Source organism: Rousettus aegyptiacus, unplaced genomic scaffold (genome assembly GCF_014176215.1).
Source record: "Rousettus aegyptiacus isolate mRouAeg1 unplaced genomic scaffold, mRouAeg1.p scaffold_m13_p_10, whole genome shotgun sequence".
NCBI classification, from domain to species: Eukaryota; Metazoa; Chordata; class Mammalia; order Chiroptera; family Pteropodidae; genus Rousettus; species Rousettus aegyptiacus.
In genome coordinates this window covers 31,879,656-31,950,455 of record NW_023416285.1, presented here as the reverse complement: position 1 = coordinate 31,950,455, position 70,800 = coordinate 31,879,656, and the positions used below count along the sequence as shown (strand labels likewise).

At 34.1% G+C, this 70,800-nt stretch overlaps 2 protein-coding genes across 5 annotated transcripts; one reads left to right on the top strand and one right to left on the bottom strand.

Moving 5' to 3' along the window:
* Nucleotides 1-4,534: 4,534 nt before the first annotated feature.
* TRMT10A (tRNA methyltransferase 10A) lies at nucleotides 4,535-18,860 on the bottom strand. Of its 4 annotated transcripts, none has more exons than XM_036227672.1 (8): nucleotides 18,149-18,660; nucleotides 12,843-13,033; nucleotides 11,816-11,978; nucleotides 10,983-11,054; nucleotides 9,888-9,962; nucleotides 7,915-8,064; nucleotides 6,124-6,229; nucleotides 4,535-4,913 (listed from the first exon to the last, which is right to left on the bottom strand). In XM_036227672.1, exons 2-8 carry the CDS (start codon nucleotides 13,022-13,024, stop codon nucleotides 4,645-4,647), a joined length of 1,017 nt encoding a protein of 338 aa, XP_036083565.1. In that variant the 5' UTR covers nucleotides 13,025-13,033; nucleotides 18,149-18,660; the 3' UTR covers nucleotides 4,535-4,644. The 4 variants fall into 4 exon arrangements, with proteins under 4 accessions (XP_036083565.1, XP_036083567.1, XP_036083566.1 ...); XM_036227674.1 differs by having other exon boundaries at nucleotides 18,251-18,660; XM_036227673.1 differs by lacking the exon at nucleotides 18,149-18,660 and adding an exon at nucleotides 16,006-18,138.
* Nucleotides 18,861-27,531: 8,671 nt separating this feature from the next.
* On the top strand, nucleotides 27,532-70,006 carry LOC107517921 (microsomal triglyceride transfer protein). Its single transcript, XM_016159110.2, has 18 exons — nucleotides 27,532-27,684; nucleotides 33,083-33,270; nucleotides 34,426-34,569; nucleotides 39,072-39,179; nucleotides 40,379-40,495; nucleotides 40,799-40,938; nucleotides 42,624-42,774; nucleotides 44,914-45,071; nucleotides 47,900-48,068; nucleotides 48,904-49,011; nucleotides 54,249-54,461; nucleotides 55,980-56,191; nucleotides 58,381-58,478; nucleotides 58,583-58,704; nucleotides 60,056-60,283; nucleotides 65,712-65,836; nucleotides 67,842-68,012; nucleotides 69,395-70,006. The coding sequence occupies exons 1-18, from the start codon at nucleotides 27,624-27,626 to the stop codon at nucleotides 69,564-69,566; spliced, it is 2,685 nt and encodes an 894-aa protein (XP_016014596.2). The 5' UTR covers nucleotides 27,532-27,623; the 3' UTR covers nucleotides 69,567-70,006.
* The last annotated feature ends 794 nt before the right edge of the window (nucleotides 70,007-70,800 follow it).

Sequence of the window (70,800 nt, the reverse complement as noted above, 5' to 3'; positions counted from 1 at the left end):
GTTAAAGACAAAGAGAATCTTAAAGCAGCAAGAGAAAAGCAGTTAGTTACCTATAAGGGAGCTCCCATTAGACTGTCAGCTGACTTTTCAACAAAATTTTCAGGGCAGAAAGGATGGGCAGGAAATATTCAAAGTGATATTTCAGGAGGAAGAAGAGGAAAGGGGTAAGGAGAGGGAGGAGGAGGAGTTGTTTTCCAAACATATTTTTATATGAATCATTATTTAATTGCCTCACGATCAGATGTGATCTATAATATTGACCAATCCTTTGATTTTGAGCGTAGCATTGAGGTGTAGCATATAGTCAATTTCATAAGTGTTCCATAGAATTTGAAAAGATTGTAAATTTTAAAATTGTTGGACACAATAGGGGAACCCACAATGCAATATATATATGTCTTACTGTTAAATTATACTCCTAAAACTTACTGGACTTTGTTAACGAATGTCACCAAAAAATAACAAAATAAAATAAGTAAATAAATAAATAAAATTGTTGGACACAAAGTTGTAGATATCATCACTATAAAAAAACTTGTGTTGTTCAAATTTTATATATATCATCTAATTTTCTCTTTTTGCTCGATTTATCAATTACAAAGCTGTACATTAAATATTTTCAATTATGGTAGATGTTGTATTGTTCTGTGGTCTTTGTAATTTTGTCCATTTTGATTTATATATTTCGTAGTGTGTAAACATAGCTTATAATTTTATAATTAAGTCATGACCAACTTTATCTCTAACACTGCTTTTTACAGTAGACCATCTGACATTAAATAAAAAACGTTCTAGGTAGTAAGGCTTTCCTCCTGTCTTTATTTTAGTAGCTTATTTTCTACCTTAAGGTATTGTCAGAGAAGGTGCATATATTACTTCTACTATTGGAATTTATTTTCCATTGTGGAAAGCCCGCACATAGATACCTCCATGAACATTATTCCTTGGGCACTGGAAAACTGCTTTCAGCTTGTGGAATTTGATATATATCAATTACATCTCTTATTAGAACATTTACATATCTCATTTTTCCTTGTTCATTTGAGCTGCCACAGGTTGGAAAACATTAATCAATCTCCTTACACTAATGCATTTCTGACTACTTCATCTAATTCCTTAAGTTTTTTCTTAATGAACTTGAATGCTATGCTACTCAATGTATATTCATACTTGTCAGATCTTCATTAATGATTGCATTCTTGCACATTATAACCTGCCTTTCTTTTCCTTGTTTAATTGTAATGTGTTGAACTTTATCCATTATTAAAACTGTGGCTACTTCTATTTATTAGCCCAAAAAAGTCTTTCTCTATTATTTTCAACATTGCTGAGTAACATTTAAATATAGCATATATTTAGGTTTTAGGTTTTTTAAAATACAATTTGAGTGATTTTTAGACCTTTGTATTTGCTAATAGTAGAGATTTGGTCTTGTGTGGTTATTATGTTAGCTTTTGGTTTTTATTGATTTTTTAAAAATGTTTCACTGAATGATCTGTGATTTCCATATTTTGTTTAATGACTATTCTGTTAATTTAGAAAGCTTGCATTTTAAAATCTTATCTAAGCTTGGGTTCCTCAAAAAGTAGAGTGTGAAAGCATATTCCTACTTTTTTTCAGTCAGGCAATTTTAAAAAGAAGACTGAGAAACAAAGGAAATAAGGCAAGAACTGAAGGAATGTCAATATGAGAAAGTATTACCAAGTTAGCAGCTGCTTGGTTTCAAACTGATTGCTCAATCTTAAGAGAAGATAAATGGGATAAGATTCCTAATTTATTAATGAGTACACTGAGACTTACAAAGGTTGAATCAGTTGCCCAAAGTCACATGACTGAGTGGCAGTGCCAAGATTTAAGCCTATTCTGTCCAATAATAGTATTATCTCCATTGTCACTGGTTCCTTTCTTCATGTTTCTTAAGTGCCAACTCTGTCTGGCCAGGAGCTAGGAAAACAGAGATAAATATCCCCATGCTAATAGAAATCAAATTTTAAGGAGCATTATAGTCCACTGCTATCATTAATTCTAATCTCTGCCTTTTTTTTTTTTTTTTACAACTGTTCCCTGTACATGTTCTTGGTGTTCTATGAACAATTCTCGCCTTTTATCTATATCATTTCAGTGACCCATTCCATGTATAAAATGAAATGATACATCACTTTATTTTGTAATTGTCAGTAATTAATGGATTTCATAATGGTTCATTCCTCTCCTAAAAGACATTCCTTCAGAATTGCTTCCTGTTTTCCTTTTTGCTTTTCCAATTTCCAGTATTTTCAAATGCTACAAGACCGATCTCTGAAAAATCAGTCTGAAGATTGCCTCTTCTCTTAAGAATGAGCTTCCTTTATGAAGACCATAAGTTTTTAAAAAAATAAAATGAGAGAAAACTTATTTCAGCAGACATATGTCCTTTTGGTGCATTTATTTAAAAACTAACTAAATTCTCTACCTATATTATGTCCCAATACATGCGACTTTAAATAAGGCACCTCAGTAAACCAAGTGCTGAGAGAAAATACATTAATTATTGTTACTTAAAAAATCAAAATTTTAAATACCTCAGAAATTAGTTATTTCTAATTGTGATCTCTGCCTTCTTGTCATTAACAGCCTAAATAAGATCTGGACTTGTAGTAGATAGAATTGTGTTATCTAAAACATTCAAATCCCAGTAGCTAGTCCTTGTGGATATCTTATTAAGAAATAGAGTCTTTGTAAATGTAATCAAGTAAAGATTACAGTGAACCCTAACCCAATGATTGGTGCCCTTATAATATGGACACAAATACAGGCAGGAGAGACAGAGGGTAAAAGACCACGTGAATAACAGAACAGAGATTGGAGTGATGCAGCTGCAAGCCAAGGACCACCAGGGATTGTCGACAACCATCAAAAGCCAGGAAGGGGCTGGAAAGGATTCTTCGCTAATGCCTTTGGAGGGAGTACGATCCCACTGACCCCTTAATTCTGGGCTTTTAGCCTCCAGAACTGTAAGAAAATGAATTTCTGTTTTTTTTAATCCACCCAGTTGTGGTACTTTGTTTATGGCAGTCCTAGGAAACTAATACAGGGCTTTTATAGTTAGTGAAAATTAAACTACACAGTGCCTGTATTGATTTTTCCCCACCTTTCAAAATTAAACTATGCCTATTCTATCTATATGGAAAAATTTAAGTAAAAGGCACAATATTTCATGCTACTAAACCATATTATCTCAGAAAAACCTTTGAAAAATACAACTTAAGACAAAAGCTTTGTTTTTCTATAATTGTAGGGGCCTTTATTAGATTTAGTATTGATGTTCACTGTCTCTTAGTTTTTGTTGCTTTATTCTTAGTAGTCTATTAAGAGTTATCCACTTATAGGAAGGTCTGTGAGCAAGGTATGTAAATAAACTTTATACCAAATGTGTATATATTTTGAGTTGCCAATGAATAAAAAGACCAGGAACTTCATTTATCCACTCAGGTAAGGCTTCTGAAGTCTTACTTTAGCTGTGAGAAAGAACAATTGCTTAAACATAATTGCTCTACTTTTACTGGTAGGGAACTAAAACATCTCCTTTAAGCCCTATCTCCCCTTGCCAATGTCTTTATATAAATGTTTAGTTATGAACTTTTATACTTTGCAAAATTTAAATTCCTTAGTGTAGTTCAACACAACCATTCACAGAAATAATACATATATGGCAACTCAATTGTTTACCATTAATAACAGACTCATACATGCTGTGGACAAACAGATATATATATACAATTATGTGCATATTTTCATACATGCTTATATTATTTACAGAAATATACATTTACATTAGTTTGATTTATAGGAGGCAGAAGCACATATAAAGTTTTTATTGAAACAACAAATATTTTATTTAATCAAGGAAAAGATAGCTGCTGAGAGGTTTTTCAACTTAAATTTAGGTTAAAAAAATTTATCCTTCAATAGCCTTTTAAAATAATCTAGCCTGAAAAATTAATTTCTGTAATTGAAATAACTCGTCACCATTATTTGAATAAGAAAATATAATAAAGAGATTAACTCTTCAGTGATTGCGTTAGAACCATGAAAAAGCATCACACAGGAGGAACAGACAGGCTTCACAGTCCAGAAGAAATTAATTAAGTTTGTCAATCCAACACTTCCTCCTAAAATCACTATATTCCTTTGAAGTCTTTAAATTCGATATAAAAGTTGAAATAGAAGGTAACTTCCCATATAGAACATTTTGGTACACTTACATGTGAGTATCTACCTTCACAAATAAGTAGGCAACAAATCAGAAAGACACTGATATAAACATCATAATAAAACTGAAAGGTCAGAGGCACATTCTGAAGACTACAATCCAATAAATAAGAGAATGAAAGTTTACTAATAAAGTAAAATTCTCAAAAACTCTTATTTGAGGCTTAGAAAACTATTTTTAAAAATTCACATTTAAATCTTATGCAAAAACAAAAGTGCCTTTTTTTTTTACAAGTGTTTTTACACTTAGCTCTAAAAAAAAAAAGGTTTAAAAATTCACAACAGAAATAAGGGAAAATGAAATTTTCTTTCAATTTTAATATTCTATGAATCATCTCATTTTCTCCTAGTTTGTCCTTAAACTAAAGAACAAAAACAAGAAAACAGATGACATTAGTGTGGTATAGAGTTCACTGTAGAGTCAGCGCTATTTTCTTTATCCTGCTTTTCTTCTTCAGGTGGAGAATTTAGTTTATTTCTGCTACTTTCTTCCTCACTGGAATCACTGTCCAATTCACCTTCAACCCTGGCAGACTTCTTGTCATGGGAAGAAGTTTCACAGGCTTTGTCTGTGGGAATGGCTCCTTTCCGTTGGGGTAAGATAGTAAAAAATGCTTCTTGCCAGTCTCTTGTTTCCAGGTATTCCAGAATTATTTCAAACACTGAAACAAAGACAAACTCTATATATTTCTTAGTCAAGTGCATCGCAATGTTGCATACTGTATTTTAAAATACATTGCTTTTGTATTAAGAGTGCTAATATACCCTAATGATTACTTTGCTCTTATCGCTTTCTTCTCCTATTGGCTGTCAGAGCCGATTTACCCCAGCACGCTCAAGTATGTTACTTTTTCTTTAGCTTTTCCTCAATTCAGTTCTTAAGTGCTCAGAGGTTTACCATTACCTCTCGTCAATTGCAATCAATAGAGAATATTTTTGTTTCCTTCCTATTCTTTATTCTTTTCATTTCTTTATCCTTTACGTGCTAACATAAAACTGGGGGGCGGGGGGGAAGGTTGGGATAAATCTAAATTTCTTCTATCTTTTCTGTAAAGAGCCACTCTCTAGGGAGCTTCTTGCCTGCTCCCCCCACCCCACCCCGCCACATTAGAGGTAAAAGAATATTAATACTGTTTCCAAAGTACTCACACGTTAATATATTGCTGAAGGGTTAATCTGGACTGCTTTATAGAAAGCAATTTCCACTATCTATGAAAGGTCTGAGAAATTCAATCCTTGAATCAGCAAGATCATTTCTATAACTCCCTGAGCCTGCTATAAAGAAAGTGCTTAGCACATAAGAGCCCAATGAACAGTTGTGTACTAACAAAAATCTCTATTAAAAAAATTTTTTTAAAGCAAAACTTCGGGCAAATATTTAGCATCCAAGAAGGTCTATTACAATGTTATTTACAATAGAAAAAAAAATGAACAGGAGAATGGTTACATTTTTTATATTCAGATAATGGAACATAGTCATTAACAATTATTCAATGACAGAGAAAAATATAATTATAAATGAGGGGAAACACCTCAGATTTCTATTGTATGAAATAGAGTAAGAATCCAGTCATGTAATAAATAACATATATGCATAGAAAAAGAACTGGAAATAAACACACCAAAAAGTTGATACCAAATATTTCTAGTTAGTGAAATTATAGCTTATTTATTTTTCTTTATACTTCTCTGTATTTTCAAAAAATTTTAAATATGCATGTGTTATTTCTATATTCAAATTATAAGTGATTATATTTTATAATTTTGTCTCCGACAAGGTGTTTATTTTCTATTTGTCCAAAATGTAAATATGATGTTATTTTTCACAATGTTGGCTCAGGTATATTTTCAGTTTATTCCCTTATAGCTTACCATGATTAATTGCCAAAACTTTTCTACTATTCATCTTCACAAAATTTCCAAGAGGGAGCTGTGCATGATCAATTCCATAATCTGATGCTTGTTTATATGTGAGCCCCTAAAACAGAGACACTATAACTTGAACTAGAACATTAAATTATTTTAACTTAAAGTCTATGACAGAATAATTTTCAGAAAAGATTTTAGTTCAGAGAACATTATCTGAAGAAGTGAGTGCGTGTGCGTGTATGTGTCTGCTAATTTGGAAATATTCCCTTGACAGTAAATACAGACAGAATGTTTAGGGTATTTGTTTTAACCCATTTACAAGTGAGAAAACCAAAGACATTATGTTCCCTGCCCTGTCACAAAGCTCCTCAATGGCAGAACCACAGGAAAAACTTGGCTCATGCCTTCCGGCCCAATACCTTTTCACCATTCCACATTGCCTTTCTCTCAGTTTAAAATACTCAAACTCAATTCTTAGAAAAGCACCATCACTTCTGCATTTACCATGAATGCAAAAGATATACAGATAAAACTATGTTTCAATTACATAATACTGAGGCACAAATGACAAAATTACATGAAAACCTGAACTGAAAAAAATGTTTAAATTGCCTATAAATTTAATTTTTCCTATTTGTCAATTAAAAGAATGTTGAACATAAATTTTCTCTTTTTTCAAACTTAAAATTCTTAAAGCCTGTCTAACCAGAACTGAAATAACTAAAACAGAGTATGGCAGAAAAAAGAGCTAATTTTCTCATATTTTAGGGACGAATAATTAATAATAGATTGAGGCATGTGCTTCGAAAACAAAATTGTTTTAGTCCACAGAAATTTACAACATGAAAGAAAAAATATTCTACATAAATAACAAAATAGAATTTTCGCACTAGGGGAAAAAAAAGGCTAAAGATCATTCTGATAAAATTTCCTCTGATGCTACAGAGATCACTGTCCAACTGTAGCCACATGTGACTACTTAAATTTAAATCAATTACAATTTTAAAAAATTCCATTTCTCAATTACACTGCACACATTTCATACCCTCAGCAGTCACAGGACTACCACACTGGACACATGATAGAAACATCTCCAGCACTGCAAGGATTCCTACTACATGGTGGTGCTATGCAAGAACGATGAAGTACTTCATATTATTCTGTTGACAATATTTCCTCAGACACTTAGTAAATATGTTTTTTCTTTAGTTGGGTTGAATTTAGACATTGCAAAGTAGCTGACAAAGTACACTATTATGTTTTCTATCAGAAAGTATATTTCTGTAATTCTTCAAATGAGGATAAGGAAGTGGAAAGAGACAAAAGTGGAAATGTTAAAGAACAGAAAGCACAGCTCATGAAAATCACATATTTAAAATACAAATTTACCAGTTTTGTTATAAATTTTACCCATGGCCTAGAAATTGATTAGTAGCAGCATCTTCTATCAATACAACATAGCGTTGAACATAACTCTGCGAGGTTTCAAATATCTGCTTTACCAACCACTACTATTGATTTTACACTTCATTTCTCTAGGCCTCCAGTTCCTCATCTGCAAATGTTGATAATACTAGCATTGACCTCACTGGTTTATAATGAGGATTAAGTACACTAATAAATATGAAATGCTCTGCTTAGCTAGAAGGATGACTGAAATATAGTAGACACTCAATAGAGATTAGTTATCATCAGTATTATTGTTACTATCAAAAAGATTATTGTTACTATTGAGAAAATTGATTTATCAATTTTTGGTACAAGCAAAAAATAAAAACAAAAACTTAAAGGTACCTTGTGATGGTTGTGATCTACTAATCCTCCAATTACATAGGCCTTTGATTCATCTAATTCCTTCAGTACATTAGGTGAATCAGATGTAAGATAAATCAGGTCTTCTTTCTTTATAAATGCACTATAATGCTCTGGTTTAATGTGAATATCCTTTAAGACACATGGGGAAAGATATTATTAATTAATAAAATTTTGTGAAGATTGGCTAATAATCATTTTGAAAGGAAGTAAATCATACGAAAAGTAATTTGAAAGAATGTCATTACAATGTATTTTTTATAAGCTACTACTAAAAACTCCTTATCACTTCACACTTCAATTATTTAAATAGCTTTCTGATGTTATTTATCTGTGTCTAGCCTCAGATTCTCCAATTTATTTCCATACACTGATGGCAGACTCATTTTCTACAAATACTACTTTTTATGTTTTATCTTTATAGGATAAAATCCAAACTCCTTAACTTTGTAACTTTCCTCAATATGGCACTAATCTACCTTTCTAACTTATCTGTTCCAATGAAACAAATGCCTTTTGTCGTATATTTGCTCACATTGTTTTCCAGGCAAAGAATGCCTTTTTCAAATTACTTCCTCTCCATCTACATGAATCATCAAAAGGAAATGGCTTATAGATTTAATAAATTCCATGTATCTGTTTCTACACAGATACATATCTGAAATCTTCTTCACCAAAACTGTTAGGTCATAGATACAAAACTAAACACCTGGCAGTCAGAATTTTGCAAATTACAATGATAGTATAAGGCTCAGATGACATTTATCCAACAATTTTGAAGGAAATAAAAAGTGAAGCAGGAGACTTCTCACCTAAAATGTAAACCTATTGATTAATAAACAGTTGCTTTTCTGGAAAATGTTATAAATTTGACACCTATGCTTAATAAGGGCTCCAAGAGGGACCTGAAATTAGAAACCAGTGAACTTGTGTCTTTCTGGAAAGCTAGTGGTAGAAATAATAAATTTAACAAATCACAAGATAACTAACAGTACACCTACTCTAACTTATTATATTACTTCTTACGAAAATAGGCATGAGCATAAAACTTGATAAGTATATTGTACCTTATTACTCAAAAAATCCTTTAAAATGTTTTACATTATAGGCTATAATATAAATGCAGTTATTATGGGATTAGTGAGTATGAGAGAAAAAGTCTGTCACAGTGAGAACTGGCATTTAGAAAGAAAAAGTACAGAAATAACCCAGTACTCTGACTAAAATAGGGTTTCTCAGTGACTGGTACTAATGCCAATCTATTAGTCATCTCTGCAAATGATTGAGAATGATTTAGTCCCACTAAAAAAAATCGTGAGCCACACATGTAATTTTAAATCCTCTAGTAGCCACATTAAAAAATACATTGTATTCAACACAATATACCTACAATGTCATCATTTCAACATGTAATAAATATTTTTTAAAATTTCAAGGAGGTATTTTATATTCTCTCTTTTTTTGAACTAAGTCTTTGAAATCTAGTGTATGTTACACATTTATAGTACATCTCATTTCAGACCAGTCACATTTCAAGAGTTCAATAGCCAAATGTAGATAACGGACACCAAATGGCAGAGTGCAGATTTAAAATAAACAGAATGCAAGCATGCTCCCAGATTTTAGAGTGATTTCACTCCTATAAACAATGTATAACCACTTTTCTAGGTAGACATTATTATAAAAACCTTTCACATCTTTCTTTTTAAAAAAATATGTGTTAAGGTTGGCAGCAAAATAGCAAGTGAGTTTTAATGAGAACAATACAAACTGACAGCCATCTCAATCTCTTTAGCTTCTCCCATTCTTAACTTTAGACTTAGTACAGTGATACAAAGGTTTGGTGGCTGAAGATTCCCATATTTATTAGCATTATGTAGAATTTAAATAAAAAATGTGGACCTTCAAGCATAAAAATACTCGGAATTATGAGAGAGTTAATCTATTTTAATTACCTTCCAGTTGACCCATCCTTTGTCGTTTTCATCCATGTTCTTTTTCAACTGGCCTCCATGGCTTGTCAAGTAAAACTGATAGAGATTTGTAGGCACAGAAAGAGAGAGCAAATAATAAAGTACAATATTTTATTTCCCTCATACATTCATCTGATCACCAATGAAACATATCATTTTCATTCTAGAAAAAAATAAATTTGTGACATACTTTAAACATGCAAGAATAAATCTGTGGTAGACATAACATATCTTGTGCATTTCATAACTCACCAACTTCCTTATTCCATCTATATTTTCATCCCAGTTTTCAATCAGCTATAATCTGCCTCTCCCCTAATGATCACTTTCTTACAAATCCCATTTCCATGTCAAGTTTCATTCCCTTCTTGTTGCCACAAATGCTATTTTTACCAGTCCAGTGTCTTCATAATTTTTCTTTGTTTCTAAACTCTGACACCTATTTCAAATCTAATCAAGGGTGAGAAGAATATGAAATATAAGAATATAAAATTACTATCACTTCATAAAAAGAAAATCTCTAACTAAAAATATAGTAAGTTTCTGGTTTTCCACATCAGTGAGCCAGTGTTAATTTTCAGGTCACCTAGAATTTGAATTCAAGTAGAAAAAGGACCCTACTCTTAAGAGCAGGTAGCTAGTCTCACAAAGTATTCCTTCACTCTAAGGAAGTACTTTTCAAAATTATCAGTGACTCAAAATCCTGTAAGTGGGAAACCTACCAATAGGTACCACAGCACACATCAGGCAGGGAAAAAAGAAGAGCTGAGAAATGCATGAAAATGTATATCCTTTAATGAAGATGTTCAACTACACAGCAACGAGAGGGTCAGTGTGTGCAAGACTGATGATAACTGGGCTGTGTCTAACAATGACATAGGTGAAAAAATGTTTAAAGTATTTTACTTTACTTTTATAGAAAAATAAAACATGTTTTAAACAGACATTTTGTTCTCTAAGGAAGATTATTTGTAAGACTCTTATAAAGGCAGTCAGGATTACCTGTGGCTTTTCCCAAGGAAGATCTAAAAAAAAAAAAAAAAAAAATGGAATCTGTTTAAAATTCTTCAGACATACCTGTACAGGATGCAGTGCTCGTCGATTTTCTGCATAACATCGCTGAATCTGCTTATGAAGTTTTTTAATGTCCTAAAAAAGAGTACAATTTTTAAAGTAGCATTTTAGAAATTATCTGTGGCCATTTCACAATCTTAGTGGACTACAATAAACAGAAGGGATGACTAGACGGGTACATTGTTTTAGCTCGAAGTACAAGTCCTTTCTGATAATTTCCATTCAATTTCCTTACATACTAACAAAATAATTACTGTAAGTAAAATCAGTACTCGGTAATTGAACCATTATTTCATATTTTGTATCCACTTGAAATGCTAGTTTATGAAAATATTCACTCTTTCTAAGAATCAGCAGATGAAAAAATTCTTTTAGAGCCACACTATTACTATTTTCACAATTTACCAATGGTTTAGAAAGTAATTAAAACCATGTTCTCTTCACTAGCATTGTTCAAACAATCAGGTTTCTCAAACTATTAAATAAGAAATAATCTTATCAGGGCAGTCATATTTCTAATTTTCTTATGTTTGATTAGAAAAAAATAACAAAAACACTGTTTATGATTAACATGTAGTTATTGAGTTTTATAATCTAATTACAGTGTTTGTTTCTCCCATTGTCCATATATATATATATACACACACACACACACACACACACACACACACACACACATATAAGTAATTTTTTAGATCATTTAGGGAGCACAGATTTTGAAAATTTTGATTTAGTTGCATTTTAGTATATAAATTTTTATCAAAGTGATACTATATATTAAAGAATCATTCAGCTTAGTTCACCTACAGGATTTTTCTGACAATGATTCATGATACCTTTAATACCATCAAGCTGTCAAAACTACAGTCAATGATGAGGCGAAGTGTGCTGTGAACAACATCTCTTCGAATACGTTTCCTGTCATTTCCATCAGAGTTTGATTCCATTTGACACTGTCGCTCTAACTGCTTTCTCTTCCGTTTTTCCTTCCGCTTTTGTCTAAAAGTAGAAATTGAAATAACTGTTGCTATTTGTATATTCAGATATTTACAAGACTTCTAAATAGACATCTTTTTAAAATTTGAATCATATGAAATTGCCACTTCTGTGAATCAAAATTGGTCAAATATCTGCAATTTTATATAGTCTATCTAAAAGATATAGATAGGAAGGATATGAGTTTGTAAATACAATATAAAGCTTTCTACACAAATCCTAACTACACTACTAATAAATTCATTTATTATTGGTATCACATTATGCTAAGAAAACTTGTAAGGTTTGAGAATTATGATAAATTTTACTTTTATCGCTCTTTCCCTAAATGATTTTCAAGCAACATTTATATGGTATAGGAAAATAAGCAATAAAACTGTTAGTGGGGGAAAAAAAATCTCATACGCTTTTCCCCTCATCTCCATCAACTATAGCTTATTTTCTCCCACTAAATTTTGGCATTATACAATAACAGTTCACCCTAACTGTTCTTGACAAAACCTGCAATATTTCTTCTAGAAAAATCAATGTTAAGCCCAAATCTGCTCTCTCTGAGATGGTTATTTTTATTCATATCTAGGACATAGATGATAATTACATCCCTTTCCTAAATCAGTTGTTTCAGAAATTGTGCTGTTACTCAAAATAGATTCTGGGTGAGAAAAAGTGTAAAGTGTATAGTATAAATTCATTAACTGCTAAAAAAAAATCAAAATACAGTTTTAACAGCCAACTGACCATGTTAATCAAACTATGCATAGCCCCATTTTAATTAACACAATTACTTTTCATGTATCCTAGGACTATGAAAGGTCCAACATCCCATATTTTTGAACAGGGATAGGATATATACATTTCAAAACATACTTGCGGAGTTCTCGTTGTTCTTCCCATTGTTTCTGTTTTATTAGCTTCTTCATTTGTCGTTTAGATATTGGCTTAAACTCTTTATTTAATCTTGGTTTCTCGCTCTCTTGATCTTCACTTAAATCTTGCTTTCTTTCAACATTAGAAGTCTCAACAAATGCTGGTAACATTTCAGATGACATTTGATGCCTCTGAAAGATTGAAATGCAACTTCGACATGAATAGATGTTTCACAGACACACAAAAAAGTTAAAGAAAAAGAAATGATGAATAGATGTGATTAAAATTAATCCATATCAGTAATGAATAAAAATGCAAATTTAGAAAATTAAATATTATTTACTAGCAAAGATCATGTGATGAAATGGAGTGATTTCATAAACTATTGGTGGTCATGACACAATTTTTCAGGGCTACACTGATCTATATGTTTCAAGAACTTTAAAATGTTGATACCCTTTGACTTAATAATTTATTTCCTTAGAATGCCTGTAAATGAATCAGAGATATACGTATAAAGTAGTCTCCTCTTATCTTTGGGAGATACATTCCAAGATCCCCAGTAGAAGCCTGAAAAGGTAGATAGTTCCAAACCATCAAATCCTATATATACTATATATTTCTTCCTATATGTATTATATACCTATGGTAAAGTTTAATGTATAAATTAGGCACAGTTAAGAGTTTAAATGTAATAACTAATAAAATAGAACACGTATAACTAATATAAGTTATTTAAATGTGGTCTCTCTAATAACTAAGATGGCTACTAACCCATTTATATTTTCAGACTGTGGTTGACCTCAGGTAACTGAAACCATGGAAATCAAAACTACAGATTGGGGGATTACTGTATGGACTGCAGTGTTATTTTTAACAATGAAAAATCAGAAACTACCTGAATGTCAGCAAAAGGGAATAAATTACAGCTCATCTATAACATGGGCTAAGAATACTAAGCAGCCAATAAAAATAAAGTTTCCTAAAATTATTGAGTGATCAAGTAAAACTTTTATAAAATCAGAACATTTAAAAAAAACCCAGTATATATACATTAAATCCAATTGTTTTTAAAAGTATACAAACTAATGTTTAATTCTTACCCATTTTATTCATTTTCTAAATTTTATATAATAAAAATGTATTATAAAATAGTTTATATGAATATTTTTTAAAGAGATGAAGAGCACTTTAATTTTATAGTATAAGGGAGATGTTACTTTCGTTAACTGGATATACACTCACAACTGGTTTCTGACAAAAGATGTTCTTTTGGAAAATGATTCACATATTTTGGAAAACAAATTTGGTTGCTCCCTCCTATATATTTCATTGTAAATATATAATCGTAAATATTCTACTTTAGTCATGGCTAAAAGACAAAATAGATATGTTGATTCTGTAATCACTTATGGAATGCTTAAGCCCTAAGGCCATCTCTAACATCTTTATTTGATTTTAACCACTCGTATCTATATATCTATTGCCTAGAACTTTATTGGCCTTCAGATTAAAGGGCTAGAAATGCTGAGATTTCTTTTCTCTTTAAAAGGTTATTAACACCAAAGTGTTAAAATATATTTACTTTTTATCCCTACCAAAGACTACACACAAAGCTTACAAATGTTCTATGGACCTTAAAGAAAATTCTATGATTCCCTTCATGCAGAAACAGTTAGCAAGTCTGTGCAGAGAAGCTAGTATCTAAAAGAAAAAAGAAAAATCTCCATAATTCAGATAATAGAAAGATAAAACCTTTGAAGAACATAATTTAAGCAGTAGTTTTATAATATGGTTCTTGCTTTCTTTAAAAGTGCAATGTTTTAACAGGACACATGGAGATAACTAAGAAAACTTAGAAAGCTTACCAAATTGTGACTGAAAGACAAGAAATTTTAAGGTGTGTGTTTTGGGGCTACAGCAAAAGCTCTGGTATTTTACTAGGTTACAAAATTACTAAGAAGGAGAAAGGATCATCTAGTAAACGAAGTAAGAGTTCACGAGTCTTCTTTATAACACTAACCAAACAGTATCCTTAGTAAAATAGGGAAATACGTCCTAGATATGACAACTCAAATTTGATTCTCCACTGGAAACTCCATAAAGACAGGGATGATGTCTACTTTTGCCCAACTATTATACTGTCAGTACTAACATGGTGCCTGACACTTAGTAGATACTTATTTTATATTGGTGGAATAAATGAATGAAAATGCTATTTCAAAGGATTTTTAAAATGAAAATAGTAATGGCAAACATTAATTTTAAATTACTTAATAAAAAAAATATCTAATTTAATCCTTAACCCTGTGAGGTAGACAGTATTATGCCACTTTACAAAGGAAGAACGCAAGTGAAGTTAAATAACTTGCCCCAAATTGCAAAGCAACTAAACAATTCCTAAGAAACAATGCACCTAGAACAAATTTAGCACAGAGGAGGTCCTTAAAACGCTTCTTGAATGAACAAATGATGTGATGGAGCTAAGATTTAAATCTATATCTAACTCAACTATCTCCCAGAAACCCAAAATCTCATTTAGAACATGAGGGTTTCCAAAGAATGTGAAAGAGCTATGCTGCTTCAACTCTGCTGTTGGAGGGTTCTGAGATCTGTGTCATTGAAAGATAAGAAAAAAAAAGAAAAAAATAATAGCTCCAGTTTTATTCCTATGCCACTGAATCAAAAAAAATTGGGACAGACTTCCAAGAGATGGTTGCCAAAAGTTCATGTTTTGAGGCATCCTGTCTCCCACTCATGAATACGTGATACAGTAAACAATAAAAAGGGGAAACAAAAAAGGTATAGTTTCTCTCAAAACCCCAAACGAGAAATAGAATATTGTTCCTGCTGGGTCCGCTCTGCAAAGACTGCTGAGTTTCCCTAGCTTTAAAGTAGGGACAATAGAAACAATACAAGACAGAGAATGGGAGAGAGGTGGGAAACAGTTTAAGATGAAACTTTAACCTAGTATTGGGGGTAGGGGGAGGTATTCCTCCTTCCATGTAAAAAGCCTGGAAACAGGTAAAAGGAGACTATGGCTTATATGAAGATGAGTATTTGAGAGAAAACTGAAGGAAGCAGACCCAGCACTATGACCTGGGCCAAGCCACTAAAGTGACATATGAACTTAAAATACTACATGATTAGAATTCTGCATCACCTATATAAGCTCTATTGTGGACTGAGGCAGAACAAGGTCATGAGTTGGGAGCAATCACAAAATCAGTATATACAGAGGTGGTTTGGAGAGGGGAAGTGATAATCCCAGTTAAGATGAGTCTGCAAAACAAAATTACAGAAAGAAATGATTTTAAAAAACAACAACAAAATCAACAATCAGGAGATAAATTCATTAAACATAAATTAAAAATAATAGGGTGATGTGAAAATAATTTTAAAATTAATTTGGTTGGAATCTTTCAGAGAACATAAGGAGTAAGGACCATAAAAATGAAACAGGACATTGAGACACAAAAGTAGGCATAATAAAAGCAAAACAGCAATCCATGAAAAAAAAAATCAATTTGGAAATCAGGAAATGAAGATATAAAAATTGCAATAGATGAGACAAATTCCAGATAACCTGGAGCCCAAGAGATAAGTGATGGATTAGAAGGTAGCCTGACAATCTGACTCAGAATTCAGACACAGAAATAGAAAAAAAATGATGTTAGAACAGTTAAAAAGATTTGAATTATAGAATGAGAGAAATACAGGCAAAAAGGTAATTGGAGATAAATGTATAACCCTGAGTGTACTCAATAATTTTTTTTTTTAAGTTGGAAAACAAAGCATTCAATTTAAGAAATAGGAGGCAAGGAAAACTCAGTAAACCTGAAAAGATTAGAAGAAAATTTTAAAATAAATGTTATAATCCCCGAGATCACTTTTATTTTACCTCATTTCCACAGACAGTGCATTAAATAAAAATCAGCAATGCATGTATCCAAAATAATATAGGGTGGAGAAAACATAAGCTAAACCTACCCATTACGCTAAATATGCAAACTTAACAATTAAAATTCATAGGAAACAAAGTGCTCTCTTCATGAAACAATAAAATTTTAAGAGAAAGTATTTCCAATCATCATTGGTGTCATTTTTTGCTATTTCTTTATTATGTTCAAAACTGCAAGTGTTGACTGGCTCTACGTGAAAATTTAAAAATGTAATGCATAGCAATGTTTTACAACTCAAGAACACCAGGGGGAGCTTTTGCCTTTCTTATCCAAGAAGTAAGTTAAATTTAACTTGGCCTATCGTGGCATAGCAATGTTTTTAAACAACCTATCAAATACACAGCAAGGTCATAAGCTAGTCAATCAACATCATTATCATTATTTTTAAATCTCTTCCTAATTAAGAAAAGGCTGTGTAGTATTCTTTAAAGCTTTGATTCAGCTAGATATATTGAGGTATAAAATACAACAAAGTGATGCTAGCTTGAAATACATTTATGCTTACAGCACTTTATATACAAGGATATGTACCAGCTCCCACTGCCTATACCATACGTTAAGCTGTTCACTGTGTACGAGCTTGTTTGGATTACTACTTAAGCAAAAATTAGGCATTTTACTAGGTGTACTAGCTTTCTTATTTTAATTTATAATTTCTTATTTTAGTTTATAAGCCCCAGTTTATAAGCAGAGATTTTTGCCTTCCTCCCTCACACGCAGTGACGCTCTCACAGTACATTTTCATTCATTCGACCATGTTCGACAAATATTTAAGAACATTTTGTAGCTATTATAGAAATATTTGTACGAAACTCAGTTTAACAGAAATAGGTTACCATGTTGTCTTATAAAACTAAGAACTGGATAAAGATGACTGAGGCCATTTGGTGTAGGATGCATACATTAAAAAGTATTTTGGTATTCCTTGTATTTCCACTTCTTAGCACAGACTGCGGCAAGGGAAAAAAAAAAACTCATGATTTTATTGATTGGGTTAAAATCTTCTTAAGTTACGACTCATATCCCCTTCCTGAAAGATCCAAACGAATGGTGGAATAACTACAGACTGGAATCAAATGACCCGACAGCGGGTTTTAAAAGGAAAGATGTGCCGGCAAAATGTGCAGTAGAGAAATCGTTTGGTTCGGCTGCCAAGCCCTTTGGCCGGAGGGTTGAGCTGGGATAGGGAGAGAGTGGGATTTAAAACACAAACAAAAAGTAAGAAAATCATCTGTGGCTATCTCCTTTTCAGCTTTCTATAAATGCCCGAATTTTAACACTTTCAATATTTCAGTGAAACCGCTCTTCTTAAAGTCGTCCTCAGCTCACCACCACGGGACCTACCAGCTCCTGCAACTTTCCCTCGTGCTCTCTACATTTCAGAGTACTCAGCTACGTCAGCCCCAAGTCGGAGAAATGAAATAAAGCGGATTTAAAGCGACTTGCCCACGGTCTCTAGCCACCAAGTGGCAGAACCACAACTCGTTTCCGACCCTTCGGAGTCCAGATTTCCCTCTCCCTTCATTCTTTGGAAACACACTCTTCACATACTAGGGACCAGATCCTAACCCCCGAACCACACCGACAGCAAGAGACCCCCCGCAGGTGGGCAGAACCTCTACCCACTCTGCCCTCTAACAAGACACGCGCCGACGAACGCACTACAGAGGCTGGATTACGGGCGGCCAGCCAATCAAGGAGCTTCTTGGCGGTGGCGGAAGCGCGCCGTGATGTCACTTCCTCAGGAAACTGGGTGGCGGCCGCCACTTCCAAAGCCCCACTCCCCTCGTGCCCGGAAGCTCTTGTTGCTGATTGAGGGCGGCACTGACACGCGTCCCTTTTGCACCCGGTGGCTAACAAAGGGTAGGCAAGCCCCAGCCTCAGTTCCAGGAAACTTACAGAGCTGAGGAGTTGTCGGAGAACCTGAGAGCACGCGCAGAAAGCCTTTGTAGAGCGGTCTCGATACCGCTCACGAGTCTTCCGAGACTTCAACTCCCAGAGGCAGGGACAGCAGCTACACGTAGGAGGATACGGCGGTTACGCTTACGTCACGTAACTGCGCCAACTCCACACCCGCAGTGGGAAAAACGGAGCGGGGAGGGCGGAGTTAATTTGGGGCGGGGCCAGGAGTTAGGGTTTTTAGTGTGGGAGGTGATCTGTTTTTCTACTTAAAGGCACGTGTGTCTCTGCGATTTTGTATTCATGTGATCCCGTGGGGATGTTGGGAGGCGGGTTAAAACATTTATACTCTTAAAAATTAAAAACGCGAAACAATGAGGAAGGACTCAGTTCTTTTGTGCTAGAGATGAAAGGAAAGCAACAGTGCCTAACTATAACATATACAGAAGAATGTCAGCATCACATGATTTTACACAATTCAAATGGAAAATCAAATTAAAACAGTGGAATTCCTAGTAATACATTTTAATCTAGAATATTTAAGCCTTTTTTCTTGCTTACAGCCGGAAATCTTACTCTCCATTTTTGAGTTGTTTTTTCCTATGCTGTTTTACAAAACAAGTGATATTTCAGTTTTTATATACCTGATCTTATGTAATCTTTTTTTGCTATATAGAGCAAGTCAACGGGAGGGAGAACTGAAACAATCCTGTAGATTGTCATTTTTTGGTTAGTTTTCTTATTTGGTCCTTTTATTGCAGAATTTGAAGATAAGCATAAACTGTCGGTATGGAAACAATTCTGAAGTAAATTATTCTTGATATTTGAAAACTTATTTGAACGTGTTTAAAGGTGCAATAAATAAAAATTAAATTCAGAATTTGAGTTTTCTGAAGTAATTATAATTTATCTAAATTTAGTCACAAAAGATCACTCTTGCTTTAAACCTTTAAATATGTTTCAAAAAACTGAACTGTAACACTTTTGTGGGACTCTGGTTCTTCCTCATTTCAAATCTAAAAGATCTCTTAATTGAACATTGTGTCCATTTCTGATTTGTTAGTAGGGCATCTTTTTTTCAGCTGTCTCCATATCAGGGCAAAGAGTAGCTGAAAGGATTAGTAATTAGATATGTAGCCTTTCACATGTAGGTCATTAAACTCAGGCTGGCATAGTGATGTGTCATATCTTTCAACAGCTGTTCAGTTGCCCTTCTGAGATCTGTTTTATGAATAATTACATTTTTTTTCAGAAGTAATACCTGGCATCCTTAGATATTTAAAAAAAAAAATAAGTTACTTTAAAAACCCTCATATTTTAATAGTTGAGTCAATAAGTTGTTTTTTTTTTTCACAATGCCATTTCACTTTTATGGTCATGGTACAACCCAAAGCAAGCAAGCACCTAAAAAGTACCGGGGGGGGGGGGGGGTGTAGGATTTAACCAAAGATGGAAGCATATGAAAGGTATAGGGAAGTAAAATCATGATATGAAATAATCTTATTTTCATTGATTTGTAAAATTCATGTTTATTTGACAAATTTATTGAGTTCCATATTTTTGTCTTAGTATTTGCAATACAAAGATAACTAAATCATGATTATTGTCCTTAAGGAATCCCTATCTAGTAGGAGAACCAGCAGTAAGTAAAGACTATATACTATGTAATGTGCTTGAGATGTTTGTACATGGAAAGGAGCAACTAAATGCTCCTGGAGTCAGGAGACATAGTTTCAAAAGTTGAGTAAGTTTGCTCCATCTTAGAAAGTAAGTAGGAGTTTTCCAGGTATGAAGATAGGAAAGGTATTTAAAATATCAGGGACAGTGAAAGCAAAGACATGTCATGGTTTGGCACATGACTGAAAAGCTCTGGGTAGGCTTAGGAAGAAAGGAGAGAAAATAGCCCTAAAGATTTTTCTAATTTGGACAACCGTACGAATGTAATTGTGTTAACTGGGTTATTTAGAGAATAGTAAAAGAAAATTGGTCTTGAAAAAAATAGTTTGGTTTTGAATATGTGGGTTCTGGGGAGTTGTCAGGACATCTAAGTAGAAACATTTAGAAATCATCGTATATTTAGTAGTTAAAGCCATCATAAGAGGTTGAAATCAAAGAGATGTTAGTCCATGGTTATAAACCTATAATGGTTATGAGGACTAGAAAATAACAAAAAAGAAAAGATATCTGGGAGAAAAGTGCCACAAACATGAGGGCACATTCTCTAATCAGGGTACAAGTTCCAAGTAGGAATATGGGCCTACAGATCTCAATTTTTTAAGAACAGCCAGAAATTGAACTTTTTTGTGAAACCTGGTTTTCGAGTGCTGTCAACTTTTTTTTTTTTTTTAATAATGAGCAGGCTAAACAAAACATGTCTGTGAACCACATTCAGACAACTGGCAGCCAGTTTATTAAATTGTACTAGATTATAGAGTGAAAAGGGAGCTACAGATAGAACTAGAATTTTAGAATACAAAAACATGCTAATAGATTTATGAGCTCCTCCAAATGTTTGGCCTGAGAACATTGGGCAATGATTACAAATTTAATTATTTTAAGTCTAATTCTGATATTAAGTCTGAGAGTACTCTTTATCAAGTTGGGAGTGAGGAGATGTGGGAATAGAGTTGTGAGTACAACTCTATTGTGAGTACAGATGGCCCTCTAGATCTGCAGCTTCTGTATCCTCAGATTCAACCGGGGATGGAAACTATTGGGAAAAACGTGTTACATAGTTGCCGATGCTTAGGCTTACAATGGTTGTGCTGTGCTGAACATGTACAGACATTTTTCTTGTCATTATTCCTTAAGCAATACAGTATAATAGCTATTTACAGAGCATTTACATTGTATTAGGTATTGTAAGTAATCTAGGGATGATTTAAAGAACATGGGAAGATGTGCATAGGTTATATGAAAATACTACACAATTATATATAAAGGACTGGAGCATCCATGGATTTTGGTATCTTCAGGGAGCCCTGGAACCAATTCCCCATGGATACCAAGGACAATTGTACGTTAATTTCAGGTTAAGGAAACCAAATATAAACTAATTTTTGAAATGACTTGAAATGTACCTAAAAGCTGAATCAACCTATCATCTAGAATCATTTTCATCTTACATTTTGATTGATTTAAAAAATATAGGAAAAGTTTAAAAATTTTTTTAAATCCCTTATTCACTCCTCCTAAGTAATATGTGGATATTGAAGACCCTAGAAAAATCACCGTGGAGGTAGTGTAGTTTGAATCTCCTCATAAAAACAGGTAGAGTATCTAAGATATCAAAACAACAATAATGACAACAAACACATTATGGCCACAACATAACTAAGTGAAAAAAAAAAAATCCTTATAAAGCTCAAAATGTGAGTGAGTAGGAACAAACCTTCAACTTAACATCTGCGTAGGAGAAAATAATGGGAAGGCAACATAGCACCTAAAGGCTATGAAAATAGGAGGACCCTAAAACTGCCAACAGGTATTCACTGAAAAGTAAGGGAGACCAATATGAGAGCAGCTGCAAAACTGGCAGGCTATAATTTCAGGTTAAGTGCAGAGGGATGAGTGCGAAGATCTGTAAGTACTAGAAGAGTGTGTGACTTGTGAACTCTCATAACTTAAACCTGATCTCCCTTCTTGGACAAAGCCCAACGCTAAGGAGAAACTTCTGAAAGTAGAATTCAAATTGAACAGGACAGGGGGCAATAGAGGCAAAGGAAAAAACAATGTCCAAGTAAATGTGGGAGAGCAGAGGAGACAGAGCTCAGAAATGACAAGGGTACATGCGTGTCACTTTATGAAAACATCAGAAAAAGAAGCTCTAGAACCATGAGGCTAGAAAAGTTATTTTACCTACTTTCCCCCCTGAAAAGTACAGAATAATATTTAGCCTAAAAATATACCACAAAAAAGGATTATAGTTGAATCCTATTAAAAATTGTTATAATAAAAACGAATATGAAAGAGGAAAAAATCAGAAAAGTATAACCTAATATTTAAAAATGAGAAAATTTTTAAATATTATAAGATAGAACAACAAAACAAAAAACTCAGAAATATAGTTGGAGAAAAGATTTGAAGAGGGGTGACAGAATGCAGAAAAGAATATGTAATATAAAAAGTACACATATATATTTAACATACTGGAAATCCTAGCTAGTGCAATAAAACAAGAAAAGGAAAGATTGTCTATGTAAAGAAATCCCAAAAAATCCATAACAAAAAAATTACGGAACTAAGAAGTGATTATAGAAAAGTCACAAGATACAAGGTTAACAAAAGTGAATTGATTTCCTATCTACTATCAATGAACAATTAGAACTTGAAATTAAAAAAAAAAAATAGAACCCTCCCAAAAAGAAATATTTATGTATAAATCTAACAAAACATATACAAGATCTATATGAGGGAAACTACAAAACTCTGATGAAAAAAATAAAGATCTAAATAAATGAGATATTCTACGTTCATGGGTTGGGAGGACTCAATATTGTACAAATAACACTCTGTGCCTAGATCTTGGTTTCTAATACCATTCTTCAATAAAAGGAACCAGAGCTCCTTGTAGAAATGACTGATTCTAAATTTGGGGTGAAAATGTACAAGATTTGAAATTGGAGCATCTTGTAGTGCCAGAAATTAAGGAAATGCTTACACACATGGATGGAATATATTAAAGGAACACAAGCCAACTAAAAGAGCTCCCAAAGGTCATAGCTGGAACAATTATAGAAATAAAGTTGTATTGGCTTATAACCCAAAATATAAAACATTCATGAGTCCATACTGATATAAATGATATAAATAAATGGAGAAGAGAAAAATCTTTCCTGCAGAGTAATGCCAAATAATTTATATAGATACTCCACCCTCAAGGAGAAGGAATATAACTCTCTACTTCTTAAGCATTGTCTGCACATAATACTCTCCAAAGAGTATAATATGGAAAAGAAAGTTGAAAAAAAGAGTAACTTTACAGAAACCTGACAACACTGCTTTGCCAGGTGATCAAGGTCAACACAACAGTGATAAATCATGTTGATAGCCTGTACCTTTGATATGATGTGATGAAAATGGCACCTCTGTGGTCTTCCTCCCCCAAACCTATAAGCCCAGTCAAATCACAAGAAAAACATCCCATAAATTCCAATAAAGGAGCATCCTCCAAATAACTTATAGTCAAGAAGCACATAAGATCACATGACAACTAAATGTAATATTGTATCCTGGATGGCATCTTGGAATGGTAAAAAAATAGATAAGAACTAAGGAAATCTAAATAAAGTATGGATGTTAGTTAATAATATCAATATTGGTTTCTCAGTATTAACAAATCTACCACACTAATATAAGATATTAATAATAGGGGTAACTGGAAACAAGCTATATGAGAAATTTCCGGACTGTTTTTATAAATAAAGTTATTCTGACCAAAATTTAAATTTTATTTTCTGTACAAAAGAGCCATCTTTTTCATCTACAGAAAAAGGAGCATCAATTCTCTCCTTTAAATGCTAGAAATTCAGTTTTGTGTGGATGAAGATAATATAAAGGATTCCTTTTAGGGTGACTGTTATTGATTCATAAAGATCTTTTGATTGTCTGAAAAATGACTAACCTTTTTTGGGTGCCTTATTCCAAATGTTTCAAACCCAAGTCTCAAGTTTACTCCTGTCAAGGAAAGATAATTAGTGGGTATTTATTTTCTCAAACAGAATTCTTAAAACAGTACCTTTAAAAATAGTATATGTATTCAATAACTTTGCCATGATATAAAACATTCATCATATTATAAGAATATTCTTAATCTAACAAATATTTTTTCAGGATTCCTTGAAAATGCTAATTCTTTCACTGAATCAAAAATACTATTAGTTTTTCTCATGACCACTTAGGGATAATTTGAAGTGCCCCTCTAAAAAAATTTTATCAATTCTTTCTAAGAACAGAGTGAAGTGTTCTGATGTTATAAAGACTTTTATTTCCTCTATATTTACCACACATTCTGATTTACTATATCTATATCTAGTAGGGTAATATACTTTCTTCAAGCCTTTAATGGGGTGAAATTCATTTATCTTATAATTCAAGGAAAATGTGTTAACTCCTAACAACCTCTGATACTGAACAGAAACACAACTGTACTTCGGAATTAATCATCAACCTTTATTTCAGAGTCTCTTTTATTTATTACTGAAAAATAGTGGTGCAGCAAGTATTCCACAGTGCTATGTACTACCAGTGGAATTACATGCAATAGTATTGTTTTAAAATCTATTATTTGGTTTTGACCTGGTTAGCACAGATCAGCTTGTCCCCCTGCAAGTCCAGCCCAGAACATCTAACTGCCAACAACCAAGTGCTCTGTTAGCCTCCATACAAAATCGTGATAGACTTATTAAAGGACAGTCCCAATTAATAATTCTATGCTATCCATAAGAAATCATTTTTTCCACTTTCAATCTCTAATTTTTTTTAATTAAAGGAGAATATATTGGATTAAGGTTTCAAGATTTGTTTTTCTTAAATCATTTCACTAAATTAACCTGAGCCCCATTTTTCTAATATGTAAAATGATTTTTCTTAGGATATACTATAAAAAAATGTAAAGTGTATTGTAACATAGTGTATTGTAAGTAGTAATTGTTTCATAGATGGCAGATCCTGTTTTTTTTGTACTGTGCTGTGCTTCTGTCTTGCTTCGCATGCCATGTTAAATAGGCATGATCAACAAAGCAATATAGGGAAATGCCTCTTCTTTGGTATACAAAATTCACTGAGTCTGGAAAGAGTTTGGCATTTTTATTTCATCTCTGGTGGAGCAATCCTGTTTTTCAAATGTCTTTGTGGAAAAAAAAAAAAAAGCAATGAACAAAATATAAAAGGATGATGTTATTTATTACCAATAGAAGCAGCCTTATTTGAACAATCTATGTTGAAATGACTAATACAGTGACTTACAGGAGCTTTCTAGTAGAAATCAAATGCTCAAGTGAAACAACATGTATTTTATTAGGCAATAGTAATATGCTTTTTATTGGTTGGACTCTGGCAAACACCTAACAACGAATGGTACTTTACCCGAAGAGACACGTATAATGCACCACTTGGTCTAACTACAAACATTAAAGGTCTGTGCAACTGTGAACCTCAAATGGAAATACAAAAGACAGTTCTCATAGATTCAAACTAGTCCTTAATTTAAATAAGTATGCAAAATTTAAGTAATTATATGACTTCATGTCCCTATGTATGGAGTACAGAAATTATGGAAATGTAGAAACCTATTCAAACATAAAGCAATAAAGAACTTTTACATTGCCTTCTATTTATAATACCTATGTTTCATAAAAATGTACATTTCTTCAACAAAAGTATTTTTCTAAGAATTGTCTTTGTTATTTACCCTGGGAAAATTTATTATTTATAACTTTAAGATGATAGTCACAACCAAACATTTTATTTTTGTATAGGTACTTTAGCCATAATTTGTATATAAAACTTATGATAGCGAATGAAGTTCTAATCTCAATAGATGACAAAGACAAACAATTTTCATCTTTCAGTTCTTTATATAAGCTTAGGAGATTTTTAAAATTTCATTTCATTTTGTGGCCCTAGCTGGGTTGTCTAAATTTAAGCTTAAGGTTAGTTTCTAGAAAATGGTTTTAAGTAAGTTGGGGTAGATTAAGAATCCATTTTATACTTAAACATGGCCTTCAGTATTTTCAAATTCATTCAAATAACCCTTTACTGGCACTTTATTTCCTTCTTTGCCAAAATAACCCCACATACCACCCAAACCCCTCATTTTAGTAGGTTTTGTTCATATCAGGTCTCCCTCATGGGAATTTATAAGGATAAGAGTTGGTTTAGTTAGCATGGCCTTAGCCATACTAGGGCATTTGCTTTGATTCTATAGACATTTCCTAGTTAATTTTCTGTAGCAAAAGGCTGAAATTCCACCTCTGAATCTCTTCCTAGAAATGGGATTCAGAAAACACAGGGCACTCCATCCTGCCAATATGGGGAGTCTGACAAATGTTTCTTGTCATTGACATAGCCAGAGGTCTACTATGACGTATATCTGTATCTATCTATATCTATCTATCTATCTATCTATCTATCTATCTATCTATCTATCTATCTATCTCCAATTGAGTGTGTGTATATGTGTGTGTGTATATATATACACACACACATATACAGACACTCTCGATTGGCCTGCTAGCATGTTAATAATAGATGGTGTTGATTTGTTACAAACCCACAATAGTCTCACACATAAGGAGAATCATCTAGGTTTCAGAAATGGAAGTTCTGTCTATTCTAATAGTATTTTGAACTGATTGGTGATGATATGACTTAAAATTTTTAAATTTAAGCCTAAAATTCACAGTGACTTTGTCTAATAGCATATACATAGTATAAAAAAATTTGAGCATGAGCATTTAAGACATAGTGAAATTCAATTAATTTTAGCTGAGTTTGAGAATCCTCACCATCTCCCACATAAAATATGAAGACAGGCATTTAATATCATAGACATGATTATTATTATGAGCAAAAAACCATCACCACCGGTTTTCCTCAAATGTTCCTCAGTACTTCTGAATTTACAAGAAGGTAGACTGGTTTAGTTTTCCTCTCAAAAGTGAAAATTTTCTTGATTTTCCTTATTGAGTAAAAAAAAAGTGAAAAACTGAAAATTACAGCCCACCTATGTTTAATCATTAATAAGGATCTCTTTGGTGAACTTAGTCCTGATTTTGGAGTTTGGAATCTGACCTTTCCTCGAAGATAAACATTACTGTTGCAGGTTCTAAGAAGGGGCATTCCCTCACTGCCATAAGAAGAGTCCACTCTCAGTGATTCCTTGCTAGGAACTGGATGCGTTAGAGGGTGGCTAGTCAATATGATTCTTCTTGCTGTGCTTTTTCTCTGCTTTATTTCCTCATATTCAGCTTCTGTTAAAGGTAAGTTTGTTTTGCCTTTTGCTAAACTTTAATTTTAATTGTTGTGGGAAAATTGTGTGTGTCTCTAGAGAAAGAGTTTCCAACTAAACCATCATCAAAAACATGTATATGGAGTGTTTGTGAAGGGTTAGAATGAAAACTGAATTTAAATTCCTCCATACATTAAAAAAAAAAAAAAGGACGTTCCTTTTAGTTACAGTCCCTCAGACTAGTGTGCTTCCTGCTTCATTTTCTCATTCATGGTCTATTTTTAAAAGGGAGAAAAAAGATGCCTGTTATTGTTACCTGCTGCTATTGGTCACTCACTGAATGCAGCTTCTTCATTTGAATTGTAAAACAGGATAAAAAAACAGCTCTTAAATTTTCTTCTAGTTGCTTAGCAATGTGACATCAAAAAGATTAAGACCCAATGATGCAGGGATTTGATTTGCTAAAGAATTATGAATGAAATGGCAAAGCATGTATTTAATTCAGTTACTATTTAAAAGTGATAGAATCATCACAATTGGTGAATTACAGAAAATAGAACTATAGGTTTAAGAAGGAAGATTTATTATCTTTGGAAAAATAGTATTGCTAGCTAAATGTTTCACCAGTAAAGTTATCGCTTTTTAGAATCTCTTAAAAGAGTGCACTATGAAAGCCGATTGATCAAACAGTAACTTAGCATGATAAGGTCCAATTTTAATAATCGTATAAGTAATCGATATAAAACAATTCATATGTAAACTTCTAAAAGTCTTTTTTAATGACTGTGACTTTTGATCATAAAGTGAAGTTTTTCTCAAGATTTTTTGCATGGAAAATTTCCACATGAGGGAAAAAGGCAATCTTTGTTATTGGAACAATAAATGGAGGTTTAAAATTGTATTATTCCACCTAAGTAAATGGCACTTTAGGTTCTCGAACTAAAGATAATATTTTTTTACCAGTTTCTAAATTGTTTAGTATTTAAAGATATAGTCTCTACTTGGATGAAAAAAATTTTAATGAGAAAATTTTAAAGGTTTATTAATTATAGCTGACTGAGGATTATTATATAGAAAGTTTACTGTTTTATTATCTGTCAAATAAACTGTTGTATATTTGAAATATGAGTGATTTGTACACCATAATATCAAACCAATACCGTGATTATTTTGAGAAAAATAATTGAAATATAGTGGTTAATGTAGGTTTCTCTTTTTTCTCACCCTATAAATGAGAAAATTGGATAACTTGATATTTTCAAATATATGCACTTAGAAAGATTTAAGGATACACATTTGCACGTGTACTCATACAACAATGACATACAGGTTTCGAAGATGACAGATAGCTAGAGTTTGTTGTATTCAAGCTCGGTGGTAAATCCAGATGTTTAGAAACTGAAGCTTATGCAATTTAGAGGCCATCTTTGGAAAAAGATTACAAAAATATCTTACTTTTGTGAATGTCATTGGAAAAAAAAGATATGGCATGTGCCCACATTGCTAGGGCCCCTTCTAAACCTTGAAATGAGGCTGGGCAAGTGAAGGCCCCAAAGCTTAAGTGTCATTAGCTTCACAGTATAAGATGTTTGTACCAAATGTTATAAATAAGAAGTATAGGACTTGACAATTCTCTCTCTACCTAGATGCGATAACCTTTTGCATTATAATACCATGATGTAATTATAGATTCCTTGCCCTCTATAATAATCGACATTTAACAGACAAACTACTTGTAAAGAGTTTATTTCAAAATCAGGCCATTATAAATTTGGGGATCCTATGTATCACCTCGAAACTTGTCTAAAATTTAATTGTCAATGCAATTTCTTAGAAAATTTTTGTTTCGGATGGATTTTGAGTGCAGGTTGCACTATAAAGAGAATGGAGGAGGGGATTAGGATTAGTACAGAAGAGGTTCTATTTAGAAGAGATATGCGTGTGAACATTCTAAAGACTCAAGTATTCCCTGCTTTTTCTGAATTGTATTTTATAATGGTGAGTCTATTCTCATGGCCTTTTTAGGGTTTTCTTTATAGTAATTTTATTTTTGATAATCCACACTTAAAATTTCTATTTAACTTTGTCACCTCTAAACTTGATTCTTCACTTCCACTCTTTCTCTCTGTGCCCATATTTTTCAGTTCATTCATATTAATCATTTTTTTTTTTTACATCCCTATCTTTTACCCTACTCTTTTACTTCCAGCCTTATTGTTTTTCGTTGGAATCCTAAATTTCATTACCTATTATTCTTATCATGGTTACATGTTTTTTCAAACTTCACTTTTAATTTATCTTTGTCTTCTTGCTTAAGCCAATTAACTGTGCTCTTGTACTCATCTAAGTTTGATAAATTAGTATTTTAAGATATTTCTTAAATGGTTGGAAACTAAGAGTTTGTTGCTTTTCAGTCACTTAAAAATTCTGAATATACTTGAAAAGGCACATTGAAGAGGTACTTACTCCTTTTGGGGTTAAAATTGATCTCTCTTCTGGTGTTCTCTAATATCTACTTCAAAAAAAAAAAAAAAAAAAAAAACCATTCTGCCTACTCTAAAGAGCAGTGCCCTAAGAAAGAAAGTCAACAATGTCAATAGAACATGCCCACATTGTCCACTGTTACCAGAGCTCTCAACACATAAACAAAGAAACATTTACCAAACAGGAAAGGATAGCAGGGACAACACTACAGCATAATCCACTTATTTGAACCACTTTAGGCTTTATCGCCTGTTGAAAGCAGTAACAAAAAGTTTTAGGAGAACAAGGCTCATTCTTTCTTGTACTCTATCACTTGCAAGTCAATCAAAAACTGATCTACTCTTTTCACATTCTTATGACTACTAGCAAAGTAAAAGTAAGAAAAAAATGATCAACATGATAGTTTGGAAAGCTTTGAAATTTGAGAGCCTACCTTTCTACAAACTTTTCATAGTTATTTTAATCAGAAGACACATTTGTGTAGTCCACAAAATTTGGATTTCAACAAATTTAAATGTCAGATTCTGCATTATATCTGCTATGTTGAGATGAACACAAAGTCAGCTTTTATCAGCTGTCACATAATGCTTACCTTGTAGAATTACTATACGGATTAGTTAAGAGAAGATGTACTTCCTTTATGCCTTACATGGAATTTGATAGGTGTCATTAAGAAAAAAGCTTCTCTAGCCAAAATATCTTTCCTGGCTAGAAGGCCAAGTTTTGAACCTGTAGCAGTGTCCCTAGTTAAAACATAGAAGAGATAGAGGTAGGGGAGGCTAGAGAGAGTCACAGACTTCGCCTCCTTCAAGGTTTTTCCTGACTTTTTCTGCCTTCCGTATCTCATAACTAAAGCTCTACCTGACTTTGTGCTCAAACATAGTCTGATTTTTTTTTTCTATGTCTGTTCACTTGGATACCTACTCCCACACTTCCTTTTCTTGACTTTTCCAGATTTTTATTTCTTGTTTCTTGATCCTCTTTCTTTAAAAGTTTGTCAGATTATGTAATTTCACTACACATCTCACTCAAAATCAAATTCTAAGTCTTTACAAAGGTCCCTCCAAGTCTTCATGCCACTCATAGGAACCTATTTGAACTTATCTTCTTCTGCTGTGTCTTTCACTTAATTTCAGCCTCTTTGGCCTCCCTGCTGTTCCTCCATTACACCTTTATGAACTCTCCTGAGGGCTTTTGAATCTGTTATTTCCTCTGTGGAGAGGATGCAGGAGATAGTAGTGTGGGGATAAAGGGAAGGGAATGCTCTTCCCACAGATATAAATGTGGCTAGCCTAAAGCCTTTGTCTAGAATATTACCTTTTCACAAAGGTCTTTATCCCTATTCCCTTTTCTGTTTCTTTTTTCTTCATATACTTATATAATTTATAAGTATATAAGCTTATTGCCCATATCCTCCTCATTCAACTATAAACTCCACAAAGGTAGACATTTTGTCTGCTCATTAATTGGTATAGCCCCTGAGCCTATAAAGGTACCCACCACCTAGTGGGTGCTCAATACATCCCTATTGAATGTATGGATGAGTGAATGAATGAATGAATGAATGAATTTCTTGCTCACTTCTTAAGAATGGAAACACGTTCAACCTGACAGCCTGGGTTCACATTCTGACTCCACTACTATCAGAATGATCTTGGATAAAATATACAATCTCTGTGTCTCTTGATTTCCTTATCTATGAAATGAGATTAATAACGGTACCTATCCCATTAGGTTTTGGGGAGGATTAAATAAGGAAATGCACATAAAACACTTAGTTTACTAGAGACAATGTGTTATGACCATTTTTCCTCAGGACAGTAGGTGCCCATAGTAGGTGATAATGGAGACAATAGATAGTAAAGACTTTTCAAAGTTTTTCTCAATTTTTTGTCTTTGCAAAGTAATTTTACTCCCTTTCTCAGCTTTCTCACTTCTAGCTCAGTCATCTCAGACTCCTTTCTTGTCCTTCTGCTCATATGCATATTTCCTGAAGGGGGAAAAATGTCATAGTTAACTAGGCAACGCAATCTCATTAGCACTAAGGAAAAGCGTATACTGAATTTTTTTTACTGCCTCCTGAGGGCTATAGGTAGAAAATATTTTTTAAAAAGTTTGTATGACCATGAACTTCAAGTCATCTCTAGGAAATTCTTTGTATTAAGTCAAATTGAATTGAAAAGTGGGTGAATTCTTCCATATATAAATTTTTTGGCTCATAATACTGACTTTTATACTATTTGACATTAAATTTCCCTGCCATATAAAAGCCTTTGCTAAAATTTTATGTAGTAAAACATTTTATTTAGAAACAGCTGATTTAAATTTACATATGTGTAGCCTTGAAATGTACTTTTGTACTAACACTTTACTAATTAAATTAACAGAGAAAGTTACATTGGAGGGATATTTTTAAAATATTCAAAATATATGATTTAAGGAACTGCCTTTTAACCCCTAAAATTACTTTGGCACTGATCCATTGCATTTAAATGATATGTTAATTACAAATGATTTTTATTAATTTTACAAAGCAATTCTAGGCTGAACCTCTTCTTGAAATCATATCCATTATACCATAATAAAGCTGGGGGAGGGGGGAAGAAATAATATGCTTAAAGGCAATAAAATGTTTCTTCAAAAAATATTTTGTAGTTCAACCAGGACACTATTTAGATAATCTGATAATTGATTAAGGATACAAACTAATGTTTCCAGAATGTAAGCTTATTTGTTTGTTTGTTAGCTGTTGTTTTTGTTGTTGCTCGAGCCAATTATTTTAGCAGATGAAGAAGTAGAACCATATTTCAGTTAGCAGATATTTATTCAGCTCCCACTGGGCAACATTGTGCTGGATGAGGAATGCATTGATGGCAAGATAGCATAGTCCCTGGCCTTTTGTATGCCTTACAACTAAGACTTCACTTGTGTCATTTTTTATGTAGGTCACACAACTGGTCTCTCATTAAATAATGACCGACTGTACAAACTCACATATTCCACTGAAGTTTTTCTTAATCGGGGCAAAGAAAAACTTCAAGACAGTGTGGGTTACCGAATTTCATCTAATGTGGACGTCGTCCTACTATGGAGAAATCCTGATGGTGATGATGACCAACTGATTCAAATCACGGTGGGCATTTTCTAACCAGAAATGCAAACATTAGGTGTCAGCAAAGTCTCTGAGAAGTATACCATTCAACAGCACTCGTTTTGTTGTATTCTTGGTTATATGTTCATTTAGTTTATCTATCACAAAAATAAGATAGATCTATAGTCTTGAAGTTTTTGCTAAAGTGATCTGATCTTTCCAAATTGTTGGAGCAGACAAAAGAAGGCATATCCTGGTGAGTAACTGGAATATGATGTCCAGTTTTATACGTCATAGTAATAGGTGCATTTGCTAGAATCCCTTTGAAATGTTTTGGGTGTGAGGAGCCTAGAATCCATGCCATGTGAAAAATGATTGAGGCCACTGTAGCTGAAAAAAGATATAAATTGAGACCTCCCAATTTTCTTGAGTTCCTTAAAATAAAAGGTGAAATCACTAATGAAAGAGTAAACTTTTTCCGTATTCTTCCTCAGGAAAGAACCAGGTGTTCCTCTGCATGGCAGTGTTTGGTCAGTAACGATGCTTTAGATTTATGGATTGAGAAAGGAAATCAAATTGGATGACTTTGGGGGCTTCTTCCAGGTTTACTATATGGTGTTTCATGTTTGTTTTTGAAGGATCTAAAAGCAATATATTTCTTTAGTAAAGTTGTTTGTCCTTCTACATGTTAGTGTGAAACAGGTATACAGGACCAGAATTTGCTCCATTGTAACTGAGAAGTAGTTGCTGTTATACTTTATAATGAAGTGTCATTGAAATACATTTATCAAGTGATCCTTGCTTCTTTGGATGTCTCTAACAGGTGTTGTGTTTTCCAAGTCGAATCAAAATTTTATTATCCATCTCTCTGAGCCATTTATCAATAGAACAGTATTCTGTACAGAAAGTGAATATTATCAGGCAGATAGCAGCAGCTATTTTCTACTCACAATTATTATAAACCTGAAGTCACAGATTCTTTTATCAGTAATTCAACCTAATTCAAAAACCTAATTGTTGAATACCTTTTCCATTCTTTTAACATTAATGGCTAGATCCCATGAATTATGAATTGAAAAAAACAACAGAAGAAATTAGGGCCAACGCTGTTTATTGCTTTACCATTTTTTTCCTAAGAAATTCTGATGGAAACAGATATAGACAGTTTTTCTAATAGGTTTCTTTCCTCGATTCCAGATAAAGGATGTAAATGTTGAAAATGTGAATCAGAAGAGAGGAGAGAAGAGCATTTTCAAAGGAAAAAATCCATCCAAAATTATAAGAAAAAAAAATTTAGAGGCTTTACAAAGACCTGTACTCCTTCATCTAATCCATGGAAAGGTAAAAGTAACTTTTTTTTCCCTCCAACTTTATATTTGTCTTTTCTTCAAGAGCTCTTATTTTTAGGTGATCATGGTATCACTACTTTTTTGGTAAATGAAATTTTTTCAAGAACTAATAAACAGAGCAAATTAAATGTTTTAGAAGTGAATCAAGGCATTGAATTCACATATTTTCTAACTATTTATGTTCCCTATTTTAATGAAAATCTTTATAGTACTTGTTTATTGTTGAGAGGAATTATTAAAAGGTATATTCTTTATTAAATTAGGAAGGGTTACAAAGATATTGTAATACAAATGTTCATCACAGATGATTAGATAAATTCAGGAAAGTAGACAAATTATGAGAACGAAATTATCTAATGTAGATAAGTGATGTTAACTTGTTATGAGAATATCAATATCTAGCAGAAGTACAAAATCGAAACTTTTGAAAGGATATGGCATTTTTAAAGTAAAGTTGATTTTTTAAAAAAGCATTTTGATATTATTTTAAAACTATGACTTTGAAAAGCATTTTATATATTAAAGTAATGAATAAACACAATAATATCCATTTGAGAATTTGCTCAGTAATTCCTGTAAGTGCATTTCTTATGGTTTGATTCTAGTCTATTAAAATAGTCTTAATGTGTTTGGAATCGAGAATCAATTGTGATCAGTGAATTATTTGGCATTACACATGTGGATATATTAAAATCCACATATTAATATGTATAAAAATGCATTAGTAAAGGTGAATTTTAGAAACTAAAGTAGAAAAACAGAAAGAGACCCTTATAGTGAAAATTCCACGTCTCTAAAATTTCTCTAGATTCAAAATAAAGGCGAAAACAAGTAGTTTAAAATATAAATTTCAGACATGTAATGTATTTCTCATCATGATGCATGTTTTTATCTAAAGTACTAAAAAGAAGGATTATTGCACGGTCACCTCTCCTACAACCAAATATGAAATTACCATCTCAAGAATGCTCCTCTTTCTTCTCCACTTATCAAAATACTTACCATACTTCAGATTTTGCTCACAGGCCTTTTCTTCTATGAAGTTCATACTTGTTTAGAAGTAACCAGCCCTCTTTATAATCCTCTTAGCATTTTGTAGCTCACTCATAGCCTTATCATTTTCCTTTTGGTCACTTGTGTTTGTTGCTAGATTATTGATTTCAGGAGAGAAAATTCCCATTCCTTTGTATAGTCCAGCCCTCCACTCACTATTGTGCCCTTCCATGCTCTTTGTCTCCAAAGCACCCAGAACTATATCTTGCACTGACTGATGCGGTGTTCCAGGAAGCCTTTTCCAACATTCTCTCAAAGTCCCGTGGACTTATTTCTATCCAAGCATTTGTCACAGTGTATTATAATCTTCTCTTTATTTGTCTGCCATCCACACTCAGAGTAGGCTTCTAATGGGCATCGGTGGTGTCTTTATCTCTATACATTCAGTGCTTTGCTCACAGTATGAGCACAATAAATGTTTATAAACTAAAGGAATGAATAAATAAGGTTATATGTTAAAATGAGTTGGACTTTGAGCAAGGCTTTGCTTATTGTTTGCTTAATAATAACTAAATGGACTGAGTACTCAATGCCTCCATTGACTGAGGGTATTACATGAATTATCTCTTTTTATCTTCAAGACAGGCCAAGGAATCAGGTACTGCTTAATAATCCTCTTGCAACAGATGTTGAAACAAAAGTTAAGAGAAGTAAAGAAATTGCCTACGGTCTTAAAATTGGCAAGTGGTAGAACTGGGATTTAAAACAGAGTCTAAATTCAGGGTCCATGCTGGAAACCATTATACTGTCTTCTATCTGAAAGCGTTTGACTTTCAGCATGCCTATTTCATTCTTCGCCATACCCATAAACTCATTTGATTTTCATGTGTCACAACTTTGTTAACAACATGACATACTGCTATTTTCTCTGGCTTTCCAATGTGGCAAAATACTTGAGCCCGTAAAATATTAATTGCATTTGTAGTTTTAATGACAACCAGTCATTTTACAGCCCCTTAGATATCAGTTGAGTACAAAGTCTGTTACACACAGACACAAAAGACTCAGTGTCCTCACTGTTCAAAGGCTGGGATGGAGCTGCCACATCATTATTTCAGTGACTCCAACAATTCTAAAGGAGCTCTGACTTGTGATGGTTTACTGTAGCCTCAGGTTAAAGTACATTGTGCTACCTTTCAATTGCATGATAGAGTTCTTGGAAAACATGACCCTGGAGACTAAGAAACTATGTGGACTTTTCAGCCACATCACTCTCAGAAAAGATCATTATTGAAACTCTCACTTCCGCTTATTATGAGATAAATTATGAAAGGAAAGATTGAACTTCTGATCGACAATTTTCTTAAAGAGTATTTTCTACCCTAGACTCAAACCAAGTTTTATTTCCCGAAATTTCTGTGATTTCAGGTATGCTCATCAGCATGTATTTTTTCTTTCCCAAGCCCCCTGTTTTAAGCCCCCATATTTACATTATAAAAGAGAGTCCATTAAAATACTTAGATACATCTTTTTTCCACGTTCACTCATCTCCCCTATATAAGTGTTTCGGCACGACTCTAATTTTGTCTACAAATTATAAATGAAGTTGGAAACATAACAGATTTCTGGTTAAGTTGATTAACATTGACAAGCAAAAGATGCCTCAAGTTACAGCCTGGGACTCTTTCTTGCTAATCCAGTTAACTGGATAATTACTAGATTTCTATTTTTGGCTTTCATTGTCAGTATTGATTAAATTAACCACATGGCTGTTGAGTTGGCCCTTTATTTTGTGTCGTTTCTAGGCATTGACTTGCTCTCTCAGTCTGGCAGTATGGTTTCTGTACACACCCTGAGCCTCTAAAAGAAATGTAACACCTTGAAAATCTAATTCTTCATATATTTCTTTACTTGTCTGTTTTTTAGTGTGCTGTTTCCCAGCTATGCTCTGACTTAGATACATACCAAAAACATATTTAAAAGATATAATAACTCTAGCTAAGTAGACCAAATAAAATGATTAATCTCTGTTTGCTGGAATCCTTTTTGTTCATTTTTGCAGTTCGGCCAGTTAATGGAATTTTGCTCTCTGTTAATCTTAAAGAATGTATAAATGAAGGGACTGGACTCTATAGCAGCATTTTTTCCCTAAGGAAAAAATATGAATAATCCCTACTGGTTCCAAGAGGAAACTGACCTTCGAAATTTGGCCGGAAGAGGCCCTACGTCTCCTTTCCACAACTTACTCATCTCTCTCTGTTTCTCCCTCGGATTAAAGTTTGTAACTAGGTTGTGCCACTGCTGCTCTCCAGAAGCTCTGGAGACTGTGAATTTAGTTAAGAGTCCTGTGCTCTCAGATGTTCAGAGCTCATTTTGAACTGAAAGAAGAAATCAGTTTTATGGCTTAAATGTAATAAAACTTACTCAGTTCCTGTTGTGAAATAATAAATTTAAGATTACTATTGTGACAGCCACGTAGATGGAACCACAAAGTTCTGACAAGTAGTTTCCCATTTAATGGTTCCTCTTGCTTTCTTAAGTATTTAAGACTCAGGCCAAAATAGTCACGGACCAGAGGCATGTAAGCATCACTACCAAGTGAGCCCTTCTGAATGTGTCTGGGCTCAAGTTATGTAGTTATGAATCTCTGATAGTCATGATATCTTAAGATATCATACTCCCAAATATCTTGGAAAGGAAGATACACTGTAATGCCTAAAAAGTAAGAAGACCCAGTTTACAAAATAGAACACCAGAAATTCAGCCTTGGATCTGAGGAATTGCCAGTGTTTTGTTTGAGAATATGATACCATGAATTTTCAGACACTGAGGTCACTATTTCAGCTCCCTCTTAACCTGGACAAACACAATTCCAATATTTATAGGTTTGTCCAGTGTAATGACTAAAATTGATTGTGGGCCGGATGAAGTACCTAATAAATCTGTCACTATGCAGAGTATGTGTAGAAAATAAAAATAGGGATTTGAGGCACTCGTTTGGATAATTCAGGAAAAACATCTTCTGAGGTACAAAATTTCATGTAGACTGAATCATTCAGATTGATATTAATTGAATTCATTGCATGATTAATAAAATTTCTGTTTGACTTGAGAAGTTATGGTTGGCTTTAAAGAAAAATAGAAAGGCATTCAGGATATTTCTGGTAGAAGTGCTCAGCTATAATTACCATAGACCTTGGGAAGTTGTACAGGAAAGTTCTGTCTGTCCGTCCCCTATTTCTAAGTCGTGTGCTGTGTTTGAAGTTAATACAGGGTGAAAAACAATAGACTGCTTTCCAGAAAATGCTCCCTGTATTTTTATTCTTGTTTCTTAAATATGAGCTAAATTATCAAAATGGTATGAGACATTGTTATCACTACTATGCCTTTCTTTCTCCCAAAATTCATAGGGGCAAAAATCTGACCTTTTCTGCCACTTATTTAACCAAATATGATGTGATCTATTTTTGCTCATTTATGTCTGTTCTTTTTCCCCCCTAGGTCAAAAACTTCTACTCACATGAAAATGAACCAGTAGCCATAGAAAATCTTAAGAGAGGCCTCGCCAGCCTATTTCAGATGCAGTTAAGCTCTGGAACCACCAATGAGGTACTTGGTAATATTATTAAAAATCCAAAATCTTATTTGTCAATAGAGTTATCAAAATTGTTTGTATAGGTTTCTATTTGTAGAAATTCAGTTAAAAAGTTACTACTATGGTAATGCTCAGCAAAGGTGGGTGGAGTAGTAAAATCTCATTTATATATGAAAATACCATTTATACCTTTTGTACTCAAACACTGGGTAAAGAGAATTTGACTTAGTTATACTAAGGAGATCTATAGAATGACTCATTGATAGAGATGGAGAAAACCTTGGGGAGTGTTCCAGTGGCTTCACTGTGTATCACTAGCCCAATGAAGTGCTTATTAAAAATATAGATTCTCGGGATACACTGCAAAGATTCTGATTCAATATACTAGGGAGGACCTAATCATCTCTATTTTAACAGTTCTCTCAGATAATTTGGATGAGTTTTCAGTTTAGGGACCCATTGGTCTACACTAACCCCTTCTTTTTATAGACAAAGAAACTGAGGTTAAATTAGGGAAGTTCAGTGGCTCCCTCAGTACTACACTTGGAATCAAAGACAGAGCTGAGTCTAAGTTTCCTAGTCTGAATTTAGATAGCCTAGGAGTGGGTGAGAAAATCTGATGGAAGGGCTGGGTCAAGGAAATGTTAGTTAGCTTGCTAGAGTAGAGGCTGAGTGTGATGCTGGCAGAGGCCCATAGAAAGGCTGAGGCAGCTAAACAGAGTCCATACTGGAATGCACTTGCTTATACTCAATTTGTTGATGTGACATAATGAGTTGAATTAATCCAACAGGTTTTTAAAGATTTATAATCATACTCAGCTAGTCAAAGTGTGTGAACGTGCACATACACACACACAGCCTAGATATAGCATTAAAAGTCAACTCCCTTTGCCACATAATTACCCATTTACCAGAAGTTTTGATTATGACCGGGCCATTAGTTCTTATTAGACATTAGAGAGACGTGGGAAATCTTTTATTATTCCTTGGGCAATAAGAAGGCACTGGTAAGACTCAACCAAGGAGGATGGAAAAGAATCCACATGCTGCAGGCATCAATGAGTTCATCCTGTCTTCCTATTTTGTCAGCTTGGACAAAAAGGAGGCTTCCCGTGATATATTAAGGGCCCCAATTTTTAAGCCAATTTCCACTGGAATTCTAGTGGTCCATGTGCGAATACCCAAAATTATATTTTTTTACTTTTATTTTTAGGTAGATATCTCTGGGGATTGTAAAGTGACCTACCAGGCTCATCAAGACAAAGTGATCAAAATTAAGGCCTTAGATTCATGCAAAATAGAAAGGTCTGGATTTACAACACCAAATCAGGTATGATTAATATCATTTTCTTTGAAGCATCCAAATAATTATTTTGTAGAGATTAGTTTAAATAATAGAAGAATAAGGTAAAGATATTTCTGAGAAACATTTATAATTTACATTTAGGGTATAGTTTCACATCATATCAAATGATTAGATTTATTTTAATGTGTTATAGGGTTAAATGATGGGGGATGGTGTGAAGGGGAAGCTCCTTTGAAGATTAAAAGATAGTTTGGTATTTGACTTAATTCAAAGATAAAAAGCTGAGCACATGTCACAACTACAAATTTTATTTATTTATTTATTTAGGTCTTCGGTGTCACTTCGAAAACCACCTCTGTCACTACCTATAAAATAGAAGACAGCTTTGTTATAGCTGTGCTCTCAGAAGAGACACATACTTTTGGGGTGAATTTTCTACGAAACATTGCAGGCAAAATAGTATCAAAGTAAGACAATGCTGAGATTTTAATTTTTTTTACTCCTCTATATTATATTTGATTTTTAAATATTTATAGTGCTTCCTCATTTGACTGTGAGCTACTTGAAAACAATGACTATATCTTGTTCATATTTTATTTCTCACATTATGTACAATAATAGTGGCATATATTAAATACTTAGTGTTTTTAATAAAATTTCATTAAAAATTATTTATTGAATAGAATTTAAATTTTAAAAGGGCAACCAATTTGATTAATTCTAGTTTATTTTCTAATTTCTCTGTCGAATGTTTTCAATATTATGGTTAAAAGTTGTGGCATTTTCATGTTCTCTTCATGAGATTTTTTTTGCTTTTGTTTTTGTTGTTAAGAAACACATACAAATTTTCATAGTAAATGCTTTGACAGATTTTTGATATGATTTTAGTGCTTACATATTCGAGTTTGATATTTTAATTTGAAAAAGTTCTCTGGTCAGAATAGTTCTCACAGGCTTAATAACTGGAATTTCAAATCTAATAATATGTGTTATTTTCAGATTTTAATTTAGAAGAACATCTTCTACCATTAAATGTTTTATATCTTATACCATTGTTTCGCACGTTTCCTCTGAAGTAATCATTATGTCAGAGGTGAAACGATGCAAAATTTTGGGAGAAGTGCCTCAAACCATAAGTTCTGGAAATTTTATCGAAGTCTCATCTGGAGTAGAATTTTGTATTGTACTATTTTTTTCATATATTTTATATAAATAAATATTTTTAATTATTTATCAAGTTTATTAGGTTTCCATTACTCTATAATAAAGCACTCTAAATTTAGTGGTGTAAAAAGCATTCCTTTTATTGTTCTCTTTCATAATTCTAGGGCTTGCCTTGGCCCACTAGGTATGCCTTGCTTGATGTCTATTATGCAGTTGCAGATAGTCACTGACCAGAGCTGGTTCCAAGGTTCCACTCTCACTTCTCTGGTGTCTGAGTTGAGAAGATGCAAACTACTGAGGCTCCTCATGTCTCTCTCTTTATCCCCATGTGGCCTCTCAACATGGCAGCTTCAGGTAGCCAGACTTCTAACATGGCAACTCAAGTCTGCAAAAGTACACGTGCTTGAAAACACACGTACCCTTTCTTTTATGACTTAGCCTTAGAGGTCACATAGTGTTACTTCTGCCATTCATTAGTTGGGACAGTTGCAGAGTCCTGCCCAAGCTTAAAGAAAGGGACGTAGATTCTACTTGCTGGTGGGAGAGAGGCAAGGCTCTGAAAAAGCATATTAGGCACAAATATCATTGAGAGCATTTTGGAAAAATAAGATTTCCTAATTGTCTTAGTAAGTGACATGTGGTTGTATTAGAGATATCATTTTCAGAAAGCTGGGCTAAATTTAAAAAAAGGTGACATTACATACCTTGTTCAGCATCCAGCCAAATTTTCTTTTCTGTATTCTCTCGTCATTATATTTTGAAAATCCAGACTTAAATTTTCAATCTTTGGATAAAATTGTTGCTCCAGAAAGATATCATAAATTACATTGAGGTTTCTGTTACTGCTGGAGATATAGCTTGAAACACATACAAAGACTAACACAACTTGAGTAAATTATTATCTTGTTTGCCGAAGAAATGGCAATTAGTAACTTTTTCACTCAACAGAACGCAGCTGATGTGATATTTCTCTTCCTTGGTTATACAGACAGAAATTAGAGCTGAAGACAACTGAAGCAGGCCCAAGACTGATGTCTGGAAAGCAAGTCGCAGCCATAATTAAAGCAGTTGATTCGAAATACAAAGCTCTTTCTATCGTGGGGCAGGTCTTCCAGAGCGAGTGTAAAGGATGCCCTTCTGTACGTGTGAACAACTGCGTTGTGTGACCAAATATGGGAATAATCATGACTTAAAATTTTGTTCTCTTTCTTTCTCCAAAGGAAGATTCAGTTAATTCTCTGAAGAAAGTTTTTAAAGAACTGTCAGCCATCACTGAGTTATGACATAGCCTAAAATATATACCCAAGAGGATGTATGACACGATAATGAACCAATAATTACCATCTATTCATCTCAGACCAAAAGTGTTGTGGCCTAAGGACAGCTTTTTAAAAGTAGCACCTAGAATGCAGGGAGACAATGGCCTAATGAAATTAGCAGGAAATATACTATCAAGAGTATGGGCAGGGGTCTGAATCCTGAAAGTTCTGCCACTTAATAGCAATATGTCCTCAGGTGAAATGTATCATTGAACTCAGTGTTCTGAGTATTGCTGTAAGGACTAAAAAAGATGCCAAGCTATTTGCCTAAATTAGGGAACACTTCCTTACCACATCCCAATCTTTCCTGCAATTGTAGCCAGAAATGAGATAGCATGTCCCTTAAAGCAAAGAGTAGATCATCTTATAACATTTTTAATCCAACAAAGAGAAATTTTACTTTTTGCCTGAATCCATTTTGATGTGTGGCCACAGAAATGACTTCAGGGTCCAGCATTTAGTAATAATTAACCCCTATCAGGCGATCAGACCCTTGGCTTCATGCTCAGTTTGTAACTACCAAGAAGATGTTCTTAACTTGGATATTAATAGTGTTCAGAAAAGTGGAATCATTGAGAATAGAATAATTTGCTTAAAGTACAAGGCATTAATTCCATACTAGTTTCTCAAATATACTAAAACTGAATTAAGGAAAAACCAAAATGAAACATACAATTATCACTCTCAAATTTTGTTTTTCTTTTTATTTATTTATTTTTCTTCTAAATATCATTTAATGTTCCAGTTAATTTTCTAATGTTGCATGACATAGAAATTATTTAGGAAAGTGACTAACAAAACCAATCATCTTTTCTTATATTGTGAACCATAATTCCTCCCCTCTGTTTTCAAATATTATGAACCATCTAAGATTTTGATAACTATTTCTTCATTATTGTAGGAAGGGTTTATGTCTTTGAAGAATTTACTTTTCCAACTTTGGTATATCACCATTACTATGCTTTAAAGAAAAAAAAAAAATCTGACTTTAGATTGATGTGCTCTCTCAGAAATAACCCAGTAACTCTTTAGCTAAGTACAGCTGGAATTTTTCTTTGCAATATCCTCTTAAGATTAGATAACCAACAGGGATTTGAAAAAGAACAAGATATGTCTATTGCTTATTAGAAGGAATGAATAATTTAAAACCTGGTAGCATGCTGATCATCTCATAGTCAAAGAGTTGGAGATCACTAACGGGATTTAACAAATTCTTTACAACCAGGGTAAAAGTAGCAAACTATGAAAAATAAGTTTTTAACTTATTTCAAAACCGAATGGTGTCATTAATTAAAACTATTTACCATTTTTAAAACTATAGTAGCAAAACAATAGTGCATGTGAAAATTACCTTTATGTAAATACTATTCAACTTAATGTAGATATACAAATAACTAATAGTTCAGACCTTAGCAATAGTAAAACATGGTATTTCATACAAACAATAAAATAGAGAGATAGATTAGGGAGGTCAACTTATTACAAAAGTTGATTTTCAGTGAGGTTCCAGTACATATGAAAGCTAACACAATTCTTCAGCAGTTCTAATTTTATTCCCTCCAAAAAATCCTGCCGTTAATGAAAATCCTGCCATTAATGAAAATCTTGCATAATTTCACTATGGTAGTCAAAGCTTGGCCTCAGATATAATTCCCTTGGGGTAACCATAAAATAACCTATATGCCTAGAAGCCCGAGGTCTTTTGAGCTAAATACTAATAGACAAAATGGTCCTCCTACAGAAGAGTCATACACAAGGTCAGCAGGCCTCTGTTTTTGTCTCTGAGAGGCACAGGAGTGTCATATGGGCAGGTGGTGATCAAGTATATCAAGATAAGATACCAAAAGCTTCTTTTGCCTGTCAGATACAAGGAAAAATTATTTTTGGAGAGAGCATTCCTTATAATTGTGGATGTTCAGCATTATAAATGGGGTATGAGCCTGCAGCTATGTTTTGCAGCTCTCGGAGCACTGGCAGTCCATCAGAAAACACCTGCTGCCTGACAACCTCTCCAAGGCTGAGGCCACCAGGAGCTTCCTGGTCTTTATTCACCACCTCAGGACTGCAGAGAAAGAAGAGATCCTCCAAATCCTAAAGGCTGAAAACAAGGAAATTCTGTAAGTTTCTTGAACATTCTGTGAGGTCTATAGGAAAGCATTTTGTTTTTGTTTATGTTTTTGATTTTGTTTTTGTTTTTACCAGCTGCTCCTCCAAATCAATTATTTTGTCGTCTCGCATTTTTATCGAACAGTTATACTACAATGCAGTAATTTAATGATGACTTGACCAGAAATGCAACAAAAAGTTTTCAGCAGTGACTCAGAATGAACATTTTTTTGAGCGTTTATGAGTTTAAATAGAGTCTAGATTGGTGTACAGACAGAGGAGGGCAGGGCTTAATTATAACACAATGATACATGTGGTGTCTCACTGTTTTGAAAATTGTATTCCAAGAGCTATTAATTTATACTTGAAAAGATTTCAGAGGTGATTATAAAAACAAAAAAAGTGTATGATTTTTTATTAATTGAACAATGTGCTTCTATTAAAGATCTACTGATCCTCCCCATTGAAGCTGTGTTTAACATAGAAAAGTGAGAACTGAGATAAATAGCCAAAAGAATCTAGAGAAAAGAAATATGTACACCATTTGGATATTTGATGAAAGAGTGACTTATTTTACATGCATAATTAATAGAGTTGACTTAATTCTCAAATTTACTTTGTAAATACAAGCGTTTTTGGTCTGTAATACAGAAATTTGTCTATAAATACAAATTCAGCTGTACGATACTAATTATTCTAATTGATGGTGTAGAATATGACTCAATTAATTTGACATTGAAAACTACCATTAACATAATCAAAAGTGGAAATTGGCCACACACACACACATACAGAGCAGCTGTAGTTACTGATTTCAAAGTACTCAGTTACCCAAAGAGAAGAGAATTCGGCTTTTTTCTTCTGAAAAGTCTGTTTATTCTTGATTGTATATGTTATTTACATGTGCTGAGGACATTAAAAAATTGACAGAAATAAAAAATGACTAAAAATAAATATTTAAATATGAAGTTAAAAGATACAAAATCATAAATTTTCAGACTCTATTTTAATTATAGAACTTAGAACTTTAAAATATATACATTGGTAGAGTGACTTGTCTTTATATCAAAGATAAAAATACTAACAAGAAAAATGCAAAAACTAGCTATAATTTAGTATATGGATTACACGAACCTTATTTGTATCCTAAAAATCTTAAGGAAGCAATAGTTTGGATGACTTCATTATTTATTTTCTAAATCAGATTATTTACACAATATTGTACCATATCATATATATAGCACAGTGCAGAAGGAAAGATATGAGGATAAACTGAAAACAAAAGACCTAGTTTTAAATTCTGACCCATCAGTGTATAACTTTTAAGCAAGTCATTTACATTTGGCCTCTCTGAGCCTCACTTTCAACATCTGTAAAATACAGAGAATAATTTCTTTTATCTATTATAGGAAAAGCAGGGTAGTAGAATGTAACATTTCCAAGAATGTTTGTGGTATGTATGCTGTAATTTGTAGAATATTAACAATTATGGCAAGAGGAAACTGTGAGCAACTGAGTTTGAAAAACACTGGGTAAAACCAAGCCAAATACTTCTCTCTGCAGCTGAAATTTTTAACATCTTTAATATGATAATTTATGTATAAATTTCCTTAAGCATTTTCTAAACTTACATGACCTTGAAATTACCTTTTCTTAAAGCGTTTTGTAGGACTAGTGTTGTATGGAAAACACTGGGAAATATTGATGTAATTAAAAGACCATAGGCTGCAGAGTCAGAAAAACCTGAGTTCCAATCCTAGCTATACTCTTATCAGCTATGGGACCTTGAACAAATGATGACTCTATATCTTTAAGTCTGTTTCCTCATATGTAATGGGGGGCGGGTATAGTATTTAGCTGACAAAGATGTTTAGTGAGGTGATCATATTAATAATGACATATATTTAGATAGCATTTATAATGTGCCAAACACTATTCTAAGTGTTTTACACACATTATGTAATTTAATCCTCTCACTAAGTCTAAAGTAACTACTATTTTTTAGCCCCATGTTACAGATGAAGAAATTAAAGCAAAGAGAGGTTGCAAACCTAAAATTTCTAGCACAGTGTTTCTATAATAGACGCTTAAGTATCTCTCAGCCTCTGCTTCATTCACGGGGTTTTTGTTAGGATCAAAATTACATAGTACAAGTATATCTTTTTTTAAGTATAAAGCAGTAAATACATGTATGGTATGTTTATGTGGATATGGAATAAAATATTTACATACATAATATGCTCATTAGTATGAAAATTAGGTTCAGAAATTTTAGCATCCCAGACTCAACCAACCTAAGATTCTTGATGAGTAGAATATGTGGTTGAACATATACCATGCTGCTTTTTAAAAAAAAAAAAGAACAAAAACTCTTCCTTGAATGTAAATTAATGTTAAGAGAATTTTCCATCTTGTCATTAAATAATACTGCTCTAGTTAAGTTAGGCATTGTATATGTATATATTTGCAAAGCTAAATAGAAAAAGAGAATCAATTTTTGGAACCATAGGTTTTGCATTACTTATATAGAAAAGAATTTGGATCTAATTTATCATTTTATTTATATAATTTTTCTTACAAATCTCCAAATTGTATTTGGCTTATGCTAATATATTAAAATTGGTTTGTATATTCTGAGTACATATCGAATGAGAGAAGTTTGAAATTAAACGAGGTGAGGATCTTTTTAAGAAAGTCATTATTTTTGTGTTGTTCACACGAAAATAATTTCACATCTTTAGGGAACTCAGACCAATGTAGAATCTGTTAATGGTAGAGATTTTAAATAATTCCTTTAAGAACCCTAAATATTCCTATGCATTACTATGCCTTTTTGTAGACCTCAGCTGGTGGATGCTGTCACCTCCGCTCAGACCCCAGACTCATTAGATGCTATTTTGGACTTTTTGGATTTCAAAAGTGACAGTAGCATTATCCTCCAGGAGAGGTTTCTCTATGCCTGTGGATTTGCCTCCCATCCCAATGAAGAACTCCTGAGAGCCCTCATTGTAAGTTGAATGGACACTGGGAATGTAAAGGTTCTCAGCTGCTGAAAAGCTCTTAGAGTTTAGTAATTAGAAGTTGTTTATATCTGAATAAAGGCAGAACTAGAGCCTTCCAATTATTCATATTCAAATTCTATTGAACTATTTTCTATCCATTAATCATTAACTCTTCAGTAAATAGTCTTTGCAATTCCTCTAAATAACATAAACTCTATGGAAATTTAAAGATTGTGTTCACCTATCATATAATGTGATGTAAAATAAAATTTCAGAGGGAAAAAGTCTTGGTTATGCTTCAAAATTTGATTTTAAAAGATTTGTTTTGACTTCAAAAATCTTCATGGTATGTAATACATAATATGTTGAAAAGATACAATTTTTCAATATTTAAAATTTTATGTCGGAAACACAAACTTGACTTCTCTGGGGTCCAAGATTTTTTTGAGTACATTAGTCCACTTATAATCTAGTCAAATATTTAATAATCTTTTGGGGGGAAAATGGACCTATTTGAGAATCTGATAAAAGTAACAAAGCCCCTTTTTACCCATCCATAAAATTTTACAGACCATTTTTTTGGTTCACTGACCCAGTGAATCCAATCCATAAACCTCTAGGGGTTGATATTTATGTTAAGAATATCTAGAAAGGGCATATTCTATTAACTCTTTATTTCAGAGTTATATGGTAAATTTGTGTCTCCAAAGCAAAATTCTGAGTTTGAAGTCTAGGAATATAACAACAATTTCCTCAGGCATTGATTATTTCTTAACTAAAAATGTCCCTTGGAAATGTCTAAATGTTTTGTTTACCTGTTTTCTCCCTGTTTGGCTAATAGAGTAAGTTCAAAGGTTCCTTCGCAAGCAATGACATCAGAGAAACTGTTATGATTGTCATTGGGGCCCTTGTCAGGAAGCTGTGTCAGAACGAAGGCTGCAAACTCAAAGTAAGTGTGATCCAACCTCATGTACTATATGTAGAGTTGCAGACCATCCTATTTAACACTCACAATGCTGTCCACCACCGACACTCCTAATCCCCCTCATCCTACTCTACTTTCCGTATTTACATAGCCATTATTGCCATCCAATATACTTTATAATTCAGTTATTTACTATATTTATTGTTTACTTCTGTCCCCCAATAAAATGTAAGCTCCATCAAGTATTGGATCTTTCTTTGTTCAACACCAATTGCTTAAAATGGTGCCTGGTATATAGATGATGTTCAATAAATATTTGCTAAAAAGTGAATAGTCCATTAATCCCCCATCGACATATACTTATTGAATGCCCACTGTGTATTCAGTTTGAATGGTATGTATGGTATAGTTCTTGCTCTTAGAAAAATATGAGACTCTAGAGCTACCTCCTAGAGCAGAACTTTATCTATAGTAATTATGGTTTGCAGTTTTGAGTTCCAATGGTAGGAATTATTTACTTCTAATTACTTATGACTTTACATTTTGTTTCTAATTTTATTTTCTAAAAGCTTCTCTACTTTTCTGAGTGGACTATTAATTTTAACATCATTCTCACTAAAACAAAACAAAAGAAAACCTCAGTTTGTAACCATTACTAAATATGGAAAATTCAAATGAGTTAATATACAACACAGCCCATCTTTCTATAATGCAAATAGATTGAAGATGCTGAATATATAAACAGTTTGTTCTGTCTATATTTATCATATAGCCAGCTTCCAGTAGCATTTTTCTTCTATTTTTAAAAGACATCACTACATTATTGTCCTTACTAAGTACTTGCTATTAAAAACTATAGAGAACATTCTTGAAACCAAATAGTTCCAAAAGAGGCAATTGATAAGTAGAATGTGAACTAAATATAAAAAAGATTAATCACTAAAAAAATAAAGGCATCGAAAGTGCTTGAGTATCAGTTTATTAAGATCTGGCAGAAATCAAATGTGTATAATTTTATGATGTTCAAAAACTGACTTTTTATATTTTTCAATTTCTATGGTTATTTAAGTAGCTGGTTTATTTCAGCAATCATATATCAGATATCTTGGCTAAAGACAAAACTCACATATAAAAACATTCAGCAGTATTTAATGAGCATTTACTCTGTGCGAGGTATGATGCTAATACCTTAATATAAAGATACAGAAAATATTCTACCATCCTCAATGAACTTCTAGTTTGTTTATCAAATGCAAACAGCTAAACACAATAATATTAAAGCATAAAAAGAGTGCTCTGAGAATACAGAATATGTAACAAATGATTCTGTTTGGGGTGCTGGGGAAGTTTTCACCAAAATGGTAATACTTGAGCTTAGTCTAGAAGAGTTTCGTAGGTGAAGAGATAGTGGTATAGAATGAAGAACAGTCTATGAAAAGGATTAAAGTCAAAGTGTGCCTGGTATGCTTGGGAATAGTGAGAAATTCTGTAGGGCTGGAGCACAAAATATATATGTTTGTGGGACAAATAGGTGGGAGCAGAGATGTAGAAAAGGTGGGAAGAAGAGAGATAGGTTGCATCTTTTTGAGTACAAACTAGGGAGTCTGGCCTTCAATCTATATGGAAAAGGGAGAACAGTGTGATTTTTAGGCAGGTGAGTGATGGGCTCAGGTGTTTTATTTAGAAAGAAGCAAAATGGTGTATTGCTTGGGTGTTGGCTAGATTAGAGCCAGTGAGATCTGATTGGAAAATCCCTTGCAACAATCTGGAAAAGAATGAGTAAAGCTATGACTAATGTAGGAATAGTTAGGTTAGAAAAGGAGGCAGATTCAAGAGCCATTTAGGAAGTAGAGTCAATATAGCATTTTATACTGATGGGATGTGGAGAATGAGAAGGAACTAAGAATCAAATGACTATTAAGTTTTTAGGTTAGGATAATAGATGTATGGTGATGTCAAACACTTAAGCCAAATTTATAGAACCTAGTTTGGGAGTGGGAAGAAGGTAGAGCTATTAATTTTGGGGGGCCATGTTAAACTTGAAATCCTTTGGGCTACCAGGTAGAGTTGTCTAACGGGCAGATTGCCATACCCATCTGCAGCCCAGAGAAGTGTTAGCACCAGGAAAAGAAAGTGGCTGAAATTTTGGGAGAGAATAGGATTACTCAGAGGTGGCATAAAGGATGAGGAGGAAAATGACAAAGGATTAACTTTATTTTATTTATTTATTTGCTTTGTTGTTTTTATTTTTTTAATTTTTATTTTTCAATTAGAGTTGACATTCAATATTATTTTGTATTATTTTCAGTTATACAGCATAATGGTTAGACATTTATGTAATATACAAAGTGATCCCCACAATTAGTCTAGTACCTGCCTGGCACTCACTACACATAGTTATCATACCATTACTGACTATATTCCCTATGCTATACTTCACATCTCTACGACTATTTTGTAACCACAAATTTGTATTTTTAATCCCTTCACCTTTTCCATCCAGTCCCTCATTCGCCCTTGCATCTGGCAATCACCAATTTGCTCTTTTTATCTATGAGTCTGTTTCTGTTCTGTTGGTTATTTTGTTCTTTAGATTCCACATATAAATGAAATCATATGCATTTGTCTTTCTATGTATGACTTATTTTACTTGGCATAATACCCTCTAAGTCCATCCATGTTGTTGCAAATGGTAATATTTTATTTTATTTTTTTTATGGCCGAGTAATATAACAAAGGATTAAATTTAAAGTTCTTTTGCTAATGACACAGCCTAGTTCTCATCACAGCTTTAAAGTTTCCTTGTAGGCAGCTGTAAACTATTTACTATCTCTGTCATTCAATTCTGTTGATGTTTTTGAGCAACCTTTTTTAAAAATGCATAATTGAAGATAATGAGATGTGGCCACCAGATGGACTGTAATAGATATTCAAATTTTCTTTTTAACTTTTTGCTGTGGAATACTCATTGACCTTTTGCCCAAATCAAAGACATGTGAATAGAAAGAAAATGAGGTATTCTAAGTACAAATTTATGATATCCACTGAGCACACAATACTCACTGCCCAAAAGGTGCCTGCCATCTTGTCATGTGCTATAAAGCTTTTCAGCATTTACTAGCATGGAAGCTACTGCCCTATGACAGTCTGAATGGCAGCTAGACAAGTTCACAATGAGTACGAAGGCTCTGAGGTTTTTCTTACCTATTTGTTTTTTGCTTACTTTTTGATTTTCCTGCATCCTAATTTCCCACCCCCAAATTTGTATTTGGAAAAATTCAAACCTACAGAAAAGTTGTAAGAGTAGTACAAGTCCACGAAACCTGATTCATCTAGATTCACCAGTTCTTAACATACTACCATATTTGCATGATCTCATTCTGTTTCATTTCACTTTATTTTATTTTCTTGGAACCATTTGAGAGTGAGTTGTAGACATCTGAATTTACTCTTAAATACTTTTACTTCTTACTACTTGAGTACCATTGCCTGTAGGCTCTTACAATGGACAGAATTTATATTCTTAAAATTTATTAAATGGCGAGTTCATACTGCTACCTCTAATTCTGACCAAACATTGTAGGGTTCTCTCTCTGCTTCTCCCATTTCATAATTATATCTTCCTTCTGGCAACAGTGAGCTGGTTTTCAAGAACTTCAAACTATCATTCATTTGCTCAATCCTAAAACACACCTATATTAGTTTTGGAATTGCTACACCAATATCATTATAAAAAATAAACTTTAAAACTTCATCACTGTTATTTTTGCCCATAGAGCATATTCCAATAAAGCTATATAGTCAGAGTTCTGTGTTCACAAGTTACTTGGATTAATTCTTTTTCATTCTCTCCTGTTTAGTTATGTTATAAATTTGATATACATTTATGTTCATTTGTTTGTGTTTGAATTCAGTTTTAGCAATCTTTCATCCCTGTTGATTTTATTTTTTGAATATGTGAAACAGTAACATGGTTCACAAGTCAAAACTCTATTTTAGAAGTATTCTCAAAGAAGTCTCATTCCCTTCCACATATTGTCACCTACTTCCTCTACATAAGCTTGGTCATTTGGTGGTTTCCACAATTTTGCTATTACAAATAAAACTGAAACAAATAATCTTATGTATTTTTTTCTTATTGTTGGAGATGTAGCTTCAGGGCTAAGGTTGCTGAATCAAAATGCAGATTTGTTAGCTTTCGCCAAATTATCTTCCATAGGAATCATACAATTTTATGGTTCCACCAAAAATGTATGAGAATGCCTATTTTTCCATAACCTCAATAATAAAGCGCATTATCAAACTTTTGAATTTTCATATCAATCTGATAGTTGGCATAGATAATTGGCATGGTTAGAGAAAACGCATTTAATTATAATGAAGTTTAGCATCATTCCTTCTATTCGGAGGCCTTTTATATCTTCCCCAACCCTCATCCCTCCTTTCCTCCTCCCCTACCCGCAATTGTGTGTGGGTTTGTATATGTATGCACCTGCAGACTATTTTCAAATTTTATAGGTAAATTATATCTTAGGAATCTTTATTTTAAAGATAAAACTGAAACCTCTAAAACATACATAGTGGCAAAGACCCGAATCCAATTCAATTGTCCCTATTTCTAATTTGTTCTTCCATTAGGCTATAAACTTGTACTCAATTCTTATTTTTCTAGGCCAGGAAAAAAAGACTTTTTCTGATTAAAAAACATATTTGAAAAGTACCTAGCAAAGTATATGCTATATAGCAAGCATTCAGTAAATATTTTCAAACTATATGGCTGCATTGATAAAATTTGAAATCAAGTGGGAACAATCACTTTTTAAGCATTTATTACAAGACTCTATGGTCAATTTGTAAGTACTTTCGCCAGTTATTACTTAAGAAAAGGTGTGTGGTACCACTTAGACATCATCTAATTGTTGCTTTAGACATTCAATGAATGGGCAGTTTTATGAATAATCAACCACGAGGGAATTTTTAAAATGACTTTACATATTCAGAATATATTCAAAAGTAAATATATTCATTATTATTCTCATTGCTTAAGAATATGTTAATGTATGTAATTTTTTTAAAAAAAGAAAATTACCTTTATCAAGCTTTACTAGTTCATTTCCATTGTGTGCCTCAGTCAAGCAACCAATGCAAAACTTTATAAAACTTTAGGTTGTTTTCTCAGTCCCAAGAGTGAAGCCAATCTTGCCCAAGACTTGTTTAATATATGGCTATGAATACCTCTGAGGTAGTATATGATTTTTTAGGCAGTGGTAGAAGCTGAGAAGTTAATCCTGGGAGGACTTGGGAAAGCAGAGAAAAAAGAGGACATCATGATGTACCTACTGGCTCTGAAGAATGCCCTGATTCCGGAAGGCATCCCACTCCTCCTGAAGTATGCAGAGGCAGGAGAAGGGCCCATCAGCCACCTCGCTATCACCAGTCTCCAGAGATACGATGCCCCTTTCATAACAAATGAGGTAATTTCCCCAAGTATATTTGCAAAATTCACAAAAGGAAAAAAAGCACACCTAAACATGAGTCAAATGCAAACACGTTGGAAGTTATCCTCTCCTGCCCTTCCCCTCCCCAAACCAAACTATCAATTTCTGTTTCCTGTTTAGAAATAACTTTTAGATAGGATTTAAAGCTATTCTGAAGCAGACTCATCTTTTGAATAGAAGAGATCCTATATCCTTAAGCATAAATATTAAGGCATATTCTCTTATTTTAAGAAACACAGTATCTTCAGAAATACCTTGTTTTCCCCATAAGTTTTAAGATGCTTTTAACACTGAAATATTCTGGCTTAAATATTAATGTGTCAGTTCCAAAAGCTACATTTTCAGGAAACTATCTATTTTAAACTTATACTATGGTGGAGAATGTTTGTAAAACTCAAGAAAAACTGCCTGCTGAGAATGATGTTTTCAGTTTGCAGCTAAACACCTTCCACCAGTTTTGTGTCAAAGTTGGTAGGCTGCAAAACATGATGGTTAGGGTCAGGGCTTTTGGGACAGACAGAGAGACCTATACATATAAATCCTGGCTTTGTTCATTCCTAGTTGTTTGTGTTTAAGAGAGTCACTTAACTCCTATACATCTGAAAACAAGGTCAACATTTGGGGGAATAGAAAAAGGCAGAGGGAGGTAGAATCGAAAGAAATATTTATAAATGCTTAGAACAGAACACCACACACAACCTATTATTAGGCAGTGTTAGTAACCAATGGAATTATTTGTTGCCATGAACTACAGTTATTTCAACAAATTTTCTTTGGCATTAATGTTTTATTTTTTTTTAAATCCCCTAATGTAATCTATGAACTTTCAGTGATAATGATTTGCCAATATAGATTCATCGGATGCAACAAATGACCACTGTGATATAGGGTGTTGATTAAGGGGGAGGTTGTGTGTGTGTGTCGGGATAAGGAGCAGGGGTATATAGGAACTCTCTGTATCTTCAGCTCAATTTTGCTATGAATCTAAAATTGCTCTAAAAAGAAAGTCTATTAATTTAAAAAAGGAGAAGGGAAGATTCTAAAGTACTTCATTGTAAGAGTATTGGGATTCATATAGCCGTCTCTCCCCAGAACCCCTTTGCCACATGGCAGTAGTGCCTTTAAAAATCTATACTAGTGAGGTAACACCATGATATGCTATGATTACAAGTGAGCCTCAAAATTTCAGCTTATCAAAAATTTATTTCTCATTCATGCTATGTCTTATATAGGTAAGGAAAAATGTGACCCTAAGTTCACTTCGGTAATGGAAGAGACAGAGAAGGCATAGCGTCTCTTAACTATCTCAGCCCAGAAATTACCTGAAGTGATTCTGTTCATAAGCCATTAGCGAGAACTTTGGCCCCAACCTAATTGCAAAAGAACCTGGGAAATGTAAGAACACATGTGTATTTTAAGAGCACCGACTATGCCTGCCACAATATCAGTTTAAAAAATCTAGATATGCACTAAGTTTGAACATCTTATGAACAGGTGAAGAAGACTTTAAACAGGATATACCATCAGAATCGTAAAGTTCATGAAAAAACTGTGCGCACGACTGCAGCTGCTATCATTTTAACTAACAATCCATCCTACATGGAAGTTAAAAACATCCTGCTCTCTATTGGGGAGCTTCCAAAAGAAATGAATAAGTATATGCTTGCCATTATTCAAGACATCATACGTTTTGAAATGCCTGCAAGGTATGATATAGTGCACCTTTCTCTCGGCTTATTTAAGCTTATTTGTGTATTTGTGTGGTACACATGTGGATAATAATAATGGTGTCATCATCATGCTGGGTTGTATTGCGTAGTCAGTTTGTCAAGTTTCCCATAAGAGAACTATTTAGTGGAACAGATGAAACAAGATCACTTCGGCACTGTGATTTGGAATTCTAGATATGGTTTTTACTCTAGGTCTCCTGTTTAGGCTGGTAAATATATATTGCCAAATGTTAGTCATTTTTAATAGGACTATTAAACTACATTTTTAATAGGACTATTTTTATAAATAGCACAACAAAATGATGTTAAGTTCTCACCTAATGGTCTGTTATCTTAACTTTCCAAATGTCAGGAATCGTTAAAGCCTCATTTATCACAGCTCAAATGAATTTACCATTTAAGTTTAAAACCCTAGTCATGGCCCATGTTTAAGGACTAGTCAAGGTATGAAGAATGCGGACTTCATTGCTCTAAGTTACTCTCACTGGATTCATCTTCCTGCCAGTTCCCAAGTCTCTTCTAAATTCACTGATGTCCCTCTTTGAAGTGGCTCCCCTAGAGCTCTCTTTACTTCCTCCCTGAAACAGAGGTCCAGAAAAGGAATTTTCCTTTCCCCTGAGTTACCTGCAGAGCACTAACCCAAAAAAAATTAAACCCGAGCATTACCAGTTGAAAAGGAAAACAGACATGGAGGAGGGTGGAAAATAAAGTGAAATGGAAAAAATAAGACGACAGTAAAAGATTGTAAGAACAACAAGAAATAAGAAGGATGAAGGAAAAAAAAGAAACTGGGAGAGCTAGGAGAAAAGAGCAGGACAAAAGATAAAAATGGATGGAACATGAGTGAGGGAGAAAAGAAGCAGAGTCCATCTGTAGCCATCTATTGCTAGTCAAGGATCTGACTTCTGTTTCTTTGTTTGCTGTTATAAGACTCTGTGAAGGAGATCCTGGGTGAATTTGCTGCCCTTGTCTTTGAACCTAGTGATTGAGGGGCAGTAAAGGGACAGCAGTAGGGTAGAGAGCAGCCTAGGAAAGGCATGGAAGCCATCACACATGCTGCAGATCAGATTCTCAGAACCAAAACTGTTAGAATTGGAAAGGACAGTAAGGGCCATCTCACCCTCCAGTGTGGGGTCTAGTCTCCTGGCAGGTGGTGTCCAGACTTTGCTTACATCTCTCCAGTGGCAGGAGGCTCACCTCTTCTGAGGGAACTTGGGTCACTGTTCAGGCTCACCATTACTTCTTTGTATAACTGAAATCTTCCCATATGTTCTGGTTTTATCTCTGGAGCAAAACAGAATAGGGCTAATCATTGATCCACATGCAGGCCCTTTGAATATTTGAGGATAGCTGTCATAACCCTCATCTTTTCTTCTCTAGGCTAAAATCTTATAGCGTAGTGATACTAAGGGAAAAAAAACTGTAAGGGAACCATTCCCTCTTCTCGATAATTTTCTGCTTCAGACGTAAGTCTGGATTTTTTTGGCTGATTTAAAAAATGTTTTTGCTGTGCCAGTATAATTTTATAATTACTGGTATGATTAGTGTTAAGTAGGAATGGAAAGAGTGCAACACTGATTAGACAGGAAGACAAGCTAGAGGCATGGGTTACGATGCAAGACTTACTTTAGAGGACATGGTTTACATATGGGTGTAACTGAGGTGTTTCTTTAATTGAAAACTGCATAAACATAGAAGAAATTTCTGGAAATCTACTGTCACATATCATTAGCCAGTGATAACATTAGAGGGTGTAGGAAATATTTTAAAAAATATTGGCAACTTCCCCTGTTTGGTACAGCTTTCCTTAAAAGTATATCCTATTTAATAGTAGAACCATGATGATTCAAAGAACATATGTTTTCCACTCCTGAGGTGTGTCCATCAGCCTGCTTATGCCGTCTCACAGCTGAGTGTCCTCACCTCACTGTCATTTTGATACCAAACTAAATTTCAAACACCTGAGGAATGAAGGGGGAAGCCCTAATCCTGACGTTGGCACTCCAGCTGGCACCTCCCTAGAACTGGAGCGGCATGAGGAAAATTGGGCTTCCTTTTTTCTTCCACTGAGGATTTGGGTGTTTTGGGGGTTCCCCCCCTCCAAATCTAACTTGGGAAACAACAATTACAATGAATGTGCAGCTTTTCCCTTTTACGTGTTTCAGCAAAATGGTCCGTCGAGTTCTGAAGGAAATGGTTGCTCATAATTATGACCGTTTTGCCAAGATTGGATCCTCTTCTGCCTATACCGGCTACATAGAACGTATGTAACTCCAAAAGGGGTTCCCCTCCTCGCCCCTCCCTGGTGTGGTATTGCTGAAACTGTTATTAAATTATAGGTTTGTTTGTGTGTGTGTGTGTCATTAGGGAGTCCCCATTCGGCATCTACTTACAGCCTTGACATTCTTTACTCTGGTTCTGGCATTCTAAGGAGAAGCAACCTGAACATCTTTCAGTACATTGGGAACGCTCATGTTCATGCAAGCCAGGTAACTCATTTTCTATTAATTTTTCTGAATAAAGTATGTAAGTATAAAGTATATAGTCCGAGGTAAAATAAAATATATAGTGATGGTAGCACTATAGAATGTGTAAGTTAACAGTGGCTTCTGTCATATGTCACCCATGATTCCATCACCTGCAAGAGACTATATGGTTTAGTCCCAGAAAGAGTTCCAAATATGAACTTGAAACCTAATTAATTTGATTCACTGGACTTGCCAAACATCCACTGGTCTTTTCAAAGATACACATATTCAAAAAATTGAAATCTTGTCAGTATTTCTCACATGTTTTGAAAAGTATTTTATTTTTATTATCAGAGCTCCAGATATTTAATTCTGGAATCTGTTTTCCTTCTCTTGGTGTTTCTATGAAGAGATTGAGTCCCCACGACTCTCTAAAGAGTCAATCTATGTTTTTCCAGTACCACTAGGAGAGAAAAGAATAAAGTGCAGGTATTTGACAGCTGGCCGACTTTCATTCCTTTCATTTTATCTAAAATTTGTGATGTTCTTTAAAGGCTTCCTAATTTGAAATATGCTTTCTTTTTAGGTTTTATGTATATCAAATTATAACTTTTTAAATAAACTCATTTAAGCTTTAAAAATGATCCAGTGCTACATAAACTTTAGTTCCTATCAATATTATATTTACTACACCCTTTGATAAGACTCTAGTCAGAATATCATGCCCTTCACTGTCTGTTTTCTGATGTGCACTCCGAAATGCCAAACACCTGGTGCTAAAAAGGCTGGATATAGAGGACAAAGCGTATGTAGGATTCTCACATATAGTAGAGAGCAGACTGAGAGTTGTCTCATGGTATTTATTGTCTTTTCGGGGAATGGTGTGAGTCATGGCTTAGAGAGCTCTACACCTTCTCATAGCAGCAGCCTTAGTGTGACTTTCCCTGAACTTCTCCATCTCCTTTTAGGGGTTCTACACAATAACTGATGCATTATGTATGACAACCTGGAAAGACTCAGAGTCTCTAGGATGATACCATGAAATGGAAAGTTCATGGCCTTTGTATTTAGACAAAGAGATTTGAATCCTGCCTCAGCCATTTGAGTTGTTTTTTGTTTTTTATTTGTTTGTTTTTTTGCCTCACATACAAAATATATAGAATCATGTGTATTTCAGAGTGTGGTTGTGGGGATTAAATGAAGAAAACTAACTCAGGCATGTGTATTCAGGAATAGGGTTGTTCTTTTTTGTTTTGTTTTTGCCTTGCTGCTACAGACTTTCGAGTTTTTTGACCCCTAGGAAAGTTATGGCTATGGCTTACAGAACAGGCAAGGAGCTTATGTCTTGAATGTTATATCCTTTTCTCCCTAGGTGGTCATTGAAGCTCAAGGACTAGAGGCCTTAATTGCCGCCACACCCGATGAGGGGGAGGAGAACCTTGACTCCTATGCTGGGCTGTCAGCCATCCTCTTTGATGTTCAGCTCAGACCTGTCACTTTTTTCAGCGGATACAGTGATTTGATGTCCAAAATACTGTCAGCATCTAGTGACCCTATTAGTGTGGTGAAAGGACTTATTCTACTAATGGACCATTCGCAGGTAATTCATTCACTCTGCAAGTATTTATAGAACCCTTCAAATGTGCCATCCACATTTTAAATATGCTCTGTGCTTGGAGGCTATAAGACAAGGTTCCAGCCATCTTGGAGCTCACATTCTAAGAATTCAACCTCTTGTTTGGTATTGTCCCCCTGTCCCCCTTTCTTTCTTGCTATAAGTAAGCAGTGTTTTTTTTTTTGCTCTAGAAATTTTCACACAGACACACATATGCAAATACTCATGCATTTACGCCAACCTGGATGTACGCGCGCGCGCGCACACACACACACACACACACACACACACGGGCTCCAAGCACACTCAGTCAGGTGCTTTTTTGAATTCAGTGTCCCAGACACTTAGAAACATGGCACAGCTACACAACACCCACAGCAGATAGTAGATAATAAAGACAACTCCTCACTGTTGAAGCAAAAGAGAAAATATTCAATATAATATGACTAAAATATAATCTCAATTATATCTCAATACAACTGGAAAAATAAAAAGAATACTGATACTAACATAAACAGGAGATTATGGAGAAAATAACCTAAGATACAACAGAGCAGATATGACATTACCTGTTCATTTGGTCTTCCTAGGCACAAGGTCTTAGATAATATTTATTCTGAAGGCAGGAGCTAAACCACATGGTTTCATTAGTTACTGATGACAATTATCATGACAATGATGATGAAGATCCATATAGTATATCAATTTGACCCTGTCAAATTAGTAGAGGCACACACAACCACTGACACCAACTACATGTTTTATGGAGAAATTTTGCCCCAAACTCTCATGTTCACAGAATCTTACAAAGGTTCATTCATTAGTAGAAAATAGGAAATTTTTCATTCACTTGAACTCCATTCTTTAGAATGACTTTCAATTTTCCTCACCCTCAAATCTTACTATACTAAAGTATGACAATGCTATCTTCTGTGTAATAAGATTTAGGTGACCAAGATATAATCTGCCTCAGTTGATTTTCTGAGAAACAGAAGGAGGTCAATTTGAATAATCTTTGAGTTTGAATACTTGAAGCTTAAAAAATTTTTAATGGCTTGACTTATTTCCTGTTTTACTAAGCAAAACAATATAAAAATGAAATTTTTGCTAGATGAAGATCCTAAAGGGAAATCCTTAAAGTGATCACTGTATGCTCTAATTCATACTAGTGATATTAGAGATATGTGAGAAGATTAGATTAAAATGTACAGACTATAGGACTCACTTTGGAACTTTCACTTCGTGGTTTAATAAATTCATGGGTAATAATCTAGGCTTGAATTTTGCCCCCACGAGTTATTTTCTATATGCTCTTTGTCAGTTATTAAATAGCTTTAAACCAAGATTTCCTCCTAATGAAGTGAGACATTTGGAAGAGGTGATCCAAAGTCTGTATCAGCTTTGTTCCTTGCCAGATAATTTGAGGATTTGGATTTGTTGAGTTCTGGTTATGACGTCATAGATTTTAAGAGCTGGGAGAGACCTTAAATATCAGATTTTACTAAAACTCCTCCAAAACAACATTGGTTGGAACCAAATGTTAATTCCTTATCTTTATGATTATTCATAACAAACAATTCAGGATAACGATACAGAATAACAACAAAAAAACGAATAGTTTGACTTTTATCATGTAACAAATATTCAGAAATAAATATTCTAGTATTGATGTAGAAATCCTAAGATATTGTCAGGCTCTTTTTCTGTCAGCCTAGACATTTTCCTTTGTAGCCTTAACCTCATGCTTGTCGCCTCACGATTATATCTGATGGCTGCTGCACTTTCGGCACTAATTCCTCATTCTAAGAAGGAACAAGGGAAAGGTCAGGCACAATAGAGTCTAACTCTTTTTCAAGGATGTCCCTGGAAGCCCTATCTATTCCTACTAAAGTAAGCATCTACAAAAGGAAGCTAGTTGGTTATTGACCAATACTGTATCATATGGATATCTCTAGGTACAAGAGAAACTGGTAAATATAATTTTTCAATGGTTGAACTGACACTCTGGAAAAAACTGTGTTTCTGTTAATATGAATGAAAAGAAGGAAAATGAGCAGTGTCTCTCATATCCATTAATGCTCGAGGTCACACATGAAAAAAAAAACAGTTCTCAAATTATATCAGAATTATACATTGTACATTTCCTTTGCTGTATTACCTTTGGGGAGGTTCATTCTTAATGAGAAAATCTCTGAAGGCATAAGAATGTTGAGGATGTAGTTCACATTAAGACACAGGAATAATAAAAGTTCAGCATTATCTATATATGCTCAACTGTCTATCAATAATGCCTAATGGCATGAATCCAGCTATAAAACTTGATGGAAACATAAGTAGTAATCTAGATCATGATTGGCAAACTTTTTATGTAAAGGGCAGAAAGTAAGTATTTTAGGCTTTATAGGACACATAGTGTCTGTTGACGCCATTAAACTCTGCAATTATAGAATGAAAATAGCCATCAGCAAGATATTAACAAATGAGTGTGGCACCTTTCCAAAAAAAATTTATTTACAAAAATGGTCCGTGGGATATATTTGCCTATAAGCCATAACTTGCCAACCTCTGATCTAGATTATCTTACAAGATTTTTCTGTTTATTAAGCTAGGGCACCTGAGTCATGTTCTAAGAAGAAGATTGTCTCCAAGCTATTAAATATAAAAATTAAATATAACAGATTGGAGTATTCGGCATATCTGGGGTTATTATACAAATAAGCTGTTTGAGGCTCCCAGCTCTGCAGAACACTCCAGTAGTGTTGTCTCAGCTTCAGAGGTAAATACCACTCTAGGTCAAGTGCTGACGTTGAAGGAAATTTTGGCAGTGGGTGGCCTGTCACAGTCACCAGTGCAGATGGAATTACTCTGCGCTTACTCTCTCTCTGTTTTCAGCTAATTATATTACTCTTTAGAGAAGGATGTCCAATAAAGTCAGTTTAATAGGGGAATCCTCGTTAGTCAACAAAGAACATATTTTCCTGAATGGAAACGATGGTGTGAGTTGTGAAAATATCAGTGTCTGAGTTGTAAGAAACACCTTTGGGACCAAAACTAAAGGTCAAAGGGGTCACATTAGCTACAAGTAGAAAGCTCCAGTTTCTTATTTCTCTAATTCGTAGGCAAGAATTTAAATAAATATGCACTCTGGGTCAAACAAAGACATAAACCTATGCTCTAACTTTGTTGCGATATTTCTCATAACAGTTTTCATTGCACACCAAGAGACAAAAGACAGCTATGATTTTGTGATAGTCATGGATGGAAGGAGCATAGTCTCCCCCCCCGGAGATAGTCTGGGTGCTCAATCTGGCTCCACATGTAGCCTCGCATCTGATTTTTCTTTTCAATTTTCAGATGTAATGCCTACCATGGAAGATTAGCATGAGAATTACATGAGGTATCAAATGAAGAGCTTTTAGGACACAGTCGGTGTTCAAAAACCTTTAGCTACATTTATTTTATACCCATCGAAAATTAGAACTGCTACACTATGTAGGTTAGTCCTGTTCATGAAGTAAAGTGTGGTTTGTGCTTCTACAGGAGTCAGTGGTCTCTCTGTCTTTGGGGGTCCAGAAAATCCTTCTGTGACTACACATAAGAGTTCTTCCATGATCCCTTTGCATGAAGGAAATGGAATCTTCCCCGAAAGCCAAGGCACTCCTTAACACCCACACTGCAATGGAAAATGCTCCTTCCACAAAAGGCACTTCATCTAGTCTCCGTGAAATGTTCCTTTCCATGGCACTTGGTGTGTTTTGACATCCACCTAATGTGTGGTCAGCAGGAAGGCCAACGTCCACATCATAGATCTCTGCTGGGTTGGGTGGATTAACAAGATTATTATAATTTTTCAATTTGGGAACAGAGAAGATACAAAGAAAGAAATACTTTTAAGGCAAGGCACACAGTAGGGCTCACTTGGGAACAATCACAATTACAATGCAAATGTGAAACTCTGATATCTCAGTTCTACAGTTAATAAGCATAGGTTAAAATTTGAACAAGATTATTGTGGTTTTCCTGGGATAATTTGTGTTCCTTCATATTAGCTATGATATATGGAACAATCCCTGCGTGGCATCACAACTACATTTGTTCTAGACTGAATGTAACTGTAAGTATCCTTAGGGCTCTCACTTAATGTGTCTTGAGCTCTGAGTCAAGAATTTCATGCTTTCCTCCAACTGTCTTTCAGACAGAAGGAGCTTCAAACTACAACCTAGTTTCAAACTAGACCTGGTTGTAACTCAAGTCTTTTGACTGACATCCCTTGCCACATTTTTTGGAAAGTAGAGATAATTCATGAAGATCAACAATATCCTTTCTAGAAATTAAAATTTTGGCATTTATAGTTGGCAAAAACATGGCTCATTTGGTATGAGTAGGGCAGTTACATAAAGTTAGTCATGCTGCCAGTGCCATGAACGCAAGATCTTCAAAAATTTTCAAAGTTAAGGATACTGAGCCTTTCTTCCCAAACCATTATCATTTCCAACACTGTCCCTAGGCAATTTTATTCCAATCCAGCTGAAGAAGTTTTCAGCCAACAGTACCAGAGCTAATGTACATAGAAACTGCAAGGCTTAAAGGTGAAATGCTGGCAAACAACACAAAACAATGAATTTCAGACAACTATAAAATTGCTTAGGAGGCACTATGTTTGTAAATGAGTTCTGTCCCTCTGGAATATGCTGTCAAATCATGTTGGACTCAACATGTTAACTTGATGTCATTCCAAATGTCAAACAGCAAGGCAGTGAGGGTTGGATTGCCTTGCCTTCCTTTCCCAGCTTGGTCTGGGCTGTTCCTGGAACTTTCATAGTGCAGTGGCAGTTTTTATCATGTGTTTCATTTGCCAGCAGGATGCAGTTGTTTATATTAGACACTACATATAACTGGAAAAGTGAGAAAGCATTTCAAGAAGTCATCTAGCCCAACCCCTCACTCTCATCCCAAAGCCACAGCTGATGGAGATGCTTTCATTTTTCCTAGTCTAATGGTTCTCAAATTTGAGTGCATCAGCATTACAAGAGGACTTATTACAACACAGATTGCTGGACCTCACCCTCAGAGTTTCTAATTCAGTAGGTATGAGACTTGAATTTCTAACAAGTTTCCAGGATGGAGATGTTATTTGTCAGGGGACAACACTTTGAGAACCATTTCCCCTCCCAATGTGAGGCAACGATTGAAAGAAAACACCTTCTTAGTTGTCACTGACTTTTCTAGTATTTTAACTGACTATATAATCTTCCAGTGATTAAGATTAGGATGTGTTCCTGAGCCTAGAGAAAGATTTCAACATTAACACAACTCAAATGGTATTATTTACAGTAGGAGGTTGAGTGTATCTTTGGAAATGGGTTGGATGATTGTGATTATCATTGCTATTATTATATATTTTTGCTTATAGGAGCTTCAGTTGCAATCAGGACTGAAGGCCAATATGGAGATCCAGGGTGCTCTGGCCATTGATATTTCTGGTGCAATGGAGTTTAGTCTGTGGTACCGTGAATCAAAAACCCGAGTGAAAAATCGGTAAGCATATGTATAATACTCTATGCAAATAATTATAGAAATATGTTTTTGGAATTGTTTAACCTTCTGACTTTTCAAAATCTATGCTTCCTATTTGTAATCATTAAGTAATAGAGTAGGAAGTAACCACAAGAAGTCATTCTTTCCATAGCTTCTTTTGAGCAGGTCATACCTAATCCAACTCAGGCAAAAATCTTTCTTTTAAAGACATTCATTGACAGCTTTCCTAGTAGATGAAAGGTTCATCTTCTCTTGGTATGTTACTTTAGCAGTTGACAATGCTATCAGAAAGTTTTACTTTGAAGCAAACTTTTTTAGCTTATCCCTCTTATTGGGATTTCAAATCTTTCCTCTTTTGCTATATTCAATGGATAAAAATAAAAAAGAGGATCACTTTCATGCAGAATCTAAGTATTAAACATCAAGAGTCTTTAAGGTTTTTTTGTTAGTATTTGTTTTACTAAAAAACTATCTGAAGTCCTTTAGTTTTCCTAATCTACTTATCAGATCAAATTAAAGTATTTTATTTTGAACCTTAAACAATGTTTCTGGACCAATGTGATAATCAAAAGAATTATTCTTTTGTTTGTTATAACATTGAAGAAAAGGAAATGTAAGTACAATTGATTTTTGCTCTTCGGATATTTTTAAAAATGTATAGTGAGGCAGAAGTGAGATAGGAGTGATAAAATTATATTTTTAATTTTGAACTACAGTTGAAGGAGTTAGGAATAATCAAAGTGGCACATTTAATGTGAATAGTGGCTCCTGTTGTTACTAAAGGAACTGTAGGATGAGAAGTGGAGCAGCCGTAAGAGTGATCAGCAGTACAACTTCGGGCTTCTCATTGAATCAGTCATCTGTTTCCTCTTTCTGAAGTTTTTTCTGGATAAAAGTATCCCCAAATTAAACTCAGCTGAACTCTTTGCAGCAAGAAGTCAGCAACAGCGACAATGACCAAAATATGGATTTTTTAAAAAAACACAGTATCCCTAAGAATCTACCAGCATCTGCATTGTAGCCCATCTATCTTCAATTTTCCATTTGTTTATTTAAAACATACCTCTTAAGCCTTTGTTGAGTGTCAAGTATGAGAAGGTACAGTGAGATATTCAGGGAGTTAAACAATACCACCTTTGACCATCATTTAAGGCGATAATAGCAGCTGGTGCCCTCTAAGTTGCACAAAAAAAAATGAGTACCCCTATTAAAAAAGCATGGACATACAACTCTGATTTAATTGTAGGCGTAACTTCCCACAATTTAATTTAAAGCCTGCAATTAAACTAGAGTGGTCCTAGAGGTAAGCCTTCCACTGGGATTGTTTATCCTCTTCATTTTCATCTAGTCCAATTTCCCTAGTCAATTCAATCTGTCTATCTGGTCCTCTGAGTGATTGTTGGAGAACCCACCATATCTGTTTTTTCTTGAGCAATGTGCATGCATCACTGTAGCAATGGTTCTTTGTGACACAATATTTTTTCAAATATCTTGGCAACCATAGAGTTACGTCTCTAGAGACCATTTGGAGAAAGTAATAAAATGGAATCGAAATAGCTACATAGAAGCCCACGAGAGTACTCAAGAAACCAAGAAAATTGTTATAAACATCAGCTGTCTTCTTGCTGAGTTTAGACTTCTTTTTAAGATAACTCAGGTATTTGTGACTTCATGAAAAGGTCTGATTATATGCATATCTTCTCTTGGCCCTTGGTATGCCCATTCCAAACAGTAGTACCTGATAGACTTTCATTCCTGCATTTAGAATTGAAGGCTGGGGAAGGGTTCAGGGGAAAAACAAACCCTCATTGCCGAAACCTTGGGACTAACCAGGCCCTAGTTAACAAAAGTACTCTAAGCACATTTAGGTCACATATTAGTCACTTAAGTATTTCCTTCTAATCATCAGCATCATGAGTTCGGATCCTGTGAAATTATAGCTGTTAGTCCAGTTCGGTTAAATGTAAAATTAATAGTTTTTTTTCCCCCCCGAAAAAATCTTCAGGTTGGCTGTAGTAATAACTGGTGACATCACTGTGGACTCTTCTTTTGTGAAAGCTGGCCTGGAAATCAGTACAGAAACAGAAGCAGGCATGGAGTTTATCTCCACAGTGCAGTTTTCTCAGTACCCATTCTTTGTTTGCCTGCAGATGGACAAAGATGAAGCACCACTCAGGTAAGAAGCAATGCTCATGGCATGTTCCATGGCCATCCCTAGTTCACCAGGAACTCGCACCCAATTTGAGCATTCACTTTTCAGAATTAAAAGAGTGGTTGATTTGATTCAGAAGATAATATCATAGTCTATCTAGAAATAATTTTTCAAGGAAAAAAAAAGATTTGACTTACTATAAGAGTTGCCATGTAGTTTCAGCAAAAATACTGAATGCATATTTACTATTGGCTGTCTTCACAATCGTCTCCTGGACAGAAAGTTCAAAACAAAACATCCTCCAATCATTTATCATGGTTTAAGAGCCCAGATAAATTCACAGCTTCTAGGTAATTTATGCAACAGCAATTTGACCTTATTTGAGTTTTGGCTCAAATTTGAGAGTTTGGGATTTTTAATTTTAAAAAAAATGTTTCAGTAGAATTCTTAGTGTCTCAAAAACCAAATATATAATTGTCCGTGTAACTTTCCCAATACCTTCTCTGCTCCAGAACTTCTCATTTATACCCTGTCCTTTGAGTCTTGTAACCATATTTATAATAATATGATGATATGGAGGTAGCATGCTTTTGCTCTAGCTAGTGATGACTCTCCTGTTAGCTGTAGAGGTTTTCTTGGCACAGTATTAACCACGAATGCAATTTATATACCTAAAACAGCAAGCCATATCTTACATCATCTCCTTTAATAAGCAGGCCAGAGGTGAGCATCTTCTTTACATTACTGACATTTCATGATCCACATAAAGATGGTATAAATGATATAAGTACAAATATGAGTTGGTTATATTTTTACAGAATAAAATACAGTGAATTGTAATCAGAATGTTAAGCTGTTTCTAATTTATATTAATTTATGTGTAGAACAAACCTCCATTAATGCATTTTAAAAATCAACCTTCCAATGGTCAAAATGCAGTGACCACCAATCTAAGCACATGGCTAATTGTTTGCCTTCACATTTCACTCGGGTCAGAGCTCTGGGAATGTTTTCTTGTCAGCATTCTCATCTTAAATACAGCTGGACTTGCTGCTTACTCAGAAAGGGTGTGTGCCCAAGGTGGGGCTCCTGGAATGATGGGTGGGAGACATAGCAAGGCTTACAAGGCTTAAGAGCATCTCCAAAAAGCTGAGAGAAATTTAGTTCATTCCAGAAACATGTATGGCACACTTCCATATTCCAGGCATTCTGTTTGTATCTGTTTATATAAAAAGAGGAAAGTAAAAAATTACCCCATTCATGGGAATGGAAGCTGAGGCACTCATATCCTACCTCAAATTGCTTTAAAACAGAGGCTTTGAGTATACACTAATAACTTGGCTCTGACAGGCATGAGACAACTCTAATATGCATGTAATGTTGTTATTGTTGTTGTTGTCATGCAGGCAATTTGAGACAAAGTATGAAAGACTGTCCACTGGCAGAGGATACGTCTTACGGAAAAGAAAAGAAAAGCTGGTGGCAGGATCTGAATTCCCTCTCCACCAAGAGAACTCTGAGATGTGCAAGGTGGTGTTCGCCCCGCAACCTGAGAGCACTTCCGGTGGTTGGTTTTGAAACTGGTGAAGTTTCACTGGAATTCGTCTCCTCAGAAGGGATATGATGTGACATGTCTAAGTCCTTGCTCTCTGAGAGCACAGTGTTTACATATTTACCTGTATTTAAGATTTTTGTAAAAAGTTATGAAAAAGACCTCAAATGATCAAATTTGGGCCCATTCAGTATATTGCCCACAGTGTCAGTTTTGAGCCAAAATATGTGGCACTTTTAGCAACATTCTTAGTTTTCTTGTACTTCTCTCAAATCTCATTTGATATAGTGAGGATAGTTATTCCCTAAGAAGAAACTATTATTTATAAACACACACACACACACACACACACACAGAACCCAATTTCGTTTCATTAATTTCTGATCTGTGTGTCTGTACGTAGCTCTTGATAGAACCTTAAACATGGATTGTTTCTAACAGACATGTTACCCAATCAGGAAAAAAACAGACTTTTTAGTGGTGTGAGTAGACAAGGTGGTAGGGGACAAGATTTTCTAAAGACTTGTAAGCCAGCTCCAAGAATTAATATTTATTTCTTCTGTTACTAGTTTTACTAAGCATTGGAGTAGAAGGCACTCAGAATTACAACATACCATCTCATCTTTCTGTTGGCTACATAGTCAGTCTTCTGCCTTCTGCCCTACGAAAGTATTGAACTTAGCACATAAAAGTTAGAAATATTAATTTCAGAAACTCTCGATTTTTCTAGTGCCGTGTCTCTTTGAGACTGCAGTGTGGTATAATGTCCTTTATAAGGGACGTCTTCATATATTCACCATTTTATCTTTCATTCAGCTGTTTTGTGGTGGAAGTTCCCATCTGTTTGACTACAATCTGTACAAAACTTAGAATGGCTGAAAGAATTTAATCCTGCTTTGAGAAACGAATGGATTTGGACTTCAAAATATGAAGTCAAGAAAAGATTGTCTTTCTACAAATTAAAAGAGGCATGTTAAACATTTCTAAATGTTTATTAGTAAAACAGATGCACGTGTTTGTAATAATGAACCCAGAATAGATAACAGATGTTCATTTGCCTATTAACACATATGCATGCGTGTGCACGTGCGCGCGCGTGCACACACACACACAATGGAAGTTTAGCTGGCCCACCACTGGTTGTTAATTTAAAATGATGAATGATAAAATAAATATGTGGAAATCCTATAAAATAAATATGTGGAAATCCTATCAAATTACTTTTGTCTCCTTTTACTTCGAACACCATATTTCTCTGTT

Bases quoted from the DNA above. Each gene is read 5' to 3' on its own strand.
- LOC107517921 (XM_016159110.2), top strand. From the start codon at position 27,624: ATGATTCTTCTTGCTGTGCTTTTTCTCTGCTTTATTTCCTCATATTCA. The intron at 56,192-58,380 runs GTATGATATAGT...TACGTGTTTCAG, and splicing joins CGTTTTGAAATGCCTGCAAG to CAAAATGGTCCGTCGAGTTC. The intron at 68,013-69,394 runs GTAAGAAGCAAT...GTTGTCATGCAG, and splicing joins AAAGATGAAGCACCACTCAG to GCAATTTGAGACAAAGTATG.
- TRMT10A (XM_016159109.2), bottom strand. From the start codon at position 13,024: ATGTCATCTGAAATGTTACCAGCATTTGTTGAGACTTCTAATGTTGAA. The intron at 11,055-11,815 runs GTATCATGAATC...ACTCTTTTTTAG, and splicing joins ACAGCTTGATGGTATTAAAG to GACATTAAAAAACTTCATAA. The intron at 6,230-7,914 runs GTACCTTTAAGT...TCTCTGTTTTAG, and splicing joins TAGATCACAACCATCACAAG to GGGCTCACATATAAACAAGC.